This window comes from Belonocnema kinseyi, chromosome 3, assembly GCF_010883055.1.
Source record: "Belonocnema kinseyi isolate 2016_QV_RU_SX_M_011 chromosome 3, B_treatae_v1, whole genome shotgun sequence".
In the NCBI taxonomy this organism is placed as follows: domain Eukaryota; kingdom Metazoa; phylum Arthropoda; class Insecta; order Hymenoptera; family Cynipidae; genus Belonocnema; species Belonocnema kinseyi.
In genome coordinates, this window is record NC_046659.1 from 127,009,454 (window position 1) to 127,081,542 (window position 72,089).

At 29.3% G+C, this 72,089-nt stretch overlaps 1 protein-coding gene across 1 annotated transcript; it reads left to right on the forward strand.

Moving 5' to 3' along the window:
- The first annotated feature begins 35,441 nt into the window (after positions 1-35,441).
- On the forward strand, positions 35,442-57,134 carry LOC117170023 (carbonic anhydrase 14-like). Its single transcript, XM_033356539.1, has 5 exons — positions 35,442-35,499; positions 53,593-53,778; positions 53,864-53,970; positions 56,697-56,924; positions 57,015-57,134. Exons 1-5 carry the CDS (start codon positions 35,442-35,444, stop codon positions 57,132-57,134), a joined length of 699 nt encoding a protein of 232 aa, XP_033212430.1.
- Positions 57,135-72,089: the final 14,955 nt, after the last annotated feature.

Here is a 72,089-nt window from a genome sequence, read left to right on the forward strand (position 1 = left end):
TCATCTTTTTACATTCCTTCTTGCACCAAGGTTCTACCATTTATTGCTTATTCTTTCTAAATAACTTCTTTTGCGCACGCCCTTCCAATTTCTCTTCCATATCTTCCTGAATCTCCTTCACCGACTTCCCTTTAGAGCGTACGTTTCCTAACTTCTCCTGGTACCTCTTTGTCACCTCCCTCGCTCAGGTCAGCTAATCCCCTACTGGAACTTCTTCCTCATTTTGCCTTCCGCTACCTTCTTAATAATGAATTATCCCTTTACTTCGCACCAATTCCTCTTTCTAGGGAGAGTCTAATTTAAATAGTAGGATCTTCGTGTAGCTTATCGCTGATTTCTCTCTCTCTCTCACACACACACACAATAATTCATTAAGATCGTAAAACTACCCCCTAGCTCCACAATGGTCCATCTGCCCAGGTAGGGTCCGTTTAAATTCTCCTTCTGCCTAATGAAAAGTCCCATTAAGCTTACCTTTTCTCAATTTAAAATTTGTTTTTGATTTAAGTTTCGCGCCCAACTTGGGGATGAGTACGCTTGAACCCCCGTAAAGTATATAAATAGTTTTATTTTAAATTAGAAGTTCTATTTAACGTTACTTTGGCATAAAATATTTGCTTTAATTTGGAACAAAAGAGGTAGGCCACTTCAATCAAAAAAAGTTAGAAAACCCTTGACCGAAATTATACGTAGATTAATTTTTTCTGAGATACATTGAAAGAAAATTAAAGTTGAACAATATTATTCTTTACGGCAATAATTATTTATTATTATTATTATTATATATTACTTGATAAAGTTGAAGTGTATTTTAACTTAATAAATAACATATCTAATATATAAAAATTGATTATGAATTAATAAACATATAAGAAATATTGTACTTTAAATGAGGCATTATGTGATAAGTGATAAAATGATTAATTAAACGAGCAAACTCACTATAATTGGCCACACCCATACATGAGGGAAGATAGGACTCATTATTATATTATATTTTCAGCTTAAACCGTCAAACTTACTAAATTAATGGGTCTCCTAGCGAGGCAGAGGAATGAATTTAATATACTTTTGATATAATAGCATCGAGTGCGAAGCATAAGATACGTGATGAGAATTTATGCGTTAAAGCCAAGGAGCCTTAACAAAAGAGAATTCACCATGAGAATGTGGCAGATATTTTTTTAATTTGGTGAGAGAAAGCAACCATTTGAAATGCAGGGTTACTTAAAATTCAGTGAACATCTTCTATGGACAACCCTAATAAAGATGTTCCTATTTTTTATATAAAGCTACAAGTTTAAATTAAATCGAAGAGACCTCAAGCAAAGAGGCAATCACAGTTTATTTATTATACATATTTATTATACATACACGGTAAAACCTAATTATAATATCAAGTTACTCTACTTTTATTTAGGTAAAAAACTAAAAATTACAAAATTTAGCTCACTTTCCCTGAGCATGTTCTATAAGATGATGCTCTACTTGGTCAAATGCTTATTAGAATATATTTAAATTTGTAGAAATTTTAATAAATGTACAAATTGTGACCTAGTATGTTAAATTCTTCAGATAATTTGAAATGGAATAACTCATATAACAAATGCAATAAAATTAAAGGAACACCTGCACATTTTCACCTGTATTTGGTCCTTCCAATAACAAAAGTGATAGCCACTTTTAAGTAGTAAATTCCGTATACATCAGCCGCAGCCACTAAGCCTATATTGTCGATACTACTTGCTACAAGTAGTTGAAACAGTTCTTGGTAGGCCGAAATCGGCTAAGAATTGTATCGTCCTTTTTTGCAAATCTTTAGTTTCTAAACTTATTGGGATATTTTATTGAATTTTAGCGTGCGATTATTAAATTTAAAAGATCCCACATAATGGGTGATTTACATTGGTTTCATTTATAGGAGCTTGTTGGGTAAAATTTATCACGATTCCTAGATCATAAGGACAATAGATATAAAGAACTCAATCATTAATCACTTCATCTTTTTGAATTCCAAGAAATTTATTGTTTTTTGAATAATTACTTTCCGCCTATTATTGTGACTTGTAAAGTAATCTATGGGGCATTCCACACAATATTTTCCACCAACATTTCTTTTTCGTGTGAAATATTTTCTTTCTTGCTTAAAATTCAAAAAAATTCGATAACAATTTTTTTAATTCCAACATGACACGCAAAGTTTGCGAGAAAATTAAAAAAAAGTATGTTAATAAAAAAGTAAGTTTTTTCAATTGTTTATATGCAATATTAAACAAAAATACGGCAATTTATACCCAAACTTAAATGTGAGCCTTTTTCCCAAATATCGAATAAAGTATGCTAAAATACACTTTAATTATTTATTTAATAATATAAATCAAATATTTATAAACAAATAGGTTTTTTTTCAATTTAAACCTGCTTTTTTAAAATTTATTTTATTGTTATCTTAAAGAGTGGATTAAACTAAACGAATATTTTCGAAACAATGCATTTTTTAATAATTTATGTTTTTAATTTAACATGTTCAAATTTTTACCAGATCAAGAAAAATGTTTAGTACACTCTTTAAAATAAAATTAAATAAAAACGGCAGGTACAAATTTAAAAAATCTTTTTGTTTATAAATCTTTTCTTTATATCATTAAGTAAAAAATTGACGTGGATTTTAGTATACTTTATTCAAAATTTGAGAAAAAGGTCCACATTTTATCTCTCGTATAAATTTTTAAATCCTTGTTTAATATTGCAGTAGAAGTAATTGAAAAAAGCATCTTTTTTTGTGACTATGAAATATTGAAAAAAATTTTCTCGAAAATTTTGGGTGTCATATTGAAATAAAAAAATACGTGTAGAATATTTTTAAGTGTTAAAGAACCAAAAAATATATATTTCACGCGAAAAAAAAATTCTGGTGGCGAATATTGTGTGGAATGCTGCATATGTTATCTTAACGATTCATCACTATTTTTCTCTTGCTTTTAGGAACTTCAATCTTTTAATTATTATTGAATATTTATATTTCAATGCACTGAATACTTACTATACATCTCTAACATTACACATTTAAAAAATAAAAATTACTATTATCAATTATAATTCAAGGTGTTACAACAATCCATTGTTTATCGAATTGCATAAAATCTCTTGGATATAGTCAAAAATTGCTAAAGCATAACATCTTAGTGTCATCATTGTTTATTATTTAGAAATTGAACACAACTTCAGAAAATATGAGAAAGGTATATTTTTGAAATTTTTTTATACATAATAAATTATTTTAAATGTTTTTAAAATAATTTCTTAGAGTATGAAAAAATATTTTTTGTCTGAAAAGATGATTTGTTTCTCTAAATGATAAAAAATACTGTTTTTCGGGTTACAAATAATACATTTCATAAATGGCAAGAGCAATGTTTTTTGTTCAAAATATTTGTTAACTATAGAAACAATTGACATTTTTTCGAACAATATTTTCTTTTTAAAACCGTAAAATGTTGTTATTATCTAGAATTAATGAAACAGTAACCGAAGGTTTAAACAATTTTTCAGCTTTGAATCATAAAAAATTACTTTTGTCAATAACTGATACAATTGATAAATGTTAAGAGTAATATTATTTTGCTTAACATATTTAGCAATTATTTAAAGGGGGAGAGACTGAGGGAGAGGGAACCCCTGGGCCCTTTAAAATTAAGAAAAAAACCGGTAATCAATTAATTATTTTTCCCGGTCAATTTTTTCAATGTTCCGGGTAAACTAGAAGTAACATATTCACATTTGACGATTAACGCAAACATTTATTTTAATTCACCACTTTCATTCTAAACATCCTTTAACAGAACATAGCAAAAAATTCAAAAATCAATTAACTTAAAAACAAATACTTACTTTTTTCACTGAAAATTATTAATTTTCCACAAAACGTGGGATGGTTGAACTTTTATTTGAAATAACTTATTTTCAACAAAGAAAAGTCAGATTTTGAAGAAAATCTTTTAATTTTTAACGTAACTGATGAATTTTTAACCAGAATGATAAATATTCAACGGAAGTAGTTTAATTTCCAACAAGAAAGAATTTTATAATTGTTAAAATCTTCTAATTCTAAGTATAAACAAGTTATTTGTTAAAACAACGATTTTTACGATTTTCCAAAATTATACGTTTTTTTCGAGTTATATTGCAAAAAATTGAAATGGAAACAATTTTATATCAAAAATATGTTTCTTTCAGGTTATTATTGTTCATATTATAAACAAATTTAATGAAAAAATGCAGTAATCAGGAATTTTTCGAGAAAAAAATCTATTTTTTTATGTAAATTTTTTTAAATTAGGAAATTTATGATAATTTTAGCAAAATTCATAATTTGTTGATTATTCTTATTATTTGTCCAAACAAATTTAACAAGCAAATGCATTATTCGTGCATTTGTCGTCCATAAAAAAATTGTCACAGAAGAAAAAAGAAATTTTCTTTTCGTCAAATTCCTAACTAATGTATTTGTTTATTGAATTTGTTAAAAAAAATCATAAAATTGATCAAAAAACTATGAATTTTGCACCGGAAACGCCAAATAGAAAAAACGTCATTTTTTCGTCATATTTGTTTATTTATATGAAAATTAAAAACCTAATTCAAAAATGAGGCGCTATAACTCTCTTAGAAATCTTATTAGCATTTATTAAAATTTATTATGTCCAAATCAGTCAATATTTGTGGCTGTACGTTATTTTGAACCTAAAAAGTAATTACTTTTTCTAAATGTAGGAACACTTGTGCTCACTTTTTGAATTTATATCCAAAATGGCTGGTTATCACAGCTAACTTGCATTTTAAGATATCAAGAGAGTTTACCAAAAAAAAATCCAACGAGTCAATTTTAAACGTGGACATTTGACAAAAACTGGGCGGTGTAAGTAAGGGGGTCAAGTTTTACACAAATCTAATATTTTCTCTGATGAGAATGTAAAGATTAATGTTCAGCCAAACATGAATTTTGAAGTAAACTATGAAACATTTAATTGAAATAATTTGAATTTTCCGTTAAACAAATTACAAGCCTAAAAAAAACTTTGCACACAAAAAAAACCAACTTTAAAGAATTGGTTAAATTTTCAAACAAAGTGATAAATTGTGAACTAAAATTGTAAATGCTCCACTGGATTAGTTGAATATAAACCTCAAATATAAAATTTCAACTAAAATGCTGCATCCGTAAGTAGAATAAATGAATTTTCGACCACAGAGATGAATTTTCAACCAAGAACATTAATTTCTAAAAAAAAAGAATTTTTAACTAAACAAGAACGTTTTAATATAAAAAAATGAATTTCGCCCAAAAGACTTTAACTTTCAGTCTGAAATATGTATTTTCAACTAAAATGATAAATATTCAACTTAAATGCTTGAATTTCTAACCGAAAAGAAGATTTTTTAACCATGGCGATAATTTTTTACGAAATAGTTGAATTCAAATTTTCAATTGACAAAGACGAATTTTCATTTAAATTGTTGAATTTTTAACATAGAAGCAGATTAATTTTCAAACAAAAATGGACATTTAAATTTTCAGTTGAAGGAATTAATTTTTAACCAGGCTGAGGCAAAGTCTTGACCTTTTTATCCCAACACTTTCCCGTCTTTTCCGGTTTCCTGGTCAGGTCACCTCCCTGCTTATGATTTATAATAAAATAAATTCAAGGAATTCACTATATTGAGTGCTGATGCTTTATATTCATAATTGTAAATAATAAATAAGAAGTTTTCATTCTAGAATTGTCAAATTTTGTAAGCTCATGCCATTTGAGTTCTTTAATAGATTTAAAAATAATGTATAATAAACTAAAAATCTCTTTATCATAATGAAAATGAGTAATTTACTGTGGGAATTTTATTTCTGTGAGATATATTCAATGACTTTTGGAGACAAATAATAAATGAAGAATTAATCTCAGTGAATTGATAGCACAATTCAGTATTTAATAAAATTTTTATTTATAAGCACTTCAAATTTTTTAAAATAATTTAAAAAATAGTTTAAGTTCAATTAACAAAAAACATGCTCAGGAAGCAATGTATAAAAATTTAAATTACATAGACTTTGTATTCTTAATTTCCATAATCGCCTTTAAAAATTCACATGAATCCATTTTCATTTATTTTTTTTTATTAATAATAAATTTAATAATTTTTCAAACAATAACTATGTAAATAGATTATTTTTCTGGATAGTTCCTTTATTGATTTTAGGTATTTCAAATTAAATTCAAATAGTTATCGAAAACCGGCACTCTTCAAAGAAAATTTTTTTGTCAGTGACACTATTTCAAGTAAACTGAATTTTGCAGGTTGTTAAGAAAATAAAAAAATTATATTTTTTCAAAATTCATGGGAAAAGCTTAAAAGATTGTTTTGTAATGAATTCGAAACGAAAATTAAAAAAAATTAGAAAGCATTTTTTATTATTTCCTACAATTTTTCAAAAAAGCTTAAGCCAAAATTTTCAAAGAAGATTCTAAACGATTTTAAGGATTAAAAAAAAAAATTTGCAGCATGAAAAAAATCAGAAAAAATTTGAAAATTTAAAAAAAATTAAAAGTCAAGATGGCCTGAAAAGATTAAATAAAGGATTTTTAAGATTCGTGTTAAAGTTCATAATGATTTTAAATTTTGAAAAATGTACTTGAGAGAAAATTAAAAAAGGGTTTTAAAACATTTCAAGCAATTTACCAAAACTGCAAAAGAGAGTGTGAAAGGTTTTAAAGAAAAATATTTTTATCTAGGAAGATTAAGAAAATAAAAAAAAGTCAAGTAAATTCAAGAAATAGTTAGAAGAATTGAAGAGATTGAAAAAGGATTTTAAACTGCGAAAATTTTTCAGAAATTTGGATTCTGAAAGTTAAAAAAAAGGAACTTTAGAAACTATATAAGAATTTCGAAAGGTTTTAACGGAATAAACAAATGTTCTCCAAATTCCTCGGAAAATGTAGAAGAACATAACTTAATTTTGTTATATTGTTAACGACAATATAACGAAAATATAAGATAAGAAATAATTAAATATTTAGCAACATTTCCGAAATTATATTTAAATAAATTTGAAAGCAATCTAGTAATACTTATTTTTTGGTTATCAATTTTTAGAATTTTATTTGAGCTCGAATTTTTAAATGTTTAAAAACTTTGAACAAATAGATGTTTATTTTAAAGAAATTCTATTGTAGTATTATTCATAGTATTTTTAATTCTTTACAATATTAAATAAAAGTTTTAAAGTGTGGAATTATTATGTTCGAAAAACATTTCAATTTTTTAAAATTATTAAAAAGAATAGTTTAAATTTTAATAGGAATATTACTAAAAATATGTTAGCATCTTGAAACATCCAAACATTCATAAGAACTTTCGAAACTTTTCATCAAAATATTCAACATCTTTTTCTAAATTTTCGGACACTTTTGCAAGTTCTCAATAATTTTTAAATTATTTCAAAACTTCCATATATCTCAATGTCGTATTTTTGAACGATGGAAAATATCTTTAAATAAACACTGCTACGCGATTACAAGAAGGTGAGAATAATATTTTTTAGAATACAAAGTGCAAGTCATTATTTATGTTCTGACTTGATCTTTTCGTAATTTTCAATTAATTTACTTTATTAAACACTATCCTTGGACTTTGTTTTTCGGTATCGAAAAAATTTCTTTAGACAGAATAATTTTAATAAATTAAAACTTAGATAACTTCATGTTCTGCAGATTGAATATTATTATTAAAATTTCATAAAATACATACAATTTTTAAAGACATCGAAGAAAATTAGTATCAGACATATGATGATTGAAATAATAAGTTTGTTATGAATATAAAATAAATAATTTTTATTGATTTTTTTATTTTGTTTGCACAATAAAAATAAATGTTATGGTTAAAATAACTTTTTTACAATGCTTATTGTTTCGATTCAAAACACTATTTGAAAATTTCTAATTATAAAAGTTTACTGAGAGCCACATTTTAACGTATCATTGTTAATTTTTTGAGTGTCGTAATAATGAATAATTAAAACAGAATAATAAGGTTATAACCAGAGAATTTGTTCATGTTAAATGTCACATTCAAAATTTATTTCCAAAGAATATTACTAATGGTACTCAGAATGTTTAGAAATTTACGGGTAACACGCAGATTTAAAGACACTAATGTTTTTCTCAAGTTTTTCAGTGTACAGTTTTTTCAGTTCTTTCGTACATATCATCCAAATATATAGTTTTTATATTTATCTTCACATATAACATATCTTTCTTATACCTTTTCAGCGTACAGGAATATTCCTTTTATTAAATCCAACAGGTTATGGGCCCAGAGATATAGGAGGAATAAAAAAAGGGAGCAATGTAAATACTTATTTTTTGGAGTGAGCCTGAGTAACAATAAAGTGACAGTAGGGTAACAATCAATTGAGAGTAAAGTGACGATAAAGTGACAGTTTTGAACAGTGTTAAAGTGATCAATAAATAGCTTAAAAGTGTCGCAAAGATTTCGTCCCAGTTTCCAAATTAAAAAGCTCAAGAACGACAATTATTCAGTATGGAAATAAAGAATGAAGAATATGCTTATGAACATAAAATTGTGGTCAGTGGATGAAAAATAAGCTCCGGCAGTTCGCGATGAGGTTTTAGCACGAAAAGGATGATCAATCTCTTTCTACGATTAGATTACTTGTGGACAACAACAAATTAGTGCACATTCCGAAACCACCAGGGCAACAGAAGCCTGTAAATCGTTATAAGACTACCACCAAAAATCATTAGAGGTCATTGTAGTCCACCTATACAGAGTTCTATGCAGAATGCGTTTAGCGGAAGAGGGTGACATGGAGGACCATTTAAATAAAATGCAGGGCACCCTAAACCGAATGACAGTTCTTGGAGAAGAAATATGGGCCGAATTTGCGGTGGCGATGTTGCTGGAGAGTCTGCTAGAATCCTACGATATGTTAATCACCACTTTGGAAACTCGGTCAGAAGGTCTTACAAAATCTTTAGTGAATAGCAAATAGGGCATTATAAAGGGAACAGTGAAGAGTTTCAAGGCTGGAAGAAAAAGCAGGCGAAAGTTAGTACAGTCACACATTGTCCCAAGGATTCACGTGAAGAGCTAGCTTTCATGATAAGGAAGTGTAAGGATATAAAGAAAACAGAACAGGTATGTTTAAAGGCTAGAAAAGTAAAGGCTAATGAAGAAAAGAAGGTTTGGATTATGGATTCCGGGGGAACAAGCCAAATAACAAACCATAAACATTTCTTCGAGGAAATTGACTCGGAAAATAAAGGTGTGGTAGGTTTCGCAGATGATAAAGAATTTACTGAAATTCAAAAGGTCAAATCAGGAACCTTGAAGTTTGTAGTTTAAGGACAGGAACTGGCCGTGAGAGTGAGAAACGTGTTATACGTACCCAGACTAAGCTCAAGCAAAATAAGTCGATGGTCGCGGGGGCTAAAGCATAGGCTTTGGACCCACTCGTCGGCGTTGAACACTAGCATAGCAAGGAAGTTGTTCATCTCCGGAGAGTCGCGGGACCAGTAAATCTAGAAAAAAGGGTTCACTTTAAGTACTTGAAGCAGTTGATCTTGGTGGTTGGGAACCCACCTTAAAATGTAGGTCCTTCTCGCACCACCACCAACTCACTGTGTGGGTGTACGTAAAGGAATAGGTAAGAAGGTGAAAAAATGTAAACCCTTAGGGAACACATCAGAATCTTCCATTCCACTAAGCTCAAGCTTATTGTCCGTAAAGAAGTTAGGCAGTAATGGATTAAGTGTGCAGTTCGAGGGTAACAATTCTGATGTCGTTAGTCTCAAGGACGGTTAAGACAAGGCGACTGCAGTTTTAGCATCACCCCAACTCTACGAGTTAAAACTATTCAACACGTTAAGGCAATCAATTACTCAAGTGGTAGGTGCGGTGAGTGGGAGGAGCAGTCGAGGATCAAGCATCCCAAACTTCGAGTACCTGGAAGTAAAACCAACGACGGGACAGCAATTCATCAAGATATTTAAGCAAATTCGTAAACGTGGAGATAGTTGTCAAATTTGCGGAACAGTCTCAAAAGGACAAAGGAAAAGGAAACAATGATGAGGAATGACCAACGGCTTACAATAAAAAGGAAAACGAAGCCATCGAAACAGGAGCGGAAAAAACGGAAAGACTGAAAAAAATTTACAAATAGTAATGTCATGATTTCTAATGAAATTAATGATATTTTAAGTTTAGGAAAAAAACTTCGTTCATCCTTTTTAACAAAAAAAAACAAAAATTATTTCAGATATTGTCAAAGATATAGTGTTCAAATACGATCAATTAATAATACAGACGATCGTGATTTGTTAAGATATAGAGTGAATAACACATCGCATCAATTTTCACAGAATAATAAAGTCACGTTGATAGATTCTTCAAACAGAATATCTAAAAAACACAAACATTTATTAAATCTATTAAACAATTATTAATTGCTCATGCTAATTTTCTACTTCGACCTATTTTCTCATTATTAATTTCATCGACATAGAATGGGTAATATATGCTATACGATTCTTAAAAAAGCTCTGATAGTTCCAAAAACTCAAAATAAACATTCTCTTGAATTTAAAAATTTAATTATTAAAAAAAAAATTTCTTTTGATCATACTATGGTTTCTATAGATGTGTCATCTTTATTCACAAACATTCCAATTGATTTAATTATTCTTACACTGTTAAAAATTTCTGTTGGAAACTTCCACTACATGTATTGGAAGTTTATTTCCGATACGTAACAGAACGCTACAATACAAAATGTTGTACTTTCGAAATGCTGGCATTGCTATAATACATAAAGTGTATTGGGATATTACAATACAAGTCCAATAGCCAGTAGATCGACACCTGTTTTATTCATGGAATTTAAGGAATTCCTGAAATTTAAGGAATTCGTGGAACTCACAGAAATGGTGAAATTCACGGAATTCATATAACGCCCGGAATTCATGGAATTCGAGTATTTCAAGAATTCTTTGAATTTACGGAATTCAAGAAATTTTAGAAATTCGCGGAACTCACGCAATTCATTGAGTTCACCCAATTCACGGAATTCGCAAAAATTGTAGAATTCAAGAAAATCACGAAATTTATATAACGCCCGGAATTTACAGGATTTATATAAAGCCCGGAATTTATGGATTTCATGGAATTGATAGAATTTACGAAATTTACGAAATATAAGGAATTCATGGAATTCAAGGGTTAAAAGACATTGTAAGAAATAATGGATTTACAGGATTTCATGGAACTAACGGAATTAAAAAAGTCTTGGGATTTTAAAAATGAATACATTCACAGCACTTATGGAATTCAACGAATTCGCGAAATTTTACGAATTCATAAAATTCAAGACGTTCATGGAGTTGAATGATTTTACAGAATCCACAGAAGTTCCGGAATTCACATAAATGATGAAATTAAGGGAATTTACGGAATTCATATACCTCCCGGAATTCACGGATTTCACGAAATTCAAGGAACTAATGTCACTCAAAGGATAAATGAAATTAAAGGAATTTGTGGAATTCGTGGAATTAACGGAATTCAAAGAATTAACGTAATTCGTCGAATTATAGAAATTTACGGAATTCAACGAATTTGCGAAATTCAAGAATTTAATGAAATTCACGGAACTCTCGCAATTAATTGAATTCACGCACTTCTAGGAATATGCATTATTCTAAGAATAAACAGAATTCACTGAATGTACGCAATTCAAGGAATTCAAGAAATAGAAGAAATATGTGAAATTCCATGAATTTATTCAATTCCGTGAATTCCACAAATTTATTGAATTCCGTGAATTCCACAAAGTTCGGGAATTTCTTCAATTCCACAAATTCCGAGACAGCCGTGAATTCCAGAACTACGTAAATTTCTTGAATTCCGTGAATTTCTTCGAATTTAATAAATTCCTTACATTTCCCGAATTTATTGAATTCTGTGAATAACTAATTATTTCAATAATCACATAATGTTTAATAAATAATACAGAAATTTCTAAGAATTAACAATGGTACGTTAAAACGTATTTTTTCAGATGGTTAAATTTTAAGTAATTTTAATATTGTTGTTGTTAAATTTTTACCCAATTACTTCAACTTTATGACAAAAAGCATAATAAAACTAAATAAATAAAAAATTTCATACAAATTTTGAAACTTTCTAGAAAACAGGCAAACTTTTTATAAAATAATTGAATTTCGGACTCAAAAAATATTGACTCTGAAGAACAGAATTAATCTTTAACGAAAACAAAAAGATTGTAATTTCAAATAAAAGATTGTTGAATTCAACAACAAAAAATTCTGATAAAATGGTTGAATCCTTAACCATATTGCATTGCGAGTCAAAAAGTGATTAAATTTCTATTAAAACAGATACATTCTAAAATTAATAACAAGATTCTTTTTCAAATAGTTGCATTTTTAAACAACAAAGATTTCAGTTGAATATGTAACACCAAAGTATGAATTTTCAAAGAGAATTAAATTTTCTGCGGAGACATTTTAATTATTAATAAAAAAGAATAACAGTTTGACAAATTGCTGATTTTCTACCAAGTAAAAAGGTCTATAATTGAAAATAGAATTTTCAAAATGCAGAAATCGCAAAGAAAATAAAAATAAATAAAAATAACACGTATTGAATTACTGACTGGTTGACTACAGAACTTAATTGTTTTAATTCCTTAATTTTTCCCCGACTATTGGTATTCAAAGACTCGAATCTCAATCTTCAAACAATGTTAAAATAAAATCTTTAATAATTTCAATAAAAAAATTTCAAATTAGAATAAAAAATACTATCCTTGACAGTTATTCAAAATGCCTCTTGTAGAAGTTTTCTAATTTTTAGAAGATTATATTGAAATCCCTTGACTTTTTCCTAATTTGTAGGTTTTTCCTGAACTAAGGCCTGGAGGTACCATTTAATGTCAAAATTTCGAGAGAAAAATGCAATTCATTTTTTCGGATTTAGAATGAAATTCGGGAAGTGACTGCCCTCAAGCATGAAAAAATTTGTCGATATACTTTTGCATGGCCGTCATGGTTATTTTCAACGTATCTAGTTCAAGATCAAACAGATCAAATTTGTAAATAATTCTTGTTCTTCCAATTTGGAGCCATGAGTTGTAAATTTATAAAAATTAAATAAGTTTAAAAAAAAATTGTATTTAGAGGTCACACAAGCCCCATGAAGATTCATACGCATTTCCTATAAGAAACAAATACTATTTTGTACATTTGATTCAAAACCGTCACTTTAAGTGAATATAAACAAAAATCAACATTTCTCTTCGCGAATATCTGTAGAATATAAATTAATAATTACTGTTTGAAAATAACCCTAAAAAGTCCTTCTCATAAATAAATAAACATAGTAAAAACATTTTCTAAACAATATATTTTTTGTGAATATATTTCTATGAAATACACACAGATTTTTTTACATTCCTTCTTTGAAATTTCTTGAGTATTTTAATTTTGGTTTTTATTTGAATTATCTTTATAATTTGTAACTAAACATTTTTTGAGTATGCACAGACTTTTTTCAATAGAATTAAAATAATGAAATCTACAAGAGCCAAAAATAAAAAATGTAAATAAAACTAATTTTTTAAATTCTGATCTTATTATTAGTTGAAATTAACTTTATAATACATTTTGCTAAATAGAAAATTTCCAAGTTTTAAGAAATTTTCTGTAATTTTGGTTTCGAATCCCAGACCTTTCGATTTTTCAGTGTATTTATATGATTAAAAAATTTCTTAAACCGATTTAGACAAAAAAATTTGTAAAAAAGCTCACCAGATTTCTCAAAGCGTATTCGACCCTGATTTTGCCTTTCTGATAATTTTAGCAAAATTCATAATTTCCTGATTAATCTTCTGTTATTTTTAATAAAATCTAATAAACAAATGGATTTTTTTGGGAATTTAACGGCAGATAAATTCGATTTTTTTCAATGTCAGTCCTTTTAGTTGAGTTTTCAATGATAATTTCAGCACAATTCACAATTAGTTGAAAATTTTATGATATTTTAAAAATAAAATTTGTTTATCAATTTTATGACCTTTTTTAAAAAATTTAATAAACAAATATATTTTTAGGGCATCTAACGACGGAAAAATTCTTTGTTTTCACGATGGCTGACTTTTTAATTGGGATCTTTATAATAAATTCATCAAGACTCATGATTATTTGATACATTTTATATTTCTTAAAAAAAAATTAATAAACAGATGAATTATTTGGGCATCTGTAGAAAGAAAAACAACTTTTTTTGTTCGATGCTATTTTTTTTTATTCTCATTATTATCTTCATTCTTTTAATAAGGCTGCAGCTTCAAGATCGAGTGGAATGATCTTTCTATTCTACTTTTCTCTATGATACACTATTATTCGATCAGTGGAAATCAACATTTTACCCCCAAGAAATGTATCAGTGAACGTGTAAAATCGAAAAAAAAGAATTTTATTCCAAAAAATGCCCGAACAATTCAATTTTTATTTAAATTTGTTTAAAAAAATCATAAGATTAATAAAAATTAAGAATTTTTCTAAAATGATCATAAAGCTCCTAATTTAAGAAATTGAATAAAAAATGTATGTTTTTGTCGAAAAAAGCCTGATTAATGCATTTTTTAATGAAATTTGTTCAAGAAAACCTGAAAACTTGTCAACTTATTATAGATGTTGCTTAAATTGTCATGAAGTTGCCAACTGAAATGACTGGCATTAAAAAACAAGTGTTCACTGAAGAAAGCCTGAATAATGCGTTGGTTTATTAAATTTTTTTTAGAAACCCATAGGAATATGCAAAAAATTATGAATTTTGCTAAAACTATCATAAAGTTCCTAATTTAAAATGTTTACATAGTTAAAATGTTTACTGTTTTTAAAAATTAGGAAATTTGTCAACTAATTACGAATTTTTATAAAATTGTCATAAACATCCTAACTGAAAGGACTGGCATTAAAAAAAATGATTTTTTATCCGTCAAATACTGGAATAGTGCATTTGTTTAATAAATTTATTTATAGTATTACCAATTATTATCTGAAGAAAAAATTTCTTTCTCAACATATTTCTTTTATGCAAATTCTTTGCAATGTAATTTAAAAAAATTGTCTGCTTCGCGGTATATTCTCATCGCGCGCTACACGTACGCCCCGCTTCGTTCACAATTTTGAGCGTGCCAAGGGGCGCGCGATTGTTTGTTCTCGGGCTTCGCGCTCGATACCATATTTATCTCGCGCTACGCGATCGATATTTGTGCACAGACTCTTTAAAGCTAAAGGTGAAAGCATTGAGAACAGTTATTTGGTGATTGTGAATTCTCTTTTGTTAAAGCTCCTTCGGCCTTAGCGAGCACATTCTTATCATGTATCTCGAGCTTCGCACTTAAATTTATCCCTGAAATTGTATATCATTCACATAAATATATATTATTATAATTTATAACTTGCATTGGTATTAAAACAGAAGTAGTTTCATTGTCCCGTTTAAAACAATTTTGTTATTAAAAATTTTATTGAAACTTTTCTCGTTTTTCCATAAACTGAATTTTCTCATTTCCAATGTTATTTCTGTAATTTAAACTTGACTCACACGGTATACTGAGCAGCCTCACCATTTTTGAACTTCTAAATTATGTATATGTATGTATGTGTTTTTTTTGAAAATGAAATTATATATTTGAGAATCTTTGAATTCCTGCGAAATTGTTGAATGAAAAAACGTAATCTTTGGATTTTTCCTTAAATTCGTGTAGAACATTTAAAACCCAAACTTTTTCTTCTGCTGACTTTTTTTGATATCGTCCGTTTTTTGGCTTAAAAGCTCCATTTTCTTGTATTTTTTGAAATTTTGTAAATGCTTTAACTCTGGTAATTTTTGGTTTTATGAAAATAGCATCCAGGATTAATTGTTCAACTTTTTGAATTCTATAAACTTCCGTGGAAAAAAATGTTAAATTTTGAAAAAAAGTAGTCACATAAATATTCAAAATGCGCTTTTTGACTTTTTATTCGAAATGGCTGGCTAACGAATTTGACATTCAGTTTAGGACACTTATTTAAAAATCGGGCTCTACAACTCTCTAATAAATCTTATTAGATTTTTTGACAATTTCGTTTTGTTCAAATCGGTCAATATTTGTGGGCAGTACGTTATTTTAAACCAAAAAAGTTATTTTTCTTTAAATTGCACCATATTTCGGAAGAACATTTATCAAAATATTATAAAATCTCTCGAAATCCCTTAAAAAACCGAATAATATTTTTTGAAATCCTTTACAATTTTTAAGTGTCACACCCAGTGGAATTTTAAATCCAGAGGAATATATTCAAAAAATTTTTAAATATTTTGAAATATTTGTAAATCCTAGAATAAATTTTATTTTAAATGTATTTCCGGAACCCGATCAACTTAAAAAATTTTTCATGGTTCTGGAAGTAGCAGTAATTTCAAATTTTGTAAAAAAATGTGCTCTTATAGATTGCTTGTTTCACGGAAGGATAAAAAAATCAAGACAATAATCTGCTAAAAAAAAAATATCAATTCATGAAATAACCTAAATAGTTTCACATCTTTCATTGTAAAATTACTAAGCTTTACGTCCACAAACCATTATTTCTCATACGTAGATAATTTTCTTGGTTAAAAACAATAAGGTTAAATGATTTATTACGTAAATTTGATCAGGTACTTTATTTAGAACATTTTTTTTAATTTCGGCAATTTAAATTCTATTAATATCAAAATCAAAATCTTGTTTAGCGTCCAATAATAAAGTGAATGTATAGAATTCCTAAAAATAAAATCAAGAATCCGAAAGCCAAATTTGGAAACTACCATAAAATGCTCCTATTGCAATTAAAAAAATAATCACTATTCAAATCAAAATCTTCGGCCAAAAATAAAAAGAGGAAAGCAAATTGAGTAGGCAACCAACCAAATCCCTTTCCATCTCTTTTTTTATCATTTTCATTTTTTTATTAAAAAAATATTCTTCAAACAATCATTCAACAAGCGTCTTTGAAGCCTGGCAATGAAACTTAGATAAGAAGAACTAGATTTCGTAGACGTGTTTCAAAATAGAGATAAAAATACCTTTTCCTGTTTTTGTGGTTACTCTTAAAAATTTCAGTGTATAAATAGTCTGCCATCCGCATTCCGATATCAGTAGAAAAAAGAAGACTTCTTGATTATAGTCCTGTGTTCTTATAAACGACCGTGATGAAGTTTTTAACGTTTGCTTTAGTGGCACTTTCAGTCGGTGAGTACAAGTGAAAAAATTTAATTAAATTAAAAAATTATGTATGCGTATACTTTTCGATTTTGGGAAAAAATAATTTTTTATACGGAATAGTTTCATAGCGTTAATTATGTCGTTCAAACCTCCCTTTCTGCTGCTTCCGCTAAATTCCATTACCCCCAACCTCACTTTACCATTCGCTACCCCTTCTCCAGCCATCACTTCCTCTCCTACTTTTCTTACTCCCTTATTCCTCATTTCCCCTAACTTACTCAACTTCCTTTACTCTTCTCCTAATGAACCAATATTTACCCCTACTGCCCCCCTTTTCACATAATTTCCCCTACTTTCTCTTCTCTCATTTCGCTAACCTTAATTCTCCCCCTCCCCTTATTTAACCCCAATACACTTACTTCCTTATTCATTTAATTACTTCTCCTCGCTGCCACTTCTTAAAAAAATTGCGATAGACGCACAGCTTCTTCTTACTGCGTATGTGTCGCTGAGCGCGGGCATGTTTAAAATTCATAAATTAGTTTTTTTTTGTATCGTCAAATTGTAGTCGAATATTAGAATTTTTAATAGAGTATCATTACCCAAGAACAAAAATTCACACGCGCAATTAACTAAAATTGAAATAATTAAATTGTTAGTTCAAAAAGTTAATTCCATTACAAAATTACTCGCATTTTTAACAAAATAGTTGACTTTTCAACCAAAATAGTTTAATTTTTAATAATAATAGAAATTTTTTAACAAATTACTGATTATCTTCATTATTACCATTTAAAACATTTATTATAATTCACGACTATAATTCTAAACATCCTTTAAAAATTTTTTTTTACCAAACCTAGAACAGTTGAACTTCTGGTTGAAAGAACTAATAAAAAAAATCGATTTAAAAAAAAAATCTAATTCTCAATCAAAGTGAGGAAATAACGAAGAAATTATGAATCATCAATTAATGTAGTAAAATTTTACACCCAAAAAATTATTTCTCCACTTAAACTATGAATATTTAACTGAAAAACTTGAACTTTCAACCAAAAAGAGGAATATAAATCGTGCGCTTAGCTCGCGATATGAGCGTTGTGCGCGTTGTGGTTGATATGAACTACATTCGTTCACATGCCTTTGAAATCAAAGGTCAACGGATGGAGAACTGTAATTTTAAGATTGTTAAATCTCTTTTGTTAAAGCTCTTTAGGCTTTAACAAACACATTATCACCACGTATCTCGTGCTTCGCACTCGGTTTCGTCAAAAATGTCAACTTTTTTACATTATGCTTAACACATTTACGTCATATATAATACATTTTTTTAGTAACTCTGTCTAGGATTGCTTATTTAGGTATTGAAAAGTAAAGCACCAATTGCCTTGTTTTTTATTTTTATTTTTGATCTTTTTTTACAATTAAAGAGAAACTATGCTTTCTATCGAAATAATATTCCTAAAAATTTTATAAATTTTTGTTTGTTAAAAGAATTTTCTCTTATTTATTCTCGCAGCTTATCTTGTTTGTATAGAAAATTAATTTTCTTTATTTTGAAAGTTCTATTTAATTAATAAAACACAAACAACTTATCCTATAAACAATAACAACGACGACGAAGTCGGACAGACACCAACGTAAAAACGTGATTTTCTGACTCAGGGGGCTTTAAAATGCCGACATTAAATGAAATTCGCGAAAGTCTTTTTTCGCATAAAACTAATACCTTCTCATTAAAGAGCAGAATTTAAAAACAAGAATTTTCTAATAAAAATGTTAGTGTCATTTTTAATTTAAAAGAAACTAATTTTAAACCAGACATAAAAGTGTTCAAGAAAAACGATGAATATTTTACTGAAATAGTTGAATTAAAAAAATATACTTTTCACTAAAAAGTTGTGAATAATAATATTTTCTGTATCTTTAACATTATAATATTATCTTTCTAAATTAATGAAATAACTGCAAATTACCTGAATTTAAATTATTAATTTATTTTATTTTAAAAATATATTAAAAAGAAAATTTCTCAAGAAAATAGATAAATCTGATACCAAAATAAATGAATTTTAAACAAATGATAGGATTTAATAAAGTTTAATACATTTTTAATAAATATTCTGTTCAAAGAGACCTATTTTTCCACAAAATATATAAATTTTTAACAAATTATTTACATTTTTACGAGATATTAAAAGAAAAATGTGATCATATTAATTTAAACTAATTGATAACAAAACATTAGCCCCCGATTTGAAAGAAATGAAACTACTTAAATTTTGAAAAGGTTCTAAATTATATTTTTTATTGTTTTTTAAACTTTTTCAAAACTTCTAAATATCTTTTAAAATTATTTAAATGTTATCTACAATTTTTGTAAAAAGCAAAAGCATTCACTTTAAATCTGTGAATTTTTCTTAATTTTGAGGATACTTTAAATTTGTTTTTGAATCTTTGCAAATTAACAAAAATTAATTTTTAGGGTTTCAGCCCGAACTCAAAAACGTTAAAAGGCAAGAATGTTCTTTCTATTCCTATTTCTGAAAAATTGTTTAAAATTATGAGATTTTGTTTGAAAGGAAGATTTACTATCTGAATACACTTTTTTATGTTATGTGGATGTTTTTTCCATAATTGCTATTGTTCAGAAAAGATCATTTCACTTTAAAACATATTCACAATATTTAAAAAAGAATTTGGTATTTTTTTACTGCACTTTGTTTTACATTGCTATTATTTTAGATAATAGAAACCATGAACTACAACTTTTTCTTATTAATATTAAATTTATGTTTCAATTGAAATATTGTCCTTTCAAATTTTAAATGATTTTCTATTTATTATTATTGTTCTGGGTTGAGACGGTCACAGGCCCTGACGCTTGGGACATTCCGTTGCGTCCCTGTATAAGCCATAAGCATGATCCCATATCCCTTTCGTTTGCTGCTAGTTTTGCTAGCCTGTCCGATATCTGATTGCCTTTGATGCCGCTGCAACTAGGTATCCAAAGCAGAGTGACTCGGTTGTCTGTATCTAGTTTATTCAGTACCTCAAAGCTCTCCTAAACTAGTAGTAACATAGTCTTTGTTTTATTCAGGGCCATTTTAGCAGCCCTGCCTTAATTTTAAACCATTCCTCTTTCGTGGATAGGCTACCTCAATACTTCTGGTCGAATAGGTAGCGACGAGTGAATATTTTGTCCACGAGCTAGTTCAGTGTCATCTTCTTGGCGAATCGATTGCTATCCTTACTACTGTTGAGATACTGCTGTCGATTAACATATTAAATCTCCACGCCACCTTCGCAGTCGTGGTCTTGATGATGAGACGGAAGAACTCTAAGCCTATTAGTTCCCTCACAAACATCGCGACTGTCGACTTTGAGGCACCAGGGATGCCTCTCAGAATCAGTCGCCTGATCCTTTCCAGTCGAGACTTCACAGTAAACACTTTGAACCCGCTCCACCAGACGAATGAAACACAGGTTAACCTGATTTGCAGGATCGCCGCGAAGATTCACATAATTTTCTTCGGTTTCAAGCCCCAGCTTTTCCCAAAGGCGCTCCTACAGAGCCAAGGAGTCGCTAATAGTTTCTTGCACTTGTTTTCCAGGTACTCATTTCATGACAGCTTTTTATCCAAAATGATTGCTAGATAATTGCCTCACCCTTTGATTTCTAGCTGCTGTCCTGCCAGCTTAAATGTACTCGTGGTTCCCCACTTATACCTTCTGGTGAATAAAGTTGCGTCCATCTCACTCGGATTGACTAATAGTCCAGTCTTCTCACATCACGAATCTACTATTCTTTGGGCTTGCTGCATTACTCCGAAGAGCGGATCCAGCAGAGGTGTTTAAATACCTCCCTGCGACATCCCAATTCAACGCATCAACATTAAATGGTATCACCCTTATTCGTAGTTAGGTTCCTGTTGGTCAACATGTGGCAGGTCCATTCCACGACCGCAATAGGCACACCGTGTGCGATCATGGTCGTCCTAATCAACTGCCCATGGATGTATTTAAAGATTCCTTCAATGTCCATAAAGGTGCCAATCGCCAGGCCTTTCTGCTTCAGTTGTCCTTGGATTAGGTTCACGCTCTGCGTATTGCCCCCTCAGTCGCGTGACCAGCCCTATATGCTTATTATTGATTGTGACGTGGCCTACTTGACAAGACCTTATTGCGGTTATATCTGACCTCGAGCCTTTCCACTGATTCTATGAGAAAAAATGTAAGGCTAATGGAACAGAAATCCTTGAGTGAAGTGTACCCGATCCTGCCTGCTTTCGGAATGAAGACTATTCTTGCACACGTCCATGCCTGTAAAACATAACTGAGAGCTAGATCAGCCCTAGAATGTCTCATAATAGACTTTTAAATAATGAAAGACTTCGGAGCCCACCTAACCGTGGCTGAGGTAACAATCTCGTTAGCTGGTCGCCGTTTTGGGCCCAGTTAGGCCACATGCAGCTTTGATTATCTCGGAGGTGTCGTACCCTCTTCTCCTGACTGTGCACGGCCCGCAAAATGTGCCTTCATCAGGAGATCCAAGGTATCCCCGTCAGACTGAGTAACCCCCGCCGGGTAATTTCAGAGTGCAGAGAATGGTATCCGGATTTCGAGGGAGCAGCTTTTCAGTCTAGCCGCCTCTGCTCCTTTCCCGATATCTGTGAAAAAGTTGGTCTAGGTTTCTTGATGTGCCTCATGTATTGTACACCTTTATTTATCCCTCATTATCTAAATCTCTCTTCAGTTACCCTGCGAACCTCTTCGAGTTTACTATCCCACCAGTGCAGTAATAGTTTACAATGGATTCCAACTCAAACTGTATCTGTGAGTGATCTCAGAGAGTGGGTTCATCTGAGACTCTCCACTCCTTGATGTTATCTCTAAAACTACCGGTATAGACAGTAATGTCAATGACTTCCTCCCTACCCGAGTTGCGAAACATCGGGGTGTTCCTCGCATTAAAAATATTTGAATCAGTAGTGATTAGGTATTTCAGTAGATCATTACCTCTTGAGTTGATGTCATATGAAAAGTAAGCCGATATTATGACTAAACTTCCTGTTCCTATAAGATCCGTGACTATCACGATCAGGTCTCTAGAACATAGTTGAAGCAGCGGGACGTCGTTGACTCTCTTTGCTGATATGCAAGCCCTTGGATTCGCCGCCATGCCGCTCTTCAAGACTGCAGAGGCACCTTTGCTGTGGTGTGAGTTAATTTAAATAATGTATAGATCGGGAGCAGTCATTTATGCCTGCACTCGATCTTCCGGTCCACCGACAGGCTCCTCCTGCCCCTGGCCGGAAACCTGAGCATTGATCTGTCCAAAGTGGCACAAGGACTTGTTGTTAAAGACCGCAAATGCCCTCGTTTGACACGCACGAATTTGCACAACAACGCTGAAAAAATAAAAAAAATATGTCATTCCCATGACCTTGAACCTGACGCGATAAAGGTCAGCGGACACCAGGTTCGTAATCAGCGACCCCAAAAACCTATAACATATTTTTTAAAAATTTTTTGACCGTTTTTTCTCGATTTGACCTTCAAATGACCTTGAACCTGAAGCGATAGAGTTCAACGGATGCCTGATTCGTAATTAGCTACTCCAAAAACATATAACGTATTTTTGGATTTTTTTACCGTTTTCTCTCGATTTGACCTTCCAATGACATTGAAACTGACGCGATAAAAGTCAAAGGACGCCAGATTTGTATTCGGAGACCCCGAAAACCATAGTTAACCCGAGCTAACCTCAGAATACATGTTTAAGAGTGTCAAATCTCTCGAAAATACAGTTGGTGGGTAGTGGTGTTTCCTATATTTGTAGGGGGGTGGTGGTGGCTGGGGGGTGGAGGGTAGTCCGTTTAGCGTGCAATCGACTCGGGATACTTATAAGATACTACCATGATTTTTTCAGATTTTTTGGTCCAAAAATAAATTAGGCCAAAAACCGGCCTTACCGACCCTCCCCCTTTAGACATAAAATCATTTCAAGTAATGCAAAGCCAATCTGGTTTCAGAAAGCTAGGATTTCTGGATTTTTGAGGCATATCGATGCACCATTTTTTTAGATTAAATTCTTCATTCTCGAATAAATTACCAAAGGTTGTTATCATTATATTTTAATTTAATTTTTTTAATCAAAAGGTTTGGCACAATCCTTACCAGCCGAAAATGTCCAAGACAAGTTTGACCAATTGGAAGTAAAATCTGGATTGAAAGATATATTTCATTTGACACCTGATAATTTAAAGAAAGAGTGTAACGTTGATTTCGACAAGGAATGGACGACTATTGGTGCGGCTTTTGACAGCCTTCAAAAAATGTCCGATAGTTTTGATTCAGAAGCAGCATTGCAATTCAAAGAGGAAGATGATGGATTCGATGAACACGTTTTGGCTATCTGTCGAAAAAGTAAACCTTTCAAAAAGGAAAAAATAAATCTCATTAAAGCAGCGATGCCTTGCGCCAGCGAAGATAGAGTGTCCGAGCTTGTGAACATCTCAGAAGAAACCACTTGCTGAAATTTCTTTGAAATGAAGCCACTGTCAGTTTGTTTCTTGTTATCAAAATGAATCATCGTGAAAGCATTAAATCTATAATTCTAAAAAAATTTTTTCTTTAAGGCCTTGAAACTAAAGTTTTTTCTTAAATTAAATTTTAGATTAACTTTTGATTGTTTTGCATTTTTAATTTTCCAACTGTCTTATTTTAAATTAAAATATTCAAAATTTAACGATAATTTTGTTATTAAATATTTAAAAGTTTCATATTAAAAGCCTTAATAATCAGTTTATATGCAATTGTAATTCAATTTCGTACTAAAAAGCTTAAAACTGTACACTAAAAAAAAATTATATCATTGCAAAAGTGTTTTGTATTCTTTATCTTAATGTTTAAATTTCAACGCAAAATTTAAAAATGACCTAATTTTCAATTAATGTTTTAAACAAATGACTCATTTAAAATTGGTAAACGCTAGATTTTTAATTTTTCCCTTTCATAGGTTTTAGTTTTACATTTAAAATGGAATTGGTTGAATTTTGGAAAGTATTATTAGAAATTTTAGAATCATCAATTTCTAAGAGATTTAAGTTTACTTCAAATAATTGAAATTTTGAAGGTGATAAGGAGTTAGAAGTTATAAAAAAGTTAAAATTATTTTTTGAAAAAAAAGATCCTACTCCATCTTCACCCTATTGGGAATCTAAAAATTATAAAAAAGTTTTATTATCACAATTTCTGGAAACTAAATTTTTTTCAGTTTTAAATGAAGTTCTCATTCATTTAAGTTTCAACGTTACAAATTAAAGTTGTTTTTTATTTTTAACATTTCCGATGTAAAATTAACATTTATTTTGACAATTTTTAAATATAATTCAATTAATTTTTTATTTTAGAATAATTTGTATAACCAGCTTAAATGTTAACTTCTAATGTTATTATGTGAGAACAATTCAAAATTCTAGATTTTTTAAAGATTTGACTTAAAAGATTCAATTTAGTTTTCAATATTAAATTGTCAATTGTAAAAATCGGGTTCACAAAATTTTAAAGTTTTAAAAGTTTAAACTCAACTCAAAATAATAACAAAGTTAAATTAAAATGCTTACAAATGTGCGATTCCAAATATTGGAATCATACTTAACAACCATGATATATTCTTTTTTCCTTAAAATAAAAAAATTGTAATGCAATATCTTAAAATTTCCGATTTGGAAAATCTAAAAGGAACAATAATTCTAAATTAAGCCTTGAAATTTTAAAGATTTGAAATTAAAAAGCGAACATTTTTGTTGCTTAAAATCTAAATTGATAAAAATTAATTATTTTAGCTAAATAACTTACGTATTGAATAATTTCTTTCATATTGATTGGCTCTAATTAAAGTGTTCTGAATCTTCATGTTGCAAGCTGCATTTTTAATTTTTCCCTTTCCTTTGTTTTAGTTTATTTTATTTTTTTATTTTGAGGGTTTCCAGACGATTATTTGCGCAAATAAGCTCTAAATAAATTCTAAAGACACTTATTGGTTAGGATTAAGCTAAATAACGACGATTTGAAGGCCTCAAACGAGATTCTAATTTGGATTCAACTTGTAGTGTATTTTAGTAAATTGCAAATGTTTTCAATTCGAAATATTTAATAACACAGCTCCACCAAAAAACAGAAACTCAATTCGGCCTAAGAATTTCCCCCAGACCCCACAATTTTCCCCCAGCTGGGGGAATTCTTAGGCAATGTAACATAATTCTGATATTAGATTTTTACTCAGCTACTCAAAAAATGGAAAGATACCCTGGCCTAGGGGTGAAAGTTCACCCCTAGGCTAGGGGAATTATGTAAAAAATTTCTAATGCCACTCGAAATACGTAGAAACCCTTTTGTTATATTAACTTTCCAGTGGAGAAACATAACTTAAACAGAGCCTGAAAGTTCCAAGATTGTACTCATCTTGCCTAGGCTAGGTAAAAATTGTGGGGTGTGGGGTGTGGGGAAAATTTTGAGGCGGAATTCGGATTCAGTGATTTGAAAATCCATAATGGTAGTCTAGTCATATGCAAAGGTCAGGTCCCTTTTTCTGTTGGTCCGTGTCATTAATAAATGTTTCAAAAAAATTTTAAAGTTGCAATTTAAATATTTCTTTAAAAAAGGATTTTGAACTTGTTTATATTTGCATTGTTAGAAAATTAAAATCCAGAGACAAGAACTTATTTTCTGCTAATCGTTAGATATAGTATATTTATGGAATTTTTTAAGCAATACATCGTTCAAAATATACATTACCAGTTTTTTTATTTATATTTGGTATAAGTTATCAAAAGTTTTTAAATTTAATTTTGCTTGATTTTCAGAACCTAGGAAACAGATCGTAGCGGATAAAAAAGGTGGCAAAAGGACGAAAGGACAATATATATGACGACTTGGAGTGTTTCAATTTAATTATAAATCTAATTATCTAAATATTCATTTCAATATATAAGAGTTATACTGCGATTTTCCTTGAGTACTTCAAAAAAGAAATATCGACTATTGTGGGCGAATATTAGTACCCACACTTTTTTAAACAGATTTTTGGAGACGAGCGTAGCCGCTTATGTGGCAAACTTATTATTATCATTATTGAAAACTAACTAATCAGCGTTAAATAAAGAGTGATTACTAACAGCAGTCCACTATATTATGCTTTTTTTATTTATACATAAGAATCTTGAATAAGTTAGAAAAAGTTTTAAACAGTTTTAAACATTTTAGATATTTTAGTTAAAAATCATAAAAAAAGAGTTTATTTTTAACGAAATAGGCCCCGCAGACTTCGAGGTTAATTATTTCGTTTAAATCTCCCCCGCGACTATTCCCCACTCGAACACACTTCACACTTTGCCCCTCTTTCGCAATTTCTCCTCACAACTTGACACTCCTCTCGCTTCCTCAACTAACGCACCCCTTTCTCAACTTTCCCTTCCAAGGCTACATTTCCCATTTCTCCTGATTCTTCCACCCTTATTTCTTATAAATTTCCTACACTTATCTTCCTTTCACACCCCTCATCAGCCCTGATTCACGCTACTTACCATACTTTCCCCCCACATTTACCCTCACTTGCGTTGCTCACCTTTATTTTACATAATTTCCGTACTTACCACAGCATTTTCCTTCTCTCGCATACATTCTCTTCTCTAATTTCTCCTGTTTCGTAACTTTCCCTCAATCATTATTACTGACTACCTCTACTTCCCTTTATCTCATTGTCCTTATTTTACCCTTTTCCTTATCATTTTCCCAATTGTATATTCCAATACAGAGTTTGTAAACGAAGGGCTTAGCATCTTGCATACACGTATGTGAACGTTATAAAGTGAGCCCTTACTTCATTTTATTTCATTCTCATCACATTACTCAGTTTCTTTCCCGTCACTTTCACTCACTTCCACCAATTCCCTTTCCAGACTGCCCAACCCTCATTTACTCATCTTTCCACATCTCTCTTTCTTTACCCTTATCTTTCCCTCTCCTCAACTCCTCTACATTTATTCCCTACGAAAAGCGCCCCCTCACCTACTCACCCTATTTACTTCACTTTTTTCTCATCAACACAACAGTCCCTAACATTTTAAATATTCCTTACTTCTCCTACTTTATTAACCCTTACTTTTCTTACTTCCCTTTTCTCTACTTCCACTCCCTTCGCATTCCTCACCTAATTTCGCTCCTCCTGCTTCCCAAAACCTCATATAACAGTCTTCGAATAACATTACTGCCCTCACTTTTCCATTCGCTACCTTCCCTAATTAAATCCCTATACTTCTTCTCTCCTCCCTTATTCAAGTTCTCCCTTATCGACTTCCCCGCTTCCTTATTTTCCTCTAATTTTATGCCCCATGCATTCCACCACCTTCAATTGTCTTATGGTTCCCTCTTCTACACCCCAACCCTTCAGATGGTTCATGTCCCTCACTTCTTTTACTTTCCACTCCCTCACTTTTCTTATTTCTTCTTTCTCTACTTGCCCTCCCTTCGCATCCTTCACTTACACTAACTTATCTACTTAGCATCCCCTCATATCCCACACTTCTTAATCGTCACTGCCCTGACTTCTCCATTCTCTACTTTCCCTAATTCCAATTATATGCTTTTCTAAGTAATCCTTCCCTCCCTTTCCCTATTTTTCTCTCTTCAACATAAATACCATTTATAAGAATAATACTGATCGAAACAGAGCGTAAAAATTAATTTTTAAAAATCCCTTTACTTGTAAAATTTGTTTTTCTACGTAAATGTTTTTCATTTTTAAGTGAGTATGTTATTCAAAATATGCAAAAGCAACTAGGAATAAGCAAAAAAACATTAATACCTGTACGCTATCTAAATGCATTTCAGCATACCTCCAAAAACCTATTTCCATATTTGCATAGCTTTGCACAGAAATAATTAAATATATATATATATGGGACATTCTCTGTCAAATCAGCAACTCTCCCTCACACTTCAATTTGCAAGATAAATTAACGTTATTGGGCTTAAAATTTTCATTTGAGCTTCTAATTTTTCATGTCGTATGTCCTTTTGCGATTTTTTAAAATGGCGGACCTGTCACGACTGCCATATTGAATCAGCCATCGTGAAATTTCGGAAAACTAATAATAGATTCATAATCAGCGACCCCAAAAACCCCTATATTCATACCAAACTCGTGCTGTTGACGCATAATTATTTTGTCATTTTAAGCCGCCATCTTGGATTCGCCATCTTGGAATTTCCAAAAACTAATAGTAGATTCATAATCAGGGAGCTTAAACATATAAATAAAGTGGATTGTAAGATTCAATCTTATGTTCTTACCAGAATCAGAGTACAAATGCAAGATTATGCCTCTTTTGAGACTGTTTTGTGAAACGAAGAGGCTTTATGGTTCTAGATTACCAAAATATCCATTACTCTTATTTCGAGGAGCAAAAAAGTCCGGTGTTTTGATTTTTAGGAGAAAAATAATCGGAAATCTATCATCAGAAAGAATTTTAGTTACATTACTTTCGAAGAGCAAAAAAATGTGTGATCTACTATTCAAGTGGAAAAATAATCTAGAACATTAAATTCAAGTAAAAAAATCTAGTACTTTATTTTCGAAAAAGCAAAAAATGGAGAATCTATTATTCGTGCAGAATTATGTTGAATTGAAAAAAATTGGATGTAATTTGTTAAATGCCTGTAAGCTTTACCTTGGTCTTCATTTCGGGAATCACGTTCTTAATTTTTATTTTTTAAATCATTCAATTTGGAATTAATCATTATCATGCGAAATAGTAAAATAAGATTTGAATATGCAAAGTTTTATAACTATTCGTGTAAAATGACTTTTAATTAAAAATAACTTTGGGGAATTCAGTTATACCCACAAAGTTAGCTTAAAGTGTCTCACAAATTGACATTAAATTAATATCTTTCTGTTAAAAATATTTTATGTTGCAAATATAATAAATTATTACTATTTGCGATTTGTTTCTCATTTGTCTTTTATCTTTCGCGGTAGATTTTTTTCTCTTTTATTTTTTGGTTGTATTTGGCAGCCGTTCTCTACCGAAGACCACAGTGATATTCAATTTAAATTTTTAAAAAGCCAATAAGCAGCACAACCAAAACTTTGCAAATCATTATAATTATCGACTATATACAGGGTCTTACACTGAATTTGGTTTGATAACTTAATTATTTATACTAAGAACAAAACTTTTTCCAAAAGAGTATTACCGAGAACTAAAAGACTTAGTGGTGCAAAAATATAAATATTGCCACAAAATATTCTACTTATTTTGTAAATGTATATTTTATTTTCCTTTTTTTTGAGGGCCTAAAAAAGTGTGTCAAAAATCGATTTGTTCCGTTCACTTTTTCGAGATTCACAGATAGACGGACGGCCAGACGGACAGACAGACGCCGTCGTTAAAACTTGATTTTCGGATTTGGGGAGGCCCGAAACGTGGAGATCCGTTGAAAACTATGGTGTCAAATTTCAGAAAATTCTAATGCTTTCTCAATCCTGAATAATGAGAATGTAAAAATGAATTTCCTTTAAATTATATTTAAAGGTCCAACAACTCCAAAGAAGTTTGAGATGTATTTCTCATGAGAAAAAAATTTTTTTTGGATAAAATTGAGAACCATGAGTATTAGGTGCATCGACATTAAACTTAAAATTTTTCCAAAAAGTTAGCCATTGTATATTGAACAAAAATTTCGTTTTGTATATCATCCCCATTAGGTTGTTTTATGGGGACCGAAAAAAGCTCCAAATGTAGATAATTGTGTTTTGTGAGTTTCCGGCGACAAGTATAATTTTTGTTGCGGTTTTTCTACTATAAATGGTATCTTAATACATAAAATAGTACTTACTACCGATGATTAGATGTAAAAATAAATTATCTTGATAATTTATTATTGCTTTTAGCAATTCTCTTTCAAAATGGAGTTAGAAAGCCGCGTTTTTTCCGAATTTTTAAACTAGTTTTAAACTTTTTAGTTAGATCGAGGAAATTTAAAATTAATATCATAAAATAATCGTTTTACAAGTTATTGATATAATAATATATTGATATTAAATGATAATTTTAGAATGTTAGTTTTTTTTTTAATTCCACTTTTGGACCACTTTTCAATTAGAGTTAGGTTATAATGCTATTATTTTGAGAAAACAGAATTTTAAAACAATTTCTCAATATTTTTAATAATATTTTATTAAAATAATGGTATCAGTTTCTGCTTTAAAATCGCTAAAAAGGAAAGATTGAAGCAATTTTTGAGGTGAAAAATGTCTTTAGAGTTATTTTTCTAGTAACCAGTGCTTAGGATCTTGTTAGAAAATTAGGTTACAATCCTTATAAAAGGATGTTTTCAAATCAATTTTACCAAAAAAATCAAAAATCAAAAAAGCCAAATAATAAAATTCGCGATAATGTAAAGTTTCCGAATAATAAAATTCTCGAATTGGAAAATTTACAAATAATAAAACTGCGCAGAGTTTATGATATGACCGAATTTGAAAATTCCCCAATAGTAAGTTTCTCGACAGAAAATTAGCGAATTATACAATATACGCACTAGAAAATTACAAATTTTAAACAAATATTTTTTTTATTGATGAAGAACAGACTAATAAAATTTTTTAATATAAATTATTTTTGAAGTTTAAAGTTTTTAAAATTATGATTTGGATCTGAAATAACAATAATTAAGAAAAAAATTTATTTAAAAGTAAATGGCTTTTAGTTATTGTTCTTTTGAATCTAAACACTAAATTTAGAAACTTTAAAATAATTTGTCTCAACAGAACATTTTTGACTGTTGTATTTTTCATTCAATGTATTATTAAAAATTGAGGCAGCTCAGTATCGATAAAGGTACAAAATATTAAAAAATAGTACAGGTTGAGGAAACCGCTGGACAGTGCAACCGTAAAAACCGAGAAGTTAAGGGGCATTTTTTGAGAACGGTAAAAACTGGGAAATGACAGTGAATTTATTTTTTGAGCGAAATTTTACAAATATTTTAAAGAAGAATCTGTCAAATTTTGATGTCAACTGGTTTTTTAAGTAACCAATTAAATGGCCTTTTTAAATTGTGATTTCCATTTTAGATTTTAATTTTTGTTAAAAAACAAGAAATCTAAATAGCCAATTGAAACTCTATCAAATATTTCCAAAAATCTGAAATATGTTATTTTTACACCTTTTAATTAAAGATTCTTCATTTAAGATGAAGAAGAACTATTTAATATTCAGAAACATTGGATTTTTATTGAAGACGAGTAGATTATTGAAACATGTTTTTAGCAAAGAAATCGCATCGTTTTTGTCGGAGACGAATCTATGGCTGATTTTATTATTTTGATACGACTATTAGTTCTCTTGTAATTAATTGCACAACTTGCAAATCCATATCTGTGACAATCTTTAGCTCGTAACATTTAGAAAAGCTTTTAAATTTTTATTGTTACAATGTTCATTTTTCTTTTAAACAAAATTTTAGTTTCCAAATGAAGGATATTTAGAAGTTTTTAAGGGATTCAAAATTTATTTAAAATGTCTCAAGTCATTTCAGATAATTTAAACAAAGTGTTCGTACTGACAATATTCCGCTATTTGCACTGAAAGTTCTGTGCAAATAGCGAGAGCCTACATTGATTTTAAACAAAATTGTCAATCTTTTCAAACAGGTTTTAATTATTTAAAATGCAAGTAATTACCTTCTAATGTAAGAAGTGCTCAGTTAAAAAAAAACTTTAATGTTTCTAGTTTAAAATTGCTAAAAATAATTTAATTTAACAAATTTTTAAGTTCATCGATTGATTCTTTAATTTAGAGCATTTGAAATCATAATGAAGATTTATATTTTTGTAATTGAATCTGTATCTTTAAACACCACATATGTGATAAAAGTTGAAAATTCTAAATTTTTAATTTATCTGCATTTAATTAAAAAAAATTGTAATTAAAAAGAAGCAGAACCTTTAATGATTTATTTTAATTGATTTTTATGATAAAAAATAATAATTCAGTAATAGCTTAAAATTAAATTATAATTCTAGCCTCTGTAAAATATTCAAACCCGAAAATGACAGCGAATTTTTTACTTCGGAAATTTTACAATCAGTTAATTTTTCAATTTCAAAATCCTTCAGTGAACGCAGTATAATTTAAAAAATTTCCAACTTACAAATTTCAAATTTTAGCTCTTCACAATCTGAGCGTATAATTTTCATTTCAACAAATTTTAAATGCAAGTTGGTAGATCGGAACAATTAAAAATTAAAAGGATTTGAAATTGAAATAAAAAATAACGTTTTCGGTTAAACCAAGAAGTGTACTTTCTTAATTCAAAAGCCTTATTAGATAAACAAATTTAATAGGCGGATTGAAACTTTATTTAAAAAAACTTAAATCATATACATTTCAAAGTGCTAATTTTCAACTCTGAAACTTGAAAAAATATCGGATAATCAAAAACAAAATATAGATTTTCGAAGATTTCGAAATAAAGTTTTAACTCTGTTTAAGGAATTTGAAAGGTTTAAAGTAAGCACAAGATTCATATTAAGACATCTTAGAAAAATCTTAAACAATTAATTTTTTTTGCTCGAAAAATGAATTTAAACAGAATATTCAAAAAGATTTCCAGAATTATAAAGAGGAATCTGGAAGAATTTGAAATAAAATTTTGGAGCCCTGTAAGGATTTCGAAACGATTAGGCCTAATAAAAACAATTGATAATTAATTTAAATTATACAATTTTGTAACTTCACAAGAGTTTTTAATTCGTTCTTTAGTTTGAAACATTGAAAATTATAGGGTCGATGTATTACTTTTAACCCCAAGTTCTTGAGATTGGACAACTAAAGCTCAATTGTAATTTGGTGATACTGAATTCTCTTTTGTTAAAGCTCTTTTGGCTTTAACGAAAACATTCTCATTACGTAACTCGCGCTTCGCATTCGAATTTGTTCCTCAAATTGAAAATCATTTCCACAAATGTATATTATTACAATCCCTAACATGCAGTTGCATTAAAACAGACGTAGTTCCATCGCATCGTTTAAAAAATGCGCATTCTTTACCAAAAATTTTGTTGGTACTACATGTAAAAAATGTTTTAATGTGGAACTGAACATTGACACCAAAATGTATACTTCTGAAGTAATAAAAGTATTACAACGTCAATTTTAAATTATAAGTCACTGTAATGATTGTTTTATCAATGAGTATTATCAGAAGGGAATTGTAAACAATTGTATTGCACAATTCATGCGTTTCTTCTAGAGTTAACCTTAAGATTTATTTCACTGTACGTGTAATGGGTATCTTCAAAGACTCATTAAAAATACTATTTGTTTGCCTTCAGGTTTGCCTTATTTTACATAAACAATTTCAAAATAAATTATGCTTTCAAAAATTAGTTGTCTTTTATTTTTGTATCTTTAGAATAATTTTTGAATTTTGTGAATATAATAGGTCAGGATTCTTAGGTAATTTCGTTATTTTACGCCTGATTTCAAAATGAATTCGGTCAGTGATGATTGTTATTCGTACGTTATTTTTCAAAAAACCGAATTTGATTACAGTTTACTTGTAACCACTATTAATAATATCGCATATGGCCATAAATATAAAATAACTTTTAAAAAAATCAATACTTTCAGAATGTGATATTATTTAAACCAATTTATTTTGATATGACGAGAGCTCGATCACTCCAACATTACTGATACATTCACTAAATATTCCCAATACACGTATTCTTTCAATGTTCCCGGATATTCTTGGTATTCTTGATATTTTTTATAATATTCAATATTTTTGATATTCCAAAATTCCGAATTATTCTAAATAATTTTTAAAAATGTCAAGAAATTTCAAAGATTTTCATGTATTACTGTGAAATTACAAAATATTGCTGAATGATTAAAAGTATTTCAATGAATTTCAAAATAGTTTTACGGGATTTCAAAATTGTTTTAAATTGAAAAAGATTTTAGTTTATAAATGGATTTGAAAAGAGTTTAAATTATTTTAAAGAATGCCAAAGATTATAAGAATTTCAAAGAGATTTCGAAGCCTTTAAAATACTTTCTGTGAGTTCAAGAGATTTTAAGGGATTGCGTAGCATTTTAATAAATTTTATGTGGTTTAAAAAGTCGGTAAAGGAATTTGAAACATTACAAAGAATTTTAAATGATTAAAAAAAATGTTTAAGGTTCTTTATGTAATTTAAAAATATTTTCAAGTATTTAAAAAGATTCTTAGAAATATTGAGGGATTTAAAGGGATTTGTATGATTAAAAAATTCTTTAAGTTTATAATTGAATTTCAAAAGATTTCAAGATATTTTTAGTGAATTCAAGAGATTTGAAGTAATTTTGAAGACCTATTAAGGTATTTCAGTGAAATCTAAATGAGTTTTAAGATTTGAGAGTAATTTTAAAATATGATGTTCTTGAATTCGTTTAAGTCTGTTGAATCTCTTGAAATCTTCGGAAACCCGTGTAGAAATTAAAATGGGGAATTAGTCTAGTTCCCCACCAGTTAACCCCACTTAAATTCGGGGGCTAGTCTGGTCATCTGACTAGGCCCCGACTAGTAGCGTCACGGTAGATTAGTCGTAGGCTAGTCCGGTAACCCGACTTATCCTATACGGGGCCTGATCGGATACTAGTATGGGCCATATGATAATTCAATTGTTCCGAAGAAATTATGAGGGAATTTTACCAAAAATTGTGTTGACGCTAATTTTCACACATTTTCGGGAATTTTTTCGGAAGTTTAATAGGGAAAATTCCCAAATATCCATGCGGAATATTAACCAAATCCCGAAAAATTGTATAAAATTCCCTAAAAGTTTCTCAAAATTCTCATTCTTTACGGAAACCTCCATAAACTTTTTTGAAATATTTAAAAGTGCGAAAATTTACTCAAGATTAAATGGAGGACATATCCTACCCTCAAAAATGCATCAATTTATGTGACTAAAATTCCCAAAAATTTGTGAAATATTAATTTAAAAAAAAACTTCAACTGGAATGCACCAATGGAAGAGCTTCGCTCTGAAGGAACCTCAATGTTGGTCACGGTTGTCTCTGCTCCAGGTAATTTTGCTTTTCTGAGTGAGGACTGCTGTCTTAAACACTCGACGCGTTATTTCAGTTGCGCGAGAGGCAGCACGTTGCGCCCTTGCGGATTTTCTTCAAAGCTACCAGTCCAGAACCGCAAGACTAAAATGAAGGTGGTAGCGAAATCTCAACTGTACCGTGCTGAATAGTTGACTGCTAGTATACTTCTCTTCACTAATTAATCAAAAACTTTTTTTTTCAATTTGAAATACCTGAAGCATTAGACTTTATTTACATGTGGCTAACCGTTTAGATTAATTTGAAAATAAGCATCTATACAAATTTAGAGTCTTATGACTTCCGGCGGGCACTTTTCACCTGCATCTATATTTATCTTTTCCAATATGGATTTTCTTAAAATTTAATACAAAGGTTGTTTTTGTAAAAAGTTGATTTTCATAAAAAATTATTAACTTAATAATTATTTATTACAAATGTTTGAGATGACTTTAACATTAATAAACTTTTCTCCGAGAAACTGTGTAAAATTATTCAAAAATATTGTGCTAGTTCATCGAATATTTTAGGACAAAATATCTTCCTGACCATACAGAAACACTCAAGAATTTTTAGAAAATTTACCTGATCTACGCGGCAAATTAAACATCAGTTTTGGAACGATTCCGTAATTTAGTGGGAATCTCTAACTTCCCCAAATTAAGAACCTGAAGATTACCCGCACGGAAATTAGTGACCAAAAGGGCCCGACCAGCCCTTGACCAATCACCTACCAGGCCAAGACTGAAATTTTGACACTATAACACCATAACACTAAAACCTTCTCCTAACAAAAAGTATAGATATTAAACAAAACACAAAAATGCAAATCAAATGTCAATGATTTTTCGGGGTTAATAACACATGGTCAAAAAATTTCAAAATTACAAAATCATACTATTTACCTTTAAATATCTCCAAGCTATACAGAAAATTTCAGTTATAACGAAAAATCTAAATAAAAAAAAACATCCCAGGCGCATATGATCAAACCCTTCTAGTCTTCCATCAACTAAAAAAATCCATAAACACTTTAATTAAGAATAATTACCACACAGGTTTCCCAAAAATCTTTTGCAGATTCTTATCCTATGATAAGTTTTAATGACCTTCGAGGACCTTCAAGGTCAAATTGAACCTCTGAAATTAATACATACTTTAACGTGAAATTTCCTGCTCTATTGATTCCCCATGTCAAAAAGGGCAGTTTCCATTTAAAAGAATGTTGACTTTGAAACGACCTCTGAGGTCATCGTCAAATTCAAATTAAAGATCAGGATTGAATTTTTGAAGCAAATAACTGCCATTTATATTCATTTTTTTCGGAAGCAGCTGATCTCAGAGATGTTCGGACTTTGTTTAAACTTTAATAACCTCAGAGCGAGCTTCGAGGTCAAATTGAACCTATGATCTTGATGCATGTTTTAACGCAAAATTTTGCGCTCTTTTGATTTCGGAAGTCAAAACGGGAAGTTTCCATTTTTTTAAGGTGAACTTCAAATTACCTTTTAGGTCATGGCCAAGGTCAAATTAAAGATCACCACTGAATCACGCGTCTATCATCATTGATCACGCGTACAAGTGACGTCAAAAATGACCTTGACGTCAATGAAAAATATTTTACGTGAGGAAACATTTCGTGGGTCTTGACCTTTTTGAACATCCTGTAAATTAACTAAAGTCTTGAAAATTTGACGAGGGTGATAATTTTTAATTAAAGATTTAATTTCGCGTGGGAATATATGTATTAATTGGACTCTTGCAAAACTTTCTGTTATAATTATTTGTAATTTCTAATACTTCTTGCAATTTCAATTACTGTGAGGATAGATTTATTAACTAGAGAGTTTAAAAGTTATTTGGTTATCAAAAGTTGAAGGATTTTTTGGAGTTAACAAAAGACTTCCGAAAAATTTTAAAATTAATAAATCATACGAAAACACAAAACCAACACTTGGGAAGTACCCCTATAACATTTAACAAACCAATTCTCACCCTACATCACCTGCAACCACCAAAAAAATCACAAATTAAAAATATCACTAATGAATTTTCTTATCGCACCTAAGGAATCAAGTCTCCCCTTCTAACAGTTGAAACAGTAAAAAATATTGGGAATGAAAAATAATTTTCAACATTTTATGTAATATGCGCTTGATTCCGAACATTGAAATGCAGTATACTGAAAAATTGCTCGAATGAATTTTTATAATTAAATTAGGCATTTGTATAAACAAATAGAGATTGCTTAAAAAGAACCTTATTTTTTCACTTTATTTTCGGATCAAGCGCATATTAGGTAAAATTTTCGACAATTTTTGATAAATACTTTTTGAGTTATAAAAGAGTTAAGATTAGCACTTTTTTTAAAATGATCATTTCCAAACATTTAGTTTTTGGAAATTCTGCATATCATATTGAAATAAGAAATTCGCATTTAATATTTTTCAACAAAACAAAACGAAAAAAAAACAACAAATTTCACACCAAAATAAATTTAGGGGGTAAATCTCCGGTCCAATGACCCATATTTATATATAATTTGTTTATAATTAGGGTGACGACTTTAAAGGGAAACCAAGAAATGACTGAGGAAAACCCGGGAATTTGATTAAAAAACCAGGAATTGACTTCCCATTGAAGAAAAATTCAAGTTTTAAATATTATAGTAATTTCTTTCATTTTAGAAAAGTAATTTTTACTTTATCTAAAGCTGCAAGGAATATGAGTAAAAATAACTATACTTTTTATTTTAAGACAGGGAGTTTCAGTAAAGATATAAAATTTCTCTTGGGACGACAAATTTTTGACATGGAACGGAAATGTTTTTAAAGAATTAAAACTTATGATACAATTATGATATAATAACTTATGATATATTTTTTTACATCTTTCGTTAAGAAACTTTTTTTTAGAAATGTAACTACTTGCGATTGAAAGCTTAACTCTTTTGTTGAAAGTTAATTTTATTTCTGGAAGGTTCATCATATTAATTGAAAATTCATATCTCTATAAAAATATAACTAATTTTTTTTTAAACAAATTAAGTTTCATCATTTTGATTGACAATTATTTTCTTTAATTGCAAAATGAGCTACTTGGAGTTATAGTCTGACCTAAAGTCTGCAGCTACACATTAAAATACTATGATTTCGTACTAGTAATTTTAAAAACAACTAAAAAAAAAAAAATACAGTCGACTATAGATTTGTGTAAACCTTGACCCCCCCCCCTCAGTATTGATCAAATCTCCACGTTTTGAGACCCCCTGATTCCGAAAAACAGTTTGTTACAAATGTGTCTTTCAGTTTGTCTGTCTGCCTGTCAACCTGTCTGTCCGCCTGTCTATCGTCCATGGATGGTTTTTTTGTTAGCACGATAACTTTTGAAAGAATTTGCGGATTGAATTTTCCTTTATTAAATTATTTTAGTATTTAAAAATTAAGGTCAAGTTCGTTAGACAGCCATTTTCGATAAAAATTCAAAAAGTGAGCGCATTTTGAATATTTTTGAGACCACTTTTTTTAAAATTCAAAAATTGTCTGCACGGATATTCAAATTATTCGAGAAGGTTAACAATTGATCTAAATGACTTTTTTTATAAAAGCAAAATTTACAAGAGTCATAAAATTAAAAAAATTTCAAAAAACAAACATTTTTCAGTCAACTATTTCACAGTGTTTTAAAGGCTCTCAATTATGTAAATGTGTTATAAACATAAAAAAAAAACATATGAATATATATATGAGTTTTTGGTTTCGTACCTAAAGGTGGGCCGCACTGTGGAAAAAGAAGACTTTTATGGTTCAAAATAACGTACAGCCCACAAATATTCACCGATTTGGACAAAAAATCACAAGAAAAAGTTAATAAGATTTCTAAGAGAGTTATTGAGCCTGATTTTCAAATAAGGTTTTCAATTTTTTTATAAATAAACAAATATGACGAGAAAAGTGACAATTTGTTCTATTAGACGTCTCGCCGCTCATCAATGACAGACAGATTTTTGCAATCGCTTTAGTTGCATAGAGTAATATTAGTTAAGGATATTCCAATATCAGAATATTTACAAAAAAAATTTTGGTAAACAATAAATGCATTATTCGGGCATCTGTCGACAAAAAAATGCTGTTTTTTTATGTCAGACTTTTAATTTAGATCTTTATAATAAATTTAATAAAATTCATGATAAGTTGATAAATTTTATGATTTTTACAAAAAATTACATTACTTGGGCATCTGTTGACGGAACTATTAGTTCTTTTCGATGTTTTTTTTAATGTGGGAATTTCATAATGGTTTCAGAAAAATTCATAATTGGTTGATAAATCATATATTTTTCCAAAACAAATTCAATAAACAGATGCATCATTCAGGCATCTGTCCACGAAATTTTTTTTTTTCGATATCCTAATTTAAACAGTTAACATAGAAAAAAACGAATTGCACTGGAGACAAATGCCTGATTAATGCATTTGTTCATTAAATTTGTTTATAATATGAAGAATTATAATCTTAAGAAAATTTTTAAGAATATAATATTGTTTCTATTCAAATTTCTTGCAACATAACTTTAAAAACCGTATAATTATGAAAAATCGTAGAACACATTTTTTCCACAAATAATTTTTTTTTTAATATGTAATATTGAAACATCTTTAGATAATGTTACTCTATACGACTTACGCGATTTCAACCATTTTCCTGTTATTGACAAGTACCAGGAAGGTCAGATAGATAAAATGGCCATTTTTCGTCATATTTGTTTATTTATAAAAAATAGAAAGCCTAATTGAAAAATGAAGCTCGACAACTCTTTTAGAAATCTTAAGAGCTTTTTTGATTTTTTTGTGTGTTGAAATTGGTTAGTATTTGTGGGCTGTATGTTATTTTGAACCAAAAATGTCATTTTTTTCCACTGTTGGCTGGGAATGTGAAAATGAGATCAAATGAACTCCCATCTAATTTTTTAGTTCAAATTAGATGGGAGTTCATATGATCTTTTAATTTAAAATTTATATATTTTATCGAAAATGTGTTTTGCACTTCGTAGAAAAGTAATCTGTTTTGTTAAAAATTAATGCGATTTATTAAAAAATTTTCTAGTTTTGTAGAAAATTAGTCTCTTTCATTACGATTTAATTTCTTCGGTTGAAGATTAGTTTTTTTTATTAAGTCAATTTTTTAACTAAAAATTTAACTATTTCATTTTGTGTCAAAAATGTATTCTTTTGTATAGAAATTTAATATTCCTGATTAAATATTCATCTCTTTCTTTGAAAAGTTAACTATTTTCTTTGAAATTTGTATCTTTTTCTTAGAATACCCATGTCTTAGAAAATAACAAGACATATACAAAATGCAAAATAGATTTTGTTCAAAATTTATTTGCCTTTAGAAGAAAGTTCATCTTCTTGCAAGAAAATTCAACTATAAAATTTATTTTTCGAATAAAAAAATTCACTCATTTTGCTCAATCATCGCCTTTTTTTCAAATAAAAAATTAAATTATTTCGATCGAAAATGCATATTTTCACATTCCCATAATTTATTATTGAAAAAGTACTAGAATTGTCCAAAATATGATACCACAGTTTTTTAACGGATCTTCACGTTTCAGAACCCTCTGGATCCGAAAATCAAGTTTTCACGATGCCGTCTATCTGTCTGTTCGTCCGTCCGTAAACACGATAACTCTCGAAAAAGTGAACGGATAAAATCGATATTTGGCTGACTTTTTTAGCTCCTAGAAAAAAGAACGAGTTCGTTAAACAGCCATTTTTGATAAAAAATAAAAAAGTGAGAGCATTTTCAACATTTTTGAAACCACTCTTTTTCTCAATTTGCAAATTCGATGTTCAGATATTTATAGTCTTGAACAATGCTAACAATTTTTGTTTATAACTTTTTTCGATAAAAAAATTCAGAGTTATAGCGTTTTCAAAAAATGTTTAATCAATCACAAATCAATATTTTAAGTCAAACAACGCACGATGTGAGAGAAAAAGACCCGAGAGAAAAAAGATTGCCTTTTAAAAGCTTTACAAAATTATTATAACGAATTTGAAAATTTTTTTGGAATATCGAAAATTAAAATCTTGATTGTACAAAAAATAATGAAAGAAAAAAATTACCAACATGAAAATGTTGACCTTGAAGCCTAAAGATTATTGAGAAACTTAATCTTTGATTATACTTAATTAAGTAGACAATTTAGAATATAAAGACGCATGTTTTTTAATAAAATATTTTGTATGAAATTATATACTATTATGCTTTTGATTGAAAATTCATTTTTCTTTTATCAAGGCTACATGAATTTGGTGGAAAATTTAACTATTTTGTCAAAAATGCCCCTTTTTCTTAAAAATTAATTATAATTGTTGTTGAAAAATTGAGATTTTTTCGAAGAAATCGTCTATACTTTTCGTTTTATATTAAAATGCATCCAGGTCAAACCGATCAATCATGAATTTCCTTTTTATGATGTTTTGATAGTAAAAGTCATATTTATGAAAAAATAAATTTTAAGAAAAAATGTTGCAAACATTTCTGACAGGAGAAATCTAAGACTATTTTGCAGAGTGAGTTAAATATTTTTTAAATACATTTAGACTATAAGGAAAAAATGAAATAATGGACTTTCTTAATCAGACACAAAGAGAATAAGTACTGAAGATTGGTAGCAAATCACTTACTTGAATTGTAGAGATATTTTTTAATTAAATAGTGAGAAACTAACTGCTTGGTAAGAAGAAAAATTAAAATTGTGTATAATAATTTTATGAAATCATGAATATGGAAACCGTATAATAAAAATAAGTTTAATAAAACTATGAGATAGTGTGAAATTTTTATCTCTATTGAAACAAGAAGATGGTCATATTATGTAATAGGAACGTTTACTAGAATGTCTTTAATTTTAAAATATTTCCTTCCCATCGTTTAAACAAGGTTAACAAAAACAAGAATTTGATACAATCTCAAAAATATATTGGATCAAAATAGGATCATTATGGACCACTATTTATTTATTAATTAATGATATTCAGCATTCTCTTGCACGAAATTTCGAGAGAGTTCTGCTTTCGATTGACAAACTTTTTTGTTGTCGTATAATTGCCGTATAAATGTCGTAAAATTTGATATTTTAACAAACAAAAATTCACTTAATTAAAAATATATTTAAATACAATGAAAAGTAACAGTTTTCTACGAAATAATTAAATTTTAAACTAAAGAGATGAACTTTCAATTAAAATAGTGATTCTTAAAAACCAAGTAATGCATTTTTAACAAAAGGGAACAATTGCATTTTTATTTTAAACACAAATTTTTAAACAGTAGTTCAATTTTCAACTGACAAGGATCATTTTTAAAACAAACATGAAAAAGTAGAATTTTCAGTTGACAACATTAATTCAACGAAAACAGAAACAAATTTTCAACTAAATGGTTAAGGTTTCAAAAGCATAGGTGGATTTTTAATTTGAAAAAAGAAATATTGAATTTTTAATATGAACTCTTGCGTCTTTCACAAAGTAATTTAATCTTTCTTAGTGTAATTTTTTACCAATGAAATAATTCCTGTACAAAAAGTATAATAGTGGACATTTGAACCAGAATAAATTAACTTTCACCCAAAAAAGGTTGGATTCTTTATTTTAAAAATGAAGGACGAGGAAGACAAAATAAATAAATTAATATTCACAGGTCGCTCATCACATCAAATCAAAATTTCATCATCATATCAAAATGATAACTTTGTCTTATATTTATTCAGGTAATTATTCATATTAAAGCAAAGATGCAAATAAATTTGTTATGAAGAAGCGTTAGTTAAATTAAAGTTTTTGACAGATCAGTTTATTTAATTTTGTTAAAAACATGTAAATAATTTAAATAAATTATAAGCTAATTATTAAGTAGAAAGATTGCTAAAGCTTGTTTGTAATAAATATAAAAAATACCTTATTATTTATTTATTACTTATTATTATTTGTTAAAATCTCGCATTATTTTTTATAACATTACTGTCAGACTTTTAGAAGTGTTAAACGATTGTCAGCGCAAGACTAATAAAAAGAAAAAATTTATATTCAAAATTATTTAAGGATGATTATTTAAGGTTATCTCTCTGAATCTAAATTAAATAAATTTAACTACAGTAGAATCTCGATTAACTGTCCTTCGATTATCCGAGGCTCCGCGTTATCCGAGGCAACGAGCCTCACCCAACCACTCCGCATTAACCGAGTTGTATGCTTGCATAATACGGAGAATCATTAATAAAACAGATGAAGCTGCTACGCCTAATTCTGAATGCACTCACTAGTTTGAATCTCTGATTTCTAACTCTGATCTAATTTCTAAATTAAAAATTTAAAAATTAAAAATTTATAGATTATAAACTGAATATTATATTGTAAAATGCATTACGTTTTAACTTTAACTAATGCGAATACATTTAATTCTCCGTTATTTCGAAAATAATTTTCATTATAGTTTAGAAGAGCAAATTCTTGAAAAAAATGTCAATTGAGATATAAGATAAGGAATTTTTTTAAACAATTAAAATTTTCAATAACAAGAAGGAGTTTTATAAAATAATACACATTATGTTTCAGAAAAAGAATTTTCCAAAAAATTATAATTTAGATTTAACACAAGGCAATTTTTTAATGAATAACAATAGTTTTATTTCTGAATGGGAGATTTTTTAAAAGCATTATCATTCCGATAAGTAATAGAAAATTTTCGAAAATAATCATAATTTAGATTTGGTACATGGAATTTTTCAAATTAACTATCATTTTCAATTTAAAAAAAAAGAGATCTTTGAGATCACTTTGGATCCGAAAAAAGCCATTTTTTAAAGAATTACTTTAATTTGGTATCTGCAAGGGGGATTCTTGAAAAGAATTATTTTTATTTGGAACAAATAATCTTCGGAAAGAATTAGAATCATTCCATGCAACAGGGAATTAAAAAATTTTTCATTGTATTTGAAAACAAGGAACGTCGAAAAATAGTAACACTTCGAACTCAAGACGTTGAATTTTGTGAAAAATTTTTCATTCTGGCATGCAAAAGAAATAGTTCAAAAAATGTTTCTAGTTTAGGTATAAAGTAATTGTCTTCTCAGAAGATCAACAATTTGGACTTTTTTTGACAATTTAGATTTTCGAAAATAATGTTTGAAAATAATCACAATTTACAGGTACGACCGGGTTGTATACTCAAATCTTGAAAACCCGGCTAAACTCAGAAGGTGGTTTTCTGCAGTTTTTATATAAACTAATTTGTTTAAAATGTTCAAATAGTTGAAAATCTAAAAAAAAACAGTAAAGTTCTGAATTTGTTTATGGAATTTATTTTAATAATAAGTCATTAGTCTAAATTTCCAAAGTGTCATAGTAAAAAGTTATTGGAAATACAATCTTTGTTGATTTCGTAAACAAATTAAGCCTATTTGTGAAAAAATGCCCAATCTCTTAATTTTCTCATGAAAGTAGTTTAAATGATAAATAATGAAAATTTGATTGATCCTTTTTGTTGAAAAATAGGCAAATTCTGAATTTTTTATGAAAGTTCTTTAAGTAATCAATAATTCTTGTAAATTTAACAAATAACTTAGAAAAGAGTCATTGTGAAAATAATGTTAGTTAACTTCGTGAACAAATTGTGTTTATTAATTTAAAAATACCATTACTCTCAATATGTTTATGAATACTGTTTGAATGATTGATAATTATTATAAATTTATAAATTATGGTGGGAAATGATCATCGAAGGACATTCTTAGTTCATTCCGTAAGCAAATTATGCCTCTTACTTGAAAAATAGCCAAACTATAAATATGTTGATAAACATTTTTTAAATAATTAATAACTGTGAATTTTTACAGCTTTAGAGAAAATACATCATTGAAAAGATATTATTAGTTAATTACGTCAAAAAATGTAGCCTACTTGTAGAAAGAAAACCAAATTCTTAATTTTTTAATCAAAATTGTTTCAATAAATAATAGTTATTGTACATTTAAAAAGCAGCATAGAAAAGAGTCATCCGATAGACATTTTTAGTTGACTCCGTAAACAAATTCACTTGTAGAAAAAAGGTTAAACTTTTAATTTTGTAATTAAAATTCTTTAAATGATTAATAGTTCTTGTAAATTTGCACAGCAACATGGAAAAGAGTCATCGAATGGACAATCTAAGTTGATTTCGAAAACAAATTAATTCATAGCATAAAGGCCAAACTTTTAATTTTTTAATTAAAACTGTATAAATAATTAATGGTTTTTTTTTTAAATTTGAAATGCAGCACGAAAAGAGTTATTTTATAGAAACACTAAATTCGACTTAGTGAAAAAAGTAACTCGTAGAAAAAGGTCAAACTCTTATTTTTTAATTGAAATACTTTAAATAATTAATAGATTATGTTAATTTGCATAGCAACATAAATAAGAGTCATCGGATAGACATTGTTAGTTGATTTCCAAAACGAATTGACGCCTAGGATAAAGGCCACACTTTAAATTTTTAATTAAACTTGTTTAAATAATTAATAGCTATTGTAAATTTAAAAAGAAGCAGAAAAAAAAGTTATTTTATAGACATACTTACTTGACTTCGTAAAAAAATTAACTCGTACAAAAAAGGTCAAACTCTTCTTTTTAAATTGAAATTCTTTGAAAAAATAGTTCTCCTAAATTTCCAAAGAAAAATAAAAAAGAGCCATTTGATAGACATTCTTAGTTTACTTCGTCAAAAAATTGTCTCGTATCAAAACTGTGAAAATCTTAGCTTTGAAATTGAAATTCTTTAAATACTCAATAGTTCTTGTTAATTTGCAAAGCAACATAGAAAAGAGTCATCGTATGGGCATTTTTACTTGACCCCAAAAACAAATTAATCCTGGGATAAAGGCCAAACTCTTAATTTTTTAATTAAAATTGTTCAAATAATCAATAATTGTTGTGAGTTTGAGAAGTAGCATAACAAAATTCGTCGGATAGACATTTTTAGTTGACTTCGAAAAGAAATTGAGTCGTAGCATAAAGGCCAAACTTTTAATTTTTTAATGAAACTGTTTAAATAATTAATAGTTTTTGTAAATTTAAAAAGCACCATGAGGGAGTCATTTTATAGAAACTCTTATTCGACATAGTGAAAAAAGTATCTCGTAGAAACAAGGTCAAACTCTTATTTTTTAATAGAAATTCTTTAAATAATTATATTATGTAAATTTGCATAGCAAAATAGAAAAGAGTCATCGGATAGACATTCTTAGTTGACTTCGAAAGCCAATTGACTCGTACGATGAAGACAAAACTTTAAATTTTTTAATTAAAATTGTTTGAATAATAAATAGTTGTTGTAATTTTAAAAAGCAGCAGAAAAAAGACTTTTTGTATAGACTTTCTTAATTAACTGCGTCAAAAAATTAACTCGTAGAAAAAAGGTTAAACTCTTATTTTTAAATTGAAATTATTTAAATAAATAATAGTTCTTGTAAATTTACAAAAAAAAAATATAAAAAAGTCATCCGATAGACATTCTTAGTTAAATCGGTCAAAAAATTGACTCGTATCAAAACGGTGAAACTATTAGTTTTGAAATTGAAATTCTTTAAATACTCAATAGTTCTTGTAAATTTGCAAAGCAACATAGAAAAGAGTTATCGTATAGACCTTTTAAGTTGATTTCAAAAACAAATTAATCGAAGGATAAATGCCAAACTCTTAATTTTAATTAAAATTGTTCAAATAATCAATAATTCTTGTAAGTTTGAAAAGCAGCATAAAAAGATTCATCGGATAGACATTCTTAGTTGACTTCGAAAACAAATTGACTCGTAGGATAAAGGCCAAACTTTAAATTCTGTAATGAAAATGGTTTAAATAATTAATAGTTCTTGTAAATTTAAAAATCAGGATAAAAAAGAGATATTGTATAGACATTCTTACTTGACTTCGTGAAAAAATTAACTCGTAGAAAAAAAGTCAAACTCTTCTTTTTAAATTGAATTTATTTACATGGATAATAGTTAATGTAAATTTGAAAAACAGCATAAACAAGTCATTGTATTGACATTCTTACTTGACTTCGTAAAAAAATAAGCTCGTAGAAAAAAGGTTAAATACTTATTTTGACATTAAAATTCTTTAAATAAATAATATTTCTTGTAAATTTCTTGTAAATTTACAAACAAAATAGAGAAGAGTCATCCGATAGACATTCTTAGTTAACTCCTTCCAAAAATTGACTCGTATCAAAACGGTGAAACTGTTAGTTTTTGAATTGAAATTATTTAAATGAATAATAGTTCTTGTAAATTTTCATAGCAATATAGAAAAGAGTCATCGTATAGACATTCTTACTTGAATCCGTAAAAAAATTGACTTGTATAAAAAAGGTCAAACTCCTAATTTTTTCATTAAAATTGTTTAAATAATTAACAGTTCTTTTAAATTTACACAGCAATATAGAAAAGAGTCATCGGATAGACACTCTTAGCTGGACTCCGCAAACAAAACTGGCTCTTAGAAAAAAGGTCAATTTTAGTATTTTAATTAAAATTTTTTGAATAACTCATAGTTTATGTAAATTTGCATAGCAAAATACAAAAGAGTCATGGGTAGACATTCTTAGTTAACTTCGTAAATAAATTTACTTGTAGAAAAAGCCACTCTTAATTTTTCAATTAAAATTGTTTCAATAATTATTAGTTCTTATAGGTTTATTAAGCAACATGGAAAAGAGTCATCGGATAAAAATTCTTAGCCTTAATTTTTGAATTAAAATTGTTTAAATCATGAATATTTCTTATAAATCTACAAAGAAACATGATAAATTAAATGTATCCTTTAAAAAATAGCCGTTTGTGAGATTTATTTAAATAATTACAATGGTTGAAGATTAAATAAGTGTTTAAAAAAACTAGAGCGCATTTCGGTGGAAATGCCTTGGTTTTATAATACGCAGCTCTGTTCTTAACCTCAAAATGATTCTAGATCGAATTTCGGTGTGCATGCATTGCCTTCATAATAGATTCCGCTCATCTCGATTCTGATCTCGATTCTGTTCTCGATTCTAAAGAAAAGGGCGGCACGTTTAAATTCAACCAATAGATGAAGAGATAATGTGCCTTCAGACTTCGAGATTATATCGCAACCTCTTTCTTATGATAGGATTATATCTCTGACTTATGCAAGATTTCAGTTCTAAACTTCATTTTCCTAAATTTAACATTATAGTTTAAACATTTATATAGAAATTTTAGTTTTTTATATATTTTTTTGGTTTCTCGTGAATTTTGTAAAGGAAATGATGCAATTATTTACGTAGGTGAAACATATATTTTCTTTAAGCTGACTGCGAAATACGTGGATGGACTACGTCAACTTCAGCAATTTTTTTTATCAAATTGTTTTTTTTTTTTTGTAAATGATTAAATTACATTATTGTTGTCAGTCTAAATGCGTATTGATTTATTGAATTATAATTATTAAATTATCCATGCTCTAAATGCGTAATACCTTAATTTATTCGGTTGAAATATTTACTTAAATTTCACTGAATGATAAACACCAGTAATTATTTTATTGTATCATTTATTCCTAACATATAAATCGTTATAATTCCATTTAACATCATTCACGATATTTGAATAATAAATTTTCCGGCAAAAAGTTCCATTTTTATGCAAGTAAGATGAAACTTGTAATGAATCAAATTAATTTTTAAATGAAAAAAAAGTTTAAAAAAATTGTTTAATTTCTTTCCAAAAGATTTCTTTTTTGACTTTTTAACTCCCTAATAGAAATTTTAAAGCATAAGTACATTTACTTTGGTTTGAAATGCAACTGCTTCTTAAACAATATATATTATTAATTTGTTGTTGGGGATTTACCTATTTTGTTTAGACCTTTTTTGGTTAAATTTAACTTTTTTTAATTGAAATTACCATATTTTTCAGTTGATATATTAGATATTCCATATTTAATTAAGAATCGATTTTTTTCTGAAGTTTCATCATTTAAATTTAAATTTTCTTGTTCAGAATTTCCATTCTTAGTAGAAAATTTTACGATTCAAAATAATAATTTAATTGGAAAATCTACACAATAAGAACAGTAAAAGACTTCAAGTTAATCATTTACAAATTAAACCAGAAAGGATCGCACAATTTTTCATATGCTAGAAACCCTGGTTAAAATCTACACTTTTTGATAGTATAAATGAAAATAAGTTTTGATTTCATTATTTACAATGCTGATTTTTGTACTATTTTGTCTTACTTCTTTATAATAATAATATTTTTTTTAGTATTTTTTTTAAGTAATTTATAATTTTGAGCTCTTTATTGAAATATTAAAAATCTTATTCCAATAAATGACGCAGCCCAAACACAATGTTCTGCAACTTGTAAAAAGGACGCACAAAAAGACACTGCTTTCAAACTAGATATTAAAAATTGTAAAATTTTAAGAAAGAATTTTCAACAAATTAGCCAACATTTTCACCAAAGGAGAAAACTTTTTAAATACATATTTAATAAATAATCTACAAAATAGTAAAATTTAAAATAAAAGAAGATAGTGAAATTATTTTCAGGAAGATAAATTAATTTTTAACTAAAATGATGGAATCTTCAATTGGACCAGTTAAATTTTTAGTTTAAAATTTAATTTAAAAAAAAAAATTAATATCAACTGTAGTATATAAATTTGTAGTTAAACGAATCAAATTTTTACAACAATAAATAATGAATTAAAATGACAAATCTTTCACCAACAAAATTTATTTTCACGACAGTTATACGAGGGTGAATCAAATATTAACCGGAATTCTTTTTTAATATTTATTCATTTATAAAACAATACAAAAATACTATTGATTATTTTTCTACATAGTCTCCTTCACGCTCTACACATTTTTTCCAGCGGTTTGGAAGCTTGTTAATTCCTTGCTCGTAGAAACTTTGAGGTCGAGTCATCAACGAATTGCGCACGAATTCCTCAACATCTTGATCGTTGTCAAATCGCAATCCTCCAAGTGCATCTTTCATGGGCGCAAACAAATGATAGTCACAGGGTGACAAATCTGGGCTATATGGAGGATGCTCAAGGGTTTCCCAATGCATATCCTCCAGTTTTTATTTCGTTTCACCCGCCGTATGTGGCCTGGCATTGTCATGAAAAGGATGACGTTTCTGATGGGGTTACCGCGTCTTTTGCTTCTGTAAGCGACTTTTTCTGCCTCCAACAGCTAGCAGTAGTAGGCAGCGTTAATCGTACGTCGATCATGTAGGAAATCAATGAGCAACACTCCTCTGTAGTCGAAAAAGACGGTCGCGAGCACCTTACCGGCTGAGAGACGGGTTTTGGCTTTCACAGGACCGGCTTCGTCTTTCCTTCACCATTCTTTACTCGCCATCTTGAACTCGGGAGTGTAATGATGCACCCATGTTTCATCGCATGTCACGATATACTTCAAAAAAGTCTCTCCCACCCGCTGAATTCGATTCAGATGTCTCTTACTGATTCGCAGTCGGATGTTTTTTTGATCTTCGTTCAATAACTTCGGGACCCATCGGGCACAGATTTTTTTGAAACCAAGATGATTTTTAATGATTGTTTGAGCGCTTTCATAGCTAATGCCCACCTGTAAAGCGATTTCATGAATACTGAACCGCCTGTCACTTTCAATAAGGTCACTTGATCTTGGACGTCGATTATGACTCACATTTTCCACACTTTCTCGTCCACTCTTAAACTTTTTGGTCCAATCAAACACTTGAGTTTTAGACAGAGTATCATCCCCATACTGATCCTTCAATCGAGTAAAAATTTCGCACGGTTTAACGCCTTCTTTAGTTAAAAACTTTATTATAAGCCGTTTTTCAACGGACGCTGAAACCTGTTACTCACTCATAGCTGTACTGACGAATTGACTGAGTCAAACAGCTCACCAAGCGTTTTACCCACTCCTAATTCACTACATTACAAGAACCTACACTTTGAGAGTGCTTGCGATTGGATCAGAAAAGTATTTGTAAAATTTCGGTTTATATTTGATCCACCCTCGTACTTTCGACAAAGTGCTTCAGTTTCTAACGAGAAATACGAATTCTTAACAAAGTAGCAACATTTTCAACAAAAAATTTTTTTAAGAAAAAGATGAATTTGTAACAAAGTTGTTTAACTTTCAACCAAGCTGTTTTTTTACCCAAAAATGATTAGAATTCTAGTAACGGAAATAAATTTTCAAATAAAATGTAATAATTTTCATTAAAAGGGTTGCATTTTTAATCATGACAGATTTCCCAGTAAAGAAAAAAATTTTTAACAAAACTGTTGAATTAAAAAAAATTCGAAATTCCTGCGAAAATCTTTAATGCTCAACGAAAAAATTAATTCGCAACAATTGTCGAACGAATTTTTGAACATTTGAGCCAACAAGACGAACTTTCTATAAAGCTACCAAAATAGTTGAATTACAACCCAAGAAGACGATTTTTCACAAACAGTGTAAAAGTGTAAGAGGTGAAGAAAGTAAATATTCCATAATATAGTGGAATACTTAAACAAAAATGATTAACTTAAACAAAAGATCGAACTTTTAACAAAACCGCTGAAGTTTCAACAAGAAAAAATATAGATTTTTAACAAAAAAGTTTTTTTTTTTTCAACTGCATAATTGAACTTTCTAGCAAAATAGTTGCATTTTCATCCAAAAAACTAACATTTTTTAAATAAAAAATTTTAATTTTCAATAAAAAATTTAATTCTTTGCCAAAAAGTATGACGTCTCAACATAGTTTTTGGATTTTTATTAAATTAATAACATTTTTATACGAAAAAAATAAATTCTGCATTTAAAAAGGCAGAAAAAAATTACAACTTTCAGCCAAACTATTAGTCCAAAAAGACGAATTTTCAACAGTCAATTAAATTTTAAACTAAGCAAACAAAGTGTAAACCAAACAATACTATATTAAAAAAAAACACGAATTCTCGTCCAAAAATATAATATTAGATTTTGTGTAACAAAAAATAATAATAATATAGTGCTATAATGATATAGCAGATTAATTAAAAAAATTCTTAATAATTACTTGTACCATTAACAATTAGCTAAAAATTAGCGTTATGTTCTTGAATTAAGAGTTCTTATTCTGATCCCTCTAATAGCTTAATTGGAAAAGCACCTGACCGGAAATCAAAAGTTTTGTGGTTCGATTCCCAATGAAGTGAAGATGGAGTAGGATCTTTTTTAAAGGCCCATTTTCGTTACATTTTAGGCCCTGATACAAAGAATCCTAATAATCTTGCCTATTTCGAAGAGGTTAATGGTTTGAATTCAACAATTCAAAATTAAGAAAATTACGAAAAAGTGATTTCATATTCATAGGCTCTCAAAGCTGAGCAATTTTAAATTTGTCTACTACAAAATAAGACTTTTCTTCAGAATTACGCATACCAAACTTTCAAATTAGAATACACAATTATTTCAAGAGTTACAGAATAAAAACAGATTTTTTTCTCTAAAGAATTAAAAAAAAAACGCTTGTAATTTAAAATTATTTACACAATATAAATAGCTTTTTTTTTATAAAAAAGTACGTAGTAGAAGTATCTTTCATATGAGTGTGAAATATAAGGTTAGTGTTAATGGCCTTCATTGAAGATATTACTCAATTTTAAATGCGACGAACTTTAAAAACATGTGAAACTGAATTCACGACACAATCACGTGCAAAAGAATACAGCGCTGTCTGATAGCGACTTTTCTTTTTGGTGTCATTTTACGAGCAAGTAAGTTAAATTTTTAAAAAGATTTAAAATACATTTCAAAGTTTTTGTAAAGAAGCAACGAATGCTGACCTAATTTTTTCTAATTTTCTAGCAACTATAAATGTTAATAGATACAAATGCGATAAAATATAAGTTTTACTAATGAAAAATGAGCAATTTTATTCCTAAAAATTATTCAAATAATAAAAGTGACAATTTAGGTAACTGCTTCTTCAAATAAAGCTTTACAGTTTCATTTTTTTCGCAGATGCATACAGTTATAAGGATGCAAAAAACTGGGGCCAAAAATATGAACAATGTAACGGAAAACGCCAATCGCCTATATTTACAAGGCCACAGATCATCTCGCCTTATCCTCATCTTGAAGGGCTAACACATATAAACTTTAATAAATTACCAACAAACATGACCATAAAGAATACTGGTCGCGCTGGTATTAGAAATTCATTATTTTAATTCATAAATTTAATTCTGCTTCATTTTATTTATTACAATTTTTTACCTTTCTTATTATACAGTGGAGCTTCGAGCTCGTTGGTCTGGAAATCCTCCAGAGGTCACTGGTGGACCCCTTCATGCGAAATACCTATTTGATAAAATCACTTTTCACTGGGCCGAAAAACCGGTAAGTTTTGCATAAATTTTTAATTCTTTACCAATTTTAATTAATAAAATTTCGCTAATTACACCTGTCATACTTTACATGCTCGTTTCCGTACGTTTTGCACATTCTCTTTAAAATAAGAGAAGGTTGAATTGTTTTAAATTTTGGCCTAATCGGGAAATTTAATTTAGCTACTTTCGTAACATACTACAGGGTTTGTCCGGAAAGTAATAGGACTGAGTCGATTTAAAAAATTTATTGTGCCATTCGTTACAATTGTTTAAAAACATTCAAAATAGGCTCCTTCTACGTCGACGCGGCGCTGCCAGCGCGATTTCCAAGCATTGAAGGCGTCACGGAAGTAATTCTCCGGAATAGCCTTGAGAGCCGCGGCGCATGCTGCTTGGATCCCCTCTGTCGTCTCAAAATGCTTGCCTTTCATTGGCCTTTTCAGGCGAGGAAACAAAAAAAGTCTGGGGGGGGGTCACATCTGGGCTGTAGGGCGGCTGCGGAAGCGTTAGGATGCCGGCCTTGGTCAGGTAGCTGTTCACAAAAAAGGCGCAGTGAGCCGGGGCGCTGTCGTGGTGCAACTTCCAGTCAGCTGCGATGTCATGAACCAAAGATTTTGATAAATTTAACGTATGGGCAATTAAACGAATACTCAGTCGACGATCTAGTTCAAAACTTTGCGCACACGAGTCACATTGTCGGTGTTTGGCGAAGTCGAAGGTCTTCCAGCACGGTCTTCATCGGCGACCTCTTCCTGGTCCTCCAAAAAGGCCTGGTGCCACCGAAACACACCACTTCTTGCAAAAGCAACATCTGGGTAAGCCTACTTGATCATATCAAACGCCTCTGTCGCAGATTTACCGAGTTTCACACAGAATTTAATCGCGTACCTCTGCTTTAACGAACGCTGCATTTTCGGCTTGCACCACTCACAGAAACACGTCGCGTGAAAATGCTTGTCCTTACTCTCCAAGTACTCGGAGACAACTGACCAGCTGCTCGTTCGTTAGCTAGGAGCACCTTCTACCAAATCCAGTCAGTGCGCGCACGCTCCGAAGTACAGTTGCGGCGGAAGAAAATCAGTCCTAATACTTTCCGGACAAACCCTGTATTTGTGATATATATTGAAAGTTCTCAATAAAATTTCCTAATCTATCAACAAAATACTTTTTTTAAGTCTATATATTAATTAGCCAAATTTTCACTAATTAAAATTCAGTTAGTAATCAAAGACACCCGCCTTGAAGACAATAATAATGATAATTATATTTATTTTAACCACACGAATAAAAAGTGGACTGTTAAGATGGACTCAGAGCATTAGTAAGTTAAAAGTGCATGCTTCATATTCTTATTGTTACTAACTCTTAAAAAATTATCAATATTGAATTGAGTATATTAATTTTTTTTCAGCAAGGTAGATATGGAGATGCACCTGTTTTTTTATAGAACAGATTTGAAATCATTCGAAGAAGCTCAATCACAAAAGAATGGCCTGGTGGCATATCGAGTGGTGCTGAGGGTAAGAAGGGCACATACATTAGTTGAAATACTTTATTTTAATAAGCCGTCATTTATTATCTGCAAGAAATACTACAGAAATATCAAATTGAAAGCCCTAAATGAGAAAATAAGTAGGCAATGGAGTAACTTCTTCAATTTGTTTACGTTTTCACTCTTACGAATTTCACGTTAGTTGCTTCATTTCTACTGTTATAACTATTAAATAAAAAATAAAAGAGACTACCTACCTTAATTTCCAAAAAATGGAAGGAAAAGTGAAAAAGTTACATAATCATAATTTTTTCAAGTAATTTTTCAAATTTGTTATTCTCAGGGTAATCACAACATAATTTTTTTTTAACAAGTGACCTATTTAGTCATAAAAAGTTACCAAAATTATTCATTTCTATCACAAAAAGGGATAAAAAGTGACTAATGTGCACTAATAATGTGATTAATGTTTTGCTAAAGTTGAAAGATTTTAAATGTGTTGTATTCCATAAGGAATGCATTTAATGGAATTTAAGAGAAATGAGAAGAATTCGATGAAACACATAAAAATTCAAGCGCAACTCAACAAAAAAATTATTAAATTGAGAAAAGTTAAAAATATTCAAAAATTTATTGAATTGAGTAAGTTTAAAACGAGTTGTGGAAAATTCAAGGGCATTCTTGGAATTGAAAAAAACTTCAAAATATGTAAAATTCTTTCTTTTAATGAAGAATTTTTTGAAGTCTTATAAAAATCGAATATCCCTGAATTTAGGATAAAGTTAGAATATTTAAGTTAAAATCTTCAAAAGCAGTGCTAAAAATGCTCTCTTTTATCAATTACTCAGAGAAATGCTGTAGTTTTTTGTATATTTTGTTGTATTTTAATGTAGCTTTAATTTTCTTACAGAAATTGCAGAATGTTACATTTACAAGGATTTACAACTACAAAAATCTACAGAAATTTAGAACACTTTACAATTTTATTTTATTTTTTCACTTAGGATGAAAAATGTTTAGGATACGATTCCCTCATCATTCAAACATAGAAGCAAAAAATATAACAATATAGAAATAATAAAAATTTTAAAATGTGCCAAATTGAACTAATTAAAAAAGGAATGTAAAAAAGGAATGTTCCTAAAATTGGTTTTAGCTTTCTGTACTTTTTTGTAAGAAATTTTTAACAGCGTTTCTCTTCACGCAATATCCTATATAATTGATACATTCTGTTTAAATTTCAGTCGGAATATGACGTTCCCCTAAAAGTTTTTGACAACCTGGAAAAAAATTTACATAAAGTGCGATCCCGAAATGCAGTAACAGATATACCCCCGTTTGACCTAAATAAAACTATCGACAATAGAGTGGTGCCATTTGTATTTTATGAAGGCTCATTGGATTATCCACCTTGCATGGAATCTGTGACTTGGTTCGTAGATGATGATGGTAGTAGCATTCACAAGAATCTTGTAAGAATCTATTTTTCTTGAATTATATATGCGCATGAATTCGAAATTTTGTTTGCTTTCATTATTTAATATTCGAATTTTTTCTTATAGGTAAATGAATTGCGGAAAATAAAGTTGGACGAGGGAGACGTGTCAAATATTAGACCCACCCAGGCGATAAATAAGCGTCCACTCAAGATCTCGTTCGGTGATAATGCGAAATCTGAATAATAGCGTCAGTAACATTTTGCGCTCGAAAAAGGTTTTCTGCAGTTTTCCTTACCATTAGCCAAATGTCTGAGCAAATGTGAGTGCCTCTAATAAAAATCCGGGTGCAGACGGTATGGGTAGAGGAGTGCCGGTAATGTTCCCGATAATTCAAGTGACCGAAAATGACAATAGCGAATATTAGGATACCGAAATTTATTTTACAGAAACCTAATTTACCGAATTATTAATTGACAGAAAACCATTTCAAAGAATGATTAATTGACCGAAAACCATTTTCAAGAATGAGTAATTGATTGAAAATTGTTCCAAGGAAAATTCAGTTTAGCGATAGAATAGTTATCCGAAACTCATTTAACTGAAGGTTCAAATATCCGAAAAATTTAAAAATAGTTTATTTACATTTAGATAGATGTCTAATAACACATAAAACATGTATATTATGTAATCAAGTTGATTAAAGGGATAAAAACAGTGAAAATTCAACAAAATAAGTGACTGTGCAGGGTAATTTTTTAACGTGAAACTTTTGATTCATAACATTTTTTCATAGAGTGCCTATTTTTCTAGATATTTGAAAGTTTAATGTTAGAAAAATGTATTTAATGAAAGTTTGTATACCTTCAATAATTTTGATTACGCGTTATACACGTTTTATTTGTTATTGAACATCGATCTGAATGTAAAGAAACAACTTTTAAATTTTCGGATATTTGAACCTTCGTTTAAATGATTTTCGGATAACTATTTTATCGCTAAATTGATTTTTCGTTAAACTGAACCTTCCCAAAATTAGATATTTTGAAATTTGAACTTTCAGTAAAATGGATTTTCGAAAAAATATATCTTCGCTAAATCTATTTTCGAATAATTCAACATTCTTTGAAATGGTCACTGGAACCATTGGAAAAATGATTGGATGTCGTATTTGGTTTCATCAATGTTTATTTTCTTTGAGCTGTGTCATGTATACTCAGCTACTGCTTTTCTGAATATTAATTATTATTAACAAATTTTTCTTATATTCGAATCGTCTTGAGATTAAATCTAGACCTAGGTTTCTGAGTAGCTGATTCTGATAGTGGTTTATAGTTTTTACTTGCCCAATAGCAGCAAAAGCTCCAAATTTTGATTTTATTGAATATATTTTGTTCACTGTATGCATTCAAAGTTTTTTAATTTCTGCAATTAAAGGTTTAAAACCTCAAAAACCGAAGCACATAAAACTGATTTATTTGATTGATTGTTAAGACAGGCCCACAGAAAAAAGTGGTCTGAACTTTCTGAGTCGCTGAGTCCGAATCCGGCCTCAGAATTTCCAACAGATATCAGAAGTGTGAAATCTTGAAAGTTTCAGGCTCCGTTAAAGTAATATATATCTACGGAAGAGTCAATAAAAAATGTGGGTTTTACGAATTTCGAGTAGCTCAGAATTCCCCTAGCCTAGGGTAAAAAGTGTAAAATTCATCAAAACTTCAGGTTTTCAAAAGCTTTCATTTTTGCATGAAAAAGCTGATATCTAAAATAACTATAAATTAAATATATAACTATAACTATATATATAACTATAATTAACTATATAACTATAAATTGTCAACCCGAAAAAACTGATTTTCAATCAGACATAAATTTTTAAATAGAATAGATGAATTTTGAATACAGAAAATCTTTCAATTCACAACAAATAAGGCAGATTTTCCAAACAAACAAATGAATTTGGGCTAAACCCAAATCTCGTCTCAAAGTTTCCGCCACTGCTCATGACTTTCCCCCATTCCAGGAAAAAAGAGTAAAATATTGGACGTTTCAGGCTATGTTAAAGTAATATTTATTCATGGGAAAGTTGATAAATCAATGTGGTTTCTACATACTTCGATTCGCTAAGTTCCAATCCAATATCTTCAGCTAAAAAATACCGTTTTCAACAAAAGATGGCCTAATTAAATTTTCATTCAAAACTATTATCTTTCAACCAAAAAAATGAATTTTCAGCAAAGTTGATTATTATTTATTTAGCAACAGCTGCCCCACCAGAAATACAAAACTAAAACCTCCTTTGGAAAATCTACCCTGAACTGAGCATGAAATTCGGAATCAAAAGCCTCCTACCCTTTTGGAAGACCATGGTCTTCGTCTTTGATGCATTGACCTCCAGATTTTTGATTTTTCAGTATTCAGCAAGCGTATTTATTTTCCTCTACAGATTAATACGAGAATCAGCAAGTAATACAATGTGATCAAAAATGCCAGTAAAAGGACCGCAGTCAGATAATTAATTGCGATTCCCCTCAGGCCTCGATTTAGCAAAAGCCTTTAGGGCACTAACTGTCAAAATAAAAAGACTGGGCTAAGCAACTTAGCCTGTAGAACACCGCAATAAACGTCAGTGGGGTTGTGAGGTCCTCCGCCGTGCAAAATGAAACCCTAGTAGCGTCTTACAGGCTCTTCACAATTTTAGTGAATTTCTTACTGACACCCAAACTCAGTAATTTGCTACACAGTGGATCGTGATTTACTGAAGGGAAGGCTCTCTTAAAATCTACAAAGCAAACAAAGACTTTACGCCGAGGGGTGGAAAGATGTATCTCGATTAAAGATCTCAAAACAAAGATGTGACCCAGACAGCCTCTGACGGCCCTCAATCCTTTCTGGAATTCCGGCACAAACTGTGCCTCATTCATCCGCTCCACCAAGCTATCCAGGAGGATTTGCGTAAACTCGTATCTTTATTATACTATTTAAGAGAGCGATAACCCTATAGGAGCCAGTATCCTCTTTATCACCCTTCTTATAAATCATGGACATAAGGATATCCCCCTAAGAAGAGAGTACTTCCTCATTCTCTCGGATTATCCTGAAAAGACATTTCAGGTAATCTATACCTAACTCCGGAAGAACTTTATAAAATTCGGCTGGAACCCCCTCCTAACAAGACGCTTTCCTCGGTTTACATTTACTATTAGCCACTCCGGTTTCACGTCTAGTAATCGGATAATCTAACAGAGGGTGTGTATTAGCCGTTTAAGGAAGCTCAAGAGTAATTTTAGTCTGCATTAGATTTTAAGATATCTTCATTCGCGAACTCTGACCCGTTACACAACTTTAGACTTTTTTCCACTCTAGCCTTACTATTAAAGGACGCCCAGTCATGTCCCGGCCTCTTGCTATTAAATCTCGCACACATTTTACAAATTATTCCCAGTCCCGAGGCCGCAGCTGTAATCGCAGAAATAAGCTTTTCGTTCGCAGTGTCGAGCGACTCTACCTGCCCCGCGTATAAATGCGAAAAAACCAACCTAACAAAGAAAAGCCCCTTGCTTGACTCCCTCCAAATTATTTTCCCACCAATAGTTACACCCGCCCCCCTTGACTTGATAATCTCCTCGCTATTTCATTGTCGAAAGATGTTAGTTTTACGCAGAGTTTGAGGTGATCCGAACGCGAGATCGATGGTACTCCCAATCCCGGCGGAAAGGCAAGTGAGGCTAGCTGGGCAATCACCACTGAATCTGCCATTTAGGAAAACAAGACCATGTGCTATTAGGCATTTGACTAAACCATATCTCTTTTTACAAACTACACAGTGTAACACATACCTGGTCGAGCTTGCCCCTAACCCCAGTGGAACCGCCTTGTCAGGCACCTGATTTAGAGTCCCAATCCGTGCGTTAATCTACCCTCCCAAAAATAGAGGTAAAGAGGGACATACCTCCTCCGACTTCGCGAGGACAGAGTCTAAATTCTGGCAAATTACTTCCTATTGCAGACCGGGCTTTGAATAAATAAGGTCCACTACAGATTGTAAGGGTTGGTTTTTCGGGAGCCATTTTATTGTGTTTCTCGGGCAGAAAATCTGCAATTGGCCCATATCTGGAATGATTAGATCCCTCAGATGAGATTACCGAAGACGATTCAAACTCAAAATTCTTTGGCCTGCCTATATGCTTCTCAGTGGTACGCTTTGCCTTAAGAAATGTATCCGCCGAGTTTTTGGGAGTTTCTGACATCATTGGTCGGATATCCTTCTTAGATAAAGTTTCTCCGTTAGTTACTAAGTCCCTACCCCTAATTGAGACCTCAAAGCCACGGTTCTGTAGACTTTTCCTCGTCTCCATGAGCACACTTCTTTCCATCCTCTTTAGTTTCGACCAGTCAATCGTTATCGTTGAGGAGATCCGAGTCCTTTAGCTTATGAAAGATGACGTTCTTAGTACAGGCATCCCCTCCTTAGCTAAAACATCTCCTCCTTATGGAGTTTAAAATCCCATTCTAGTGAAGAATTCCACTTTTGAAGTTTCTTATTTTAAATCTTCAGGGCTTCTGCCTCACCTCTCACAAGCTCGACATCGCTCTGAATCTGGACCACTGATGTGTCATCTTTACTAGAAGACAAAAGTGCTTAAAAACGATCCATGTCAACAAGCAGGTTACAAGAAACTCCCTTAACTTGACACTGCCCTGCAGGAACCAAATGATCACAGGCTAGCGAGTCAACGTTTGTTGGTAAGACAGTACAAGGAAATACTATCCACTTTTAAAACCACAAAAGTACAAAGAAATAGCCATCAGTCAATATCTCCAATTAGGTATTAACGGAGTCAAAACCTTCGCGTTTTGTGTGAAAAAGAACCAAATCGTTTTTCTTTGAGAAAAGTACCGAAATGACGGTACTGATGCGTGATAAATATTTGAATCTGTATTGTAGACAGTGACTATCTGATTTCTGTATTAAAAAATTCTTGGAGGTTTTCTGAAGATAACCTTTCCAATGGCCAAAAGTCTAAGCAAATGCAAGCGCTTCTAATAAAAATCCAGCTAAGCTTGAGGGGGTTTTATGTAAAAAAAAAATCTTCATGTGAGAAATATACAAAAGTTTTTGCGTTGCACCCACACTTATTTGCTGAGTTATTTTAATTATTTATCTCTGCTATTGTACATAAAGATAATTGTGACGATCAAAAGTTAAGTTTTCAGTTTTAGGTTTTCCAATTTTAAAACCATTTTTAATGTAATTCATCATAATTACAGAACATGATTTTTAATTGTGATTTTTCACATGTAAAAAATCCTAAATCTTAGAGATTTAAAATTTAAAAATATAATGATTTTTGAAGATCAAAAATCAAACTAGCAATTTTAAATCATCCGCATTGAAGAAATTTTGATCAAAAATGATCAAAATTATAGAATCTTCGTTTTATTAAAAAAAGTCATACGAATAAATTGTTCGAATTTTCAAGTATTGCAAGCGACCGCACATAGCATTTTAAATTTTTTTTTAAATATTCTCAAAAATTTTCAAAATGCTTTGACTTTTCCAATTTTTATATAAAATAGCTGACTAACGAACTTTTTAGCCATATTCGTAAAAACCGGTTTTTCGGATTCTGATGGTTTTATAACGTGGACATTTGAAAAAAAACAGGGGTGGTCGAATATTACACAAATCTAATTTTACATAAATCTAATGGGTCGAAAATCATTTTTTTTACTGGAAATCTAACAATTTAATTTTTGGTTTAGAATTTATCTTTTTCAGTTGAAAATTCAGTTTTTTTTTAAATTCGTATTTAAAAAGAAAATGTTTCTCGTTAGAACAAAACTTTTTGGTCAACAATTTAATTACTCTGCTTAATATTTATTTTGCTTTTTAGACAACTAATTTCTTTGGCTGAAAATGTAACTTTTCCATTTTCGGTTGAAACTTGATATTTTTAATTGAACATTAATCTTTCCTGGCTAAAAATTATAGTATTTTGTTGATATTTTTCCTTTCTTCGTAAAAAATTAATCTTTTCTGGTTGACTATTAATCGGTTTTGATTAAAAATGCAACTACTGGTTTAAAAAAATCAGTTTCGTTTGAGCATTCAGCTATTTTTTTCGGAGATTCGTCTTTTTTGGTAAAATACATCTGCATTTTATTTCAAATAATAATATTTTTAAGTTCAAATATTAAATATTACATGTTCAAACAAAATCTATCATTTTTTATGTTTAATCCTTTTAATTGAAATTTCACCTTTTCAGTTAGGAATCAATCTTAGTGTTTCAAATTCGTATTCTCAGTTGCAAATGGAACAGCTTATTAAAAAATTTTACTATTGTATTTGAATTTTGTTGTTGTAAAAAATAGGTTGTATCATCTGAAAAGTAAAATATTCTATTTCTTATTAAAAATTGATATCTTTAATTATGAATTAATCTCTTCTGCTAGAATATTCATGTATTTTTATGAGAATTCGTCTTTTTTGGTAAGCAATAAATCTCCTTGGTTTAATATTCATCATTTTTGGTTGAAAATGCAATAACTTTTTTAAAAATGTGAACATTTTGTTGAAAATTAATTTTACTCAGGAACAACAGTAAAAGACTTAAATTTGATAATTTTCAAATTAAACCATGAAGGATGAAACCATCTTTGATATGTTAGAAACCCTGGTTAAAATATATATTTTTTGATGATATACATGAAAATTAGTTTCTATTTCATTACTTACAATGCAAACAATGCAAAACAAGCATCATTACAAGATTCAAAAAGAACAAATAAAAAATATTGCAGGATGACCATTAAACTCTGCGAACAAAATCCTGGTAATTTCACGAGTATTTTCTCATTTATAAAAATGTATTCCAGTCATCTCCTCTAATCTTAATTAGAAAAATGTATCTAATTACTCATTTTTAACTTTACTGATATATTAAAAATCTTATTCCATAAATGAATCAGCTCAAATACAATATTGTGCTACTTGTAAAAAGGCTATGTAATCTTAAAATTAAAGATCAGAATTATTTAAACAATTAATCTACTTCGCTCTCGTTCATTGACATCAAAAATAATGTTTAGTTTAGAACAGATAAATTTAAAAAATCTTCAAGGAAAAATGTCGAATGTATGTAAAACTTAAATCCACAAACTATAATTTAGAAATCGTTCAATTATATACGTTTACATTATTAGTCATATATTCACGAAGTCACAAATGATAAATTCCAAACTCTTGAAAATGTAAACTGTTCAAACCTTAAAAATAATTACTTTGGATTTAAAAATGTAAGTTTAAAGAGCAGTCAATGGCTTGAAGTTAAAAAATTTCAAAGTGAATCCTGGAGGATATAACCATTTGTGATTTTTAGGATTTAATATCTACAATAATTGAAAGATCCGTTGAAGAATCCATAGGCAGAATTTGTTAAAATTAGTTTTATTTATTTTTTGTTAACTATAATTTACTTATTTATTTTTCTTAAGGAATTTACATTTAACGAATAGTTTTTATATTATTCACCTTGCCAGAAAATAATATTGTGAGACTTGTAAAAATGCTTCGTCAGTTCAACCTGAAAAAAACAGGATTATTTCCTAGCTTTATGTACATCACCTTTGTTTATTGAGGTCAAACATAATACCAGAGAAAAATGCAGGCATTTGATTAAACATAACAGTAATCCCTGGCACAAAAATATTGTAATTTTAAATGATGTTTTAAGAGATTTCACCATGCGAAGTTCAGAATAAGAGACTGTTTTAAAGCTACATTTTTAAAATTGTAAAAATTTCAAGAAAGTAGCCTTCAAAATATGAAGACGGAAAAATTAGAAAATCTCTTGACGAGAATGACTTTTTTTTTCTCGAATTGGAAACGATAAAAATTAAATTATTCTTAAAAAATAAATTTAACTTTAAAGTATTAAAAACATAATTTTCTTTCACCTTCCTTGTTCCTAGTTCTGAAGATTAAATAATCTTGTATTTATAGTTTTAAGTATTTTTTAAAACCAAATTAGAAGCCACTTACACTTTGTTCAATTGAAAATAGTAATCTCTCAAAACTAAAGAAGAGTAAATGGAATAGACGTAACAATTTCGTAATTAAATTCCTATCATTGCAAGTGAAAATATTGCATTTTCTACAAAAAAAGATGAATTATCGAAAAAATACATGAATTTTCAATTTAAAAATATCTATGGTAAAAACAATTAAATAATTAAATCTTCATTTAAAACAATTACCTTCAAACCAAGAAAATCGAATTTTCAACAAAATAGCCAAAATTTCCACCAAAGGAATCAATTTTATACCAAAAAATTCGAATTCTTCCCAAAAATAAATCAATTTTTAACCTAAAATTTTATATTTTAAAATATAACAGACAAATTTTCATTCCTTAATGGAATAGTCACATCATCACTTTTTAAATTCATTAAAAAAAATCTACAAAATAGTTTAATTTAAAAAAAATAAAAAGTTACATTTTTGAACCAGTGAAAGATAATGGAAATAAATTTTCCAATTCAATTTACTCATTTTCATCAAAAGGGTTGAATTTTTCAACCAAGAATGGTTTTCCAGCGGGGAAACAAATTTTTAACGTAACTGTTTAATTTTCGAAGAAAAATTCGAATTGCCTACAAGATTGTTTAATTTTAAACGAAAAATTTTATTTTCAACCAAAAAATTGGATCTTTAATCAATATAATCATTTGTTTAAATAATCAATTGGATTTTTAACCAAAAAATATCAATTGCCTATCAAAATAGTTGAAATTTCAACCAAGAAAGATTTTTAATTAAAGAGAGCACAAAATTGTCAACCGAATTCTGGAACGTTTAAGACCCAATTGTTGAACTACCAAGAAAAAATATTAATTTTCGACCGAACAGTTGACCAATCAGACGAATTTTTATTAAAATATTTAAGTCCTTAAATAAAAAAGATAAATCTTCAACCAGAAAGTTTTATTTTCGACCAAAAATTACTAAATTTCTAGTAAAGGAGAAAGTTTTTAACCAAGAAGACATATTAATTACAAAATCGATCATTCCTAACCAAGTAGTTAAACTTTTTACCAAAAAATTGGAATTTTCAAACCAAAAGTTTGAACGTTTTTTCCAGAAAGTGTGACGTATCAACACAATTGTTGAATTTTCAACAAAATAATAATTTTTTCATGCGAAAAAGATAAATTTTCCATTAAGACAAGGAAAATTTCAGCCAAATAATACCACTTTTAATGAAAAAGACGAATTCTCGTCTAAAAATATAATAGTAGACTTTTTAACAAAAAACAATAATTAGGTTGTAGCCATAAATTGTTTCATTTTTTAATAGATTTCTGTTAATTTTTTGCTTCAAAAATTTAGGCCCATTTTAGTTAAATTTGAAGCCCTGAATCTTAGAGTACTAATAATACTGCTTATTTGGAAAACGCCAATGGTTTGAATTCAAAAATAAAAAATTAACAAAATTGCGAAAAAATGTTTTTAAATTCAAAGTCTAAAATATGCATTTGTAAACTTGTGTACTGTAAAATTAATCTTTTTCAGGATTTTTCTTTGAAGACTTTTACAAAAGCTTTTAATTAGAGATTATTTACACAATAAAAATAGCAATTTTTTATTAAGGAATGTACATAGTAAGAAGATTCTTTCATGAAGAATATGAAATATAAGGTCAATGTTAATGGCCTCCATTGATGATATTACTAAATTTTAAATGGGACGAAATTTTTAAAACGTGTTAAACTGAATTCACGACACAGACATGTGTATAAAAAGCTTCGACAAAACAAGATAGGAAAGATAAGACTCTCAACCTATATGAAGTCGTTTTTTCAAGACCGAATTCTTCTTTCCTAAAACCAGAATTTGACTAGGAGACTTTACAAGTTATACATCGCACCACTCCTTCTTTCAGAAACTCAAAAAACAAATAAGGTTTTAAATTTAAAATTAAAACCAAATTTTAAATAATTTTTCTTCATAGGATTTTAGAACACGCGCGATTTTAAAATGATCCAGAGCTACCTGATAGCGACTATTCTTTTTGGTGTCATTTTACGAGCAAGTAAGTTAAATTTGAAAAAAGTTTCTCAACACATTTTCTAATTTTTTTGTAAAGAAACAACAAATGTTGACCTCATTTTTCTAAGTTTCTAGCAACAATAAATGTAAATAGATACACATGAGAAAGACCATACGTTTTACTAGTGAAAAATAAGCAGTTTTATTATTTTTTAATTATTCTCATCATTAAAGTCAAAATTTAGGTACTGGCTTTTTGCAATAAAGATTAAAAATTTTTGTTTGTTTTTCACAGATTCGTTCAGTTATAAATTTGCAAAAGACTGGGGAAAAGAATATTCCCCATGTGCCGGAAAACATCAATCCCCTATATTTACAAGGGAACAGGTCATGTCACTTTATCCGCAACTTGAAGGACTAACACTTATAAATTTTAATAAAGTACCATCAAACATGACCATAAAGAATACTGTTCGCACTGGTATTGAAAATTATTTATTTTAATTCATGAATTTAATTTTTCTTCATTTTATTTCATACATTTTTTACATTTCTTATTATACAGTGGAACTTAAGGCTCGTTGTTCTGGAAATCCTCCAAAGGTCACTGGCGGACCCCTTCATGCGAAATACGTATTTGATAAAATCACTTTTCATTGGGCCGAAAAACCGGTAAGTTTTAAAAAAATTTTTAATACTTTCCAAATTTTAATTATTGAAATTCCGAAAATGATTCTTGTTTTATTTTACGCGACCGTTTTCGCACATTTTGCATGTTCTCGTCAAAAGAAGAGAAGCTTAAACTTTTTTAATTTTGGCATAATTGAAAAATGTAATTTAGCTATTTTCGGAATATATGTGATATACCGTAAAAATTTTTAATGAAATTTCCTAATCTATCCACGAAATAATTTTTTTTCTTTTTCTTTTTTGCAACTTTCAAAATGTTTACTTTAAGGTGAAAGCTGTGTTATTATAGTTTAAAATTCAATAGACGTGAGCCCTAGGCATTAGTAACAAAATTTATCTTATAAATCAATCTGTGGGATAAGAATTTTGATTTAAATCCTTTACTGGGAGACAAAAGAAGACGATACTGGGACAAGAAAAATCCAATGGAAAATATCCAAATAAAATGATACAATTTACTTATAACTATAGAATACATTACAAAACAAGAATGGATCTGATAAATCATAAGGAATTTATTTTTCTTCATTTTTAAATGAAATTCATATCAGCTTATTAAGTTTTTGTAATTAGACATTTTGAATTTAAATTAATAAATATGAAATATATTGTTTATGAGTTATCTAAAGTAGTTTATGTGAACCTCCAATTTTAACCTGAAATTTTGCCAACTGCTTATTTAAGTAATTTACTACACGGAGAGAAATTTAGTAGAGCCGATCACTCAACATGTACAATTGTCGCGCTAATCACACAGTTAACAGCGCCAATTGTTTTGTAGGAAGGCTCCTCTGATTCGGGAGAACCATTACCCCGAACAAGCCGAAACGTTTGAGCAGCAGTATAGTCGAGCCGTTCTGCACACGCGGTGCTTGCGGCACAGTTTAGCTCTTGCGCAGCTTAGAAAAATTGAGCACCCAGATATCGGAGCAACTGATCTCTGTAAGTTCGGGGTAACCAGTGCCCCGAATCTAGAGCGGATGCCACATCAAACCGAAGTGAAGCGACTCTCTCAACTAGCGCGACGGTTTTACCTAAATTATCTCCGTGTGGTAACTCATAAATTGAATTTTTTAATTTAATTAGTAACAATGCATTACAATTTAATATCATATATTATTATTAAATATTATATATATTTATTCAATTAATATTATTGATTTAATTGCAAATTCAACTGTTCGGTTGTAAATTTTGATTTAGAATACATCTTAATGAAAAATTAGTACATAAATTGAAGAAAAAATTCAATCAATTTTAATTATTTTTTGTTTACACATTTTATCGACTTAATTTTTTTAAATTACTGTTTCGACTATTTTGTTTAAAACTCGTCTTTTTGTTTTGAAAATTTATCTTTCGCAGTGTGAATTTTTCATTTTCTTTGGACAAAAATTCAACTGCTTTGTTTGAAAATTAATCGATCAGGTTGACACTTCAACTGTTTCATTGAATTTTTTTTAATTCAACTGGTTTTAATTTGTAATTAACCTTTTTTTGGTTGAATATAAACTATTATATTTCTTGATAAGAATTCGCCTTTTTTGTTTGTTAAAGATTCCACTATTCCGTTAAGAGTTGTACTACTATGTAAAAACTTGACAATTTTACTTTTGTTTTTGGCTTGAAAATTCAATAATTTCTGGTTTGAAGATTATATTTTTATCGTGGAAAATGTAACAATTTGGTCAAAATATTTTCAGTTTTTAAATACCAAATTTTATTTGGTTGACAAATCATATCCTTTGATCAAATCTTTTATATTTTTAGTTACGAGTCAAACTATTTGGATGAATATTTGTTGGTTTTTTATTTAGCTTAGTAGTTTTTATCTCATAATTAAAACATTTTTTCGTTAAAATATCAACTATTATATTTTTTTGGTAGAAAATCAGTATTTTTTAATTAAATTCAACAATTCGTTAGAAAATTTAAGTATTATGATAACCAAAAAGGTGAATTCTGAGCCAAAAATATTAGAGTTGATATTTCAATCAAAAAGTTTTAATTCCAAACTTAACATAGTTAAATTAATTAAAAAAACAGCAAGTTTTCGAATAAACTGTTAAAGCCTCAATTTGAACAGATTAATTTTTGACTACAGTTGGATTTTTCCGTAGGGAAAATAAAATTTATTATTAAAAAGATAAATTTTCAAACCAAAGGTGAGTAATTTTTAAAAAACAAGTTCAAAGGCTAAACAGAAAATTTTTTTCAATCCAGAAAGAAGATGAAAATTAACCAAAAAATTACATTTTCAAGTAAAAAAGAAAAGTCTTTTCTTCAAAACAGTCATATTTTTAAATTAAAAAGATGAATGTTACAAAAAGTTAATTTACTTAATTTATTTAAAAAAGTGAATCAATAATATTGATCTATTCAATACTTTTAATAGTTAATATTAATCTATAATATTAAATTTTAGTACACACCTACGAATTTTTATTGACAAATTAAATTTATGAGTTACTATTAAATTAATGACCTAAGCAGTTGGCAAATTACATTTGAAGTCATAAAATTGAAGCTCTTTTTTTGAAAATTAATATGTATTTCCTAAAAATCTTCCAGATTCATTTTTGACAATTTTGAAATTTTTTTCAAATATTTTTAAATATTCTCTTAAAATGTTTTGTTTAAAATAAGTCATTTTTAATTTCCCTAAGTATCTCAAGAGAAGGTGTTTTCTTTTTAAAATATAGAAAAAATAGCGAATTTTGCATTCGTCCATTCAAAAATTTTAAGGAGTATTTTTTATAACTTTTTACTAAATGTATATAGCTTTTTAGGACAGAAATAAATTGTTAGAACAAATTCAAGAGTACTTCAAAAATACTAGAAAATTGTTACTTTTCTGATCAATGTTTTAATATGAAAGATACATAACCATATTTATTATTGTCTCAGTATTAGACTTACTTTTTAAGTTACGCCAGTGATCGTCACATTACCTTAATTGAAATTTAGTTAGTAATGAAAGAAACGATTTATGAAGACAATAATGATAATAATATTTATTTCAACATCACGAATAAAAAGTGGACTGTTAAGATGGACTCAGAGCATTAGTAAGTTAAAAGTACACTCTTCATATCTTTATTGTTGCCAACTCTAAAAAAATGTTTGATATAAAATTTAGGATAATCATTATTTTCAGCAAGGTAGATATGGAGCTTCACATGTTTTTTTACAGATCAGATTTGAAATCATTCAAAAAAGCTCAATCAGAAAAGAATGGTCTTGTAGCATTTAGAGTGGCTCTGAGGGTAAGAAATGCACATTAATTATTTGAAATACTTTCATTTAATAAGTTCTCATTTATTATTTTAAAATCAACGAAATTAAAAAATCGAACTCTAACGCTAATTGTTTTTCATTTGAAGTAATAATAACTGAGCTGCAAATTGGTTTCCGTTTCCGGTACCGATCGCGATTGTTGATTTTTGTGAGCCTAACTTTTTGTCTGTGGTGGAGGGAAAATGGGAGTTTGAGAGAAGAAAGAACGGCGAACAGAGTGTTGGAGGGCTGAGTAATAAGCAAGAGTAAATGGGTTGTTAATCAGACGGTGAGTGTTAGATAATTGTCAAAAGCTGAAGAGAAAGATTTGCAGGTTAAGGGCATGTGACACAGCTAAATACCTATATTACCGACCACAGTTTTTCAGTTCACTGAATGTTTTTTTGAACCTAAGAACTTTTTTTCTAAGTAAAATATAGAGCTGAAACCTCGGGAAATGTATTAGAGTGCAATAAAGTACGTTTAGGTACTGCATTTTGGCAGAAACTTCACTGAAACTTGACTTCGGCAAGAGCCGAAAGAAAACTACGTTTAAGTACAAAGCTTAATAATAAAAGATGTAAAAAAAAATATTTTAACAATCAATTCCAACGACATCAGCTGGTAACGTTGTACACGAAAATACGAAACCTCTAGAGCCTCGCCTAGTGGCCGCCAGGTTTCGTATTTTCGTGTACAACGTTACCAGCTGATGCCGTTGGAATTGATTGTTAAAATATTTTTTTTTACATCTTTTATTATTAAGCTTTGTACTTAAACGTAGTTTTCCTTCGGCTCTTGCATTTCTCAAAGTTTGAGACCGATATTTTATGTACAAAAAAAGTTCGAACGTTCAAAAAATGTTGAGGTTCAGAAAAAAGATGAAATAATTTTCAGTGAAGTTTCTACCAAAATGCAGTACCTAAACGTACTTTATTGCACTCTAGTACATTTTCCAAAGTTTCAGCTCGATATTTTATTTACAAAAAAAGTTCTCAGGTTCGAAAAAACATTCAGTGAACTGAAAAACTGTGGTCGGTAATATAGGTATTTAGATGTGTCACATGCCCTTAAGAACGGTTGTGGAAAGTGGTGTTTTCGCTTAAGGGTGGTGAGTGATAGTGAGAGAAATATTTTGAAAGATTTTTAGACTGGTGGCTTTAGATACTAATTGAACGATT

Coding starts and splice junctions, on each gene's coding strand:
- LOC117170023 (XM_033356539.1), top strand. CDS start 35,442: ATGGAAGAGCTTCGCTCTGAAGGAACCTCAATGTTGGTCACGGTTGTC. Junction 35,500..53,592: donor CACGGTTGTCTCTGCTCCAG/GTAATTTTGCTT, acceptor TTTTTTTCGCAG/ATGCATACAGTTATAAGGAT. Junction 56,925..57,014: donor GTAGCATTCACAAGAATCTT/GTAAGAATCTAT, acceptor TTTTTCTTATAG/GTAAATGAATTGCGGAAAAT.